This window comes from Crocodylus siamensis, chromosome 9 (genome assembly GCF_052110815.1).
Source record: "Crocodylus siamensis isolate JL-2025a chromosome 9, ASM5211081v1, whole genome shotgun sequence".
Classification (NCBI taxonomy): domain Eukaryota; kingdom Metazoa; phylum Chordata; order Crocodylia; family Crocodylidae; genus Crocodylus; species Crocodylus siamensis.
Genome location: NC_143403.1, coordinates 23,125,331 through 23,197,419, shown reverse-complemented (window position 1 = coordinate 23,197,419; position 72,089 = coordinate 23,125,331).

Sequence of the window (72,089 nt, the reverse complement as noted above, 5' to 3'; positions counted from 1 at the left end):
GCCACTAGGGTCATAGGAGGTCTGCCCCTATAAAAGTGGGCATCGAAGACCAACCCTGTGAGATCCCCTCTCCATCTGGACCAGCACCAAGCCACACCACCCATCTACCCAGAGGCCCTACTAGTGACCTCTACCCTCTGGACAACACCTTGTTGGAGAAGACCTCAACTGGCCATTGAGAATCAGCTCAAGGCCCAGGATAGGTAGCATCACCCACCTTCCTTCCCCAAGCAAAGGACTTGGACTCTGGTTCTCTTCCCTACCTAGACTCCAACCCTTCCACTGAATCTCTTTCTCCTGCTGTGTGTGTCTGTGTGTTTAATAAATGTTGTTATTTTGAAAGCCTGAGTTGGGTTCTTAGTTTCATAGTTTCTAGGGTCAGAAGGGACCTGAGTAGATCATCTAGTCCGACCCCCCGCCATGGCAGGAAACAATACTGGGGCCATACAACCCCAGCAAGATGTTCATCCAACCTCCTTTTAAAACCCCACCGGGGTAGAACCCAGGACCACCTCTCTTGGAAGTTTGTTCCAGATCCTAGCTGCCCTGACCATGAAGTAGCGCTTCCTGATATCTAGCCTAAACCTGCCCTCTGCCAGCTTGTGACCGTTATTCCTGGTCACTCCTGGCAGTGCACGGGGGAACAGTGGCTCCCCCAATGCCTGCTGATCCCCCCTGACTAGTTTATAACAGGCCACTAGATCCCCCCTCAGTCTTCTCTTTTGGAGGCTGAACAGTTCAGGTCCCGCAGCCTCTCCTCATAGGGCCTGCCCTGCTGTCCCCTGATCATGTGAGTGGCCCTCCTCTGGACCCTCTCCATGCTGTCCACATCCCTCTTGAAGTGTGGTGCCCAGAACTGGACGCAGTACTCTAGTTGCGGCCTGACTAGTACCGCATACAGGGGGAGGATCACCTCTTTGGACCTGCTCGAGATGCATCTGTGGATGCATACCAAGGTGCAGTTGGCCTTCCTAACTGCCTCCCCACGCTGCCGGCCCATGTTCATCTTGGAGTCAATTATGACCCCAAGATCCTTTTCCACCTCCATGCTGACAAGAGGGGAGTTCCCCAACCTGTAGGTATGGTGCCAGTTGTTCCTCCCCAGGTGCATCACCTTGCACTTGTCTGTGTTGAATCCCATCTTATTCATATCTGCTCACCCTTGTAGCCTGTCTAGGTCTGATCGAAGCCTGATGCTACCTTCTAGTGTGCCCACATCTCCCCACATCTTAGTGTCATCAGCAAATTTGAACAGGGTGGTTTTTACCCCCTTATCCAAATCGCTGATGAAGACGTTGAACAGTGCGGGCCCAAGGACCGAGCCCTGGGGGACCCCACTGCCCACGTCCTTCCAGGTTGAGAAGGACCCATCCACTACCAACCTCTGGGTGTGGCCCTCCAGCCAGTTGGCGACCCAATTGACTGTGTGGGCATCAACACCACAGTCCCCCAGTTTCTTAATGAGAATGGGGTGAGAGACAGTGTTGAATGCCTTCCGGAAGTCCAGGAAGACTATGTCCACTGCTACCCCCGCATCTAATGATCTGGTAACCTGATCGTAGAAGGCCACCAGGTGGTCTGACAGGACCTGCCACTGATGAACCCATCTTGGTTGCCCCTAAGCATGCAGTCCCCGGTCTTGTCTGTTTCCTGACTCTTTCCTCCTTGCCACCACTTGTCTTCCCCTTGATCTCCCAGGTTTCTACCTCCAGTTTCCAGGCCCAATCTCCCAGCCTTCTCTCTCTTTCCTGGCTGTCTCCTCCTTGCCACCGGGCTTTTCCCCTTACTTCCACCCCAGCACCAGTGACCTCAAATAACTCTGAGGCTACTTGACCTTACATAACCCCAAGCCTCAGTTCCTCAGCCCAGCTGCTCTCTAGTCTACCAGTTCTAATCCTGGTCCAGGCAACTTTCACTCTCTCACCTTAACCTTCCTCCTAAGCACACATACACACACTGTACCATCCAAGTTAGGAACTCACCTGTGTGTATGTGTGCGAACTGTGTGGTGGTATGTGTGTGATGATGTATGTATTACGTCATCGTGTGCCTGATATACAAATTAGTGATCCATGTATGTGTACTGAGTGTATAGGTATTGACAACTGATTTTTTTCTAATTTTTGGAGTGTGTATGTGCTTGAATTGGTGATAGGTATGCATGTGCCTAGGCTGGTAATCTTGGATGTGTATGTGTCTGAGTTGTGTGTGTATGCACCTAATTGATTTGTGTGTTTTGTATATGTGCAATCATGTCACACACCCTCCCATCTAACAGTGCAGTTCTGAGACCCTGAGACTTGACCTGACCCCACAGGGCAACAGCAGGGCCCTCAGCTCTACCCAGCCCAGGCACAGAAAGTAGCCCAGTCCATGGCATGTGCCCAGTCCTGCTGCCACCATGTGTGGCAGCCATACTGACTTCCTGGCAACACCCACAAGCAGGAGCTCTTTCCAGCTGCCACTGCTGGTCTCCACCACTGGACCTGGCCTTGCTGCCCATGCACCCTGGTTCTTCCACCCCACACCCACCAATGGGAACCAGTTCCATGGGCATGGGTGTGTGAGGAGCAAATTGTAGCTCTGTCTTGGGCCTGGTCCCATGCTGTCACTACCTCCCAATCCCAATCCCAGCCCCAGCCCCAGCCCTGGTCCCGCCCACTTGTTCCACTCCCAAATGCCACTCCCCACCCCTCCCTGTGCAGGTCCTAGGCCAGTCTCCACAGGGAACCTGCAGTCGCTGAGCAGTGACAGCGTAGGCCCAGGCCTCTGGGCAGAGCCACTTAGGGAATTTTGGTGACCTGTTGCAAGGCAGGGGCAGGGGGTGCTGACCCAGCTCACAACAGCTCACCAAAACTCCCGAAGTGGCAGACTCAAATAATGGCCCATCCTGGTCTAAACTAAAGGCTGCTGCTGGCACAACTATATCATTTAGGGCAGCACCTCTTCACACCCTTCACACATGACTGGCTGGTAGAAGTTCTTCAGACTTATAGACATGGCCTTCATAAGGTTTAAAGCACTTTCCTTTCTGTAGGACCCAGACTAACTGGTTCCATCTTCCTGATCTCCACCAGACACATCTTTTGAAAACACTGCCAGTTTCTCCCCTCCATTTCATATTTTTCAGGAGATTTTAAATGTCTGACAATAAGATTCTCTTAACTTTTTAAGCAACTCCTTCAGAATTCTGAAGAATCCTGACCCCAGCACATCAGTAGTCCTCACTCGCCTGGATTTCTGTATCACTTGGTCTGATGTGACCCATATGTTCCTTACCCATTCCTGTGTCCTGCTCCAAAAAAAATCTAATTCACATTCTGGCACAAATCCAGTTTTCTATGTGTGCGTGCATGCATGTGTGCATGCGTGCGCGCGTGTGTGTGTGTACAGAGACAAAGAATTATTTTATATTTGCTGCCATGCCTACCTTGTCCTCAAATTATCCCTTCTAAAATTATCTCTTAGAAGCCTGACAGCCTCTTTTGGATTTTGGTAATCTCTTATTCTTAATATACACAAACATTTTCTTATTACTTATTACTTTTAATACCATCTTCATTTATCTACTTAAAATCTTCTTATCACTTTTTACACTCTCTTTGCCTAAATCTGTTCATTTTTACCATCTTTCTTTATGCCTGATGTTGTGTTCCTAACCTCTTAAGTGACACTTTCTTATCTTTGATTACTTTTTTCAGACCCTGTTCATTCCCATTGGCCCTTTTGTATGCATTGCTAGTTGCTATTTATAACCCTTGGGCATACAATAATTTCTCACTGAGCAGTTTCCATTTCTTATCTGTGCCCCCATCAACCTGCACTACTTTATCCCATTATATTTTATCCAGTGCTCACCTTATTAAAAAAATGTGTATTGAAATAATATAATACTAGCATAAAATATAGTCAGTTTGAATAAACAACATTCATATCCCTAACTCTCTCTGTACAGTGTCCAATTCTTGTTGCTTTCACGCTTGACCTATATTTTATCTCACTGGATTAGAGCCAACAAGTCTTTCATACTTTCAAATTTTAAAACAAAGAGATTAATAATACTCTAGTCTATTGAATATGCCATTCAACATACGAGTGTCTGTAGGGACATCATCTGTTTCTACATAAAAAAACAACATTATTAGGATGGATGCCAATAGCATCTGCTACATTTAGAGTTGTAAAACACTGTTCAGTACAAACCTTTGTATAAAATCCCCAATAATTTACTTTGGGCACATCTACACAAGACATGTTAATGCACATTAGCTTAATTTAATATGCATTACAGGCATACATCTACATCTGTGTGCCCTTAATGCTCATTAATTTAGGCTAACTGAGACTAAATTTGATACCTGGATAACCTGGCATTAACTTTAATGCCTGGTCTGCCAAGCCACTAGGGGGCCAGCCAGAACCCAGCCCCAGGGCTCCTGGCAGACTTCCTCCCCTCCCCCAGGGCTGGGCTGCACTCTAGCATCCCCTAGCTGCAAGCTATAAAAGCCTGCAGCCTTTTTGTGTCCTGGGGCACAAACACCAGAAGCTTGGACAAGGCTGTTGTTCTGTGCAGAAGCCCAGCAGGTCCTGTGTGCCCCCTTTGACAGGCCACAAGCTGTCTCTGCCTGGCCTGTCCCCCTCCAGAGCTGCTGCTTGGCCACAGATGAGTGTTGCAAAGAGCTGCAGCTTGCTGCACCCCTTGTGCAGCTCTGAGATCTTGCCCTCTCCCTTCCTCCTCCCCCTCCCTCCAGAGCTGCTGCCTGGCTGTCTCTGGCAGCAGTGCCTGCTTCATGTAAATTACCTTGCTGCTGCTCACCCCCAGCTGTCTGTCCTGTGCTTTCAGGTCCTGTGGTAAAGTACCTCTGCCTTGTGACACCCAGTCCCTGGCCATGCACCTGTGCTGGGTGTTGCTAGCAGCCATCCAGGGCTGGCCACACAGGGACAGCCACGCATGGGCCCAGAGAGCCAGTGCAGGAGAGAATTTCATCATCATCATCCTCCTCCCCATTGAGCCCTGGCCCTGCCTGTGTTCGCACACTTGTGCCAACTGCCAGGGCCCCCAACTGGACCTGGAAGGAGGTATGCGGCCTTGTGGCACTCTGGGGCTGTGCCAACATGCAGAGGTAATTTACATGAAGCAGGCACTCAAACACCTACATTTATGAGGCCTTGTTGGGCAGGAGTGAGGGCACTCTTGGTCACTGCAGCAGTGCCACATAAAGGACACGGTCTTGCAGGCTCAGTGGATGGCCATGATCAACTTCAGTCATCAGTCCAGTTTTGCTCAAAAGTCCATGGCCTTTATGCAGGAGCAGAGCTGTATTTTGGTGCTCCAGGAACAAAGCCATACCCCTGTCAGTGCCACCAGCAGGAGCAGCCTAGCTGAGCCCCACCCTGTCCCGATGCCTCCAGTGACATGTCACCAGAGGACCTTGGGCTTTCAACACCCTGCCCTGGCTGCTGCATCCACTTGCAGCTTTGGGAGCCCTGTCCAGAAGCTACCTCACCCTCAGCACAGCCCCACACCCAACCATGAGGAGCAGACAGCCATACCACTGCTGGCTGCCAGCAGCACCAGCTCCCCCACAGGGATGGGCTATGGACACTGAACACAGCTGGTTGCCCTCACCAACAGGTCTAGGCAGGTGATACTTCCCCTCTATATGGCATTGGTCAGGCTGCAGCTAGAGTATTGCATCCAGTTTTGGGCACCACATTTCAGGAACGATGTGAGTGGCCTGGAGAGGGTTCAGAGGAGAGCCACTCATCTGGTTATAGGCCTACAGAAAAAACCCTATGTGGACCGATTGGGAGACCTGAACCTCTTCAGCCTCCGCAAGAGGAGACTGAGATGTGATCTTGTGTCCACCTGTAAACTCACTGGGGGGGCCAGCAAGAAATAGGGGATACAATATTTACCAGGGCATCTGTCGGGGTAACTAGAAATAATGGCCACAAACTGGAAGAGAGCAAATTTAGATTGAATATCAGGAAAAAATTCTTTATAGTTAGGGTTGCCAAATTATGGAATACACTTCCAAGGAAGGTGGTGCTGTCCCCTTCCTTGGAAGTATTTAAAAGGAGATTGGACAGACACCTGGCTGGAGTCACCTGACCTCAGCACTCATTCCTGCCCAGGTCAGGGGGTCAAATTCAATGATTTAATAGGTTCCTTCTGACCCTAACATCTATGAAATGAGGAGGCCTGTGCCAAACCACCAGCTTCACTAGCCCCAGGCATGTGGTAAGTCCCACACTGGGGGAGGGCCTTCCCAGTCCTCACCCCTACCCATGGCCCTGGCCCCTGCCCCTGCCCCCTGCCTGGCCTGCCTGCAGTCCCCTGGTCCCAGGTTCTCTCCACCCTCCCCCGAACCTACAGTATGCAGACAGGTGGGACACAGTTCAAAACTTTATTGAGCAGCCTGTGTTCCTGCAGCTGGGTGGGCACAGGGCTCTCACACACTGAGGAAGGTGCTGAAATGAGAGGCAATGTCTTCCTCAGAAGTAGGGGGTAGGGATGTGCAGTCCTGTCACAGATAGACCTCCAGGTGGCAGCAGAGGTTGTAGGAAAGCTAGGGTTTGTCCCTGGCACTGTCATAGCTCAGAGTCCCAAACCAGGAGTGCAGGTGTGCCTGGGGCACCAGGAGAATCAGCAGCAGCAGGGCATAGTGGGTCAGGCACCCTCCACCTGCACAAACAGCTCATCATGCACCACTCAGGGCACATGAAGCAAGGGCACTCTTGGGGTGAAGCAGTGCTGGAGGGGCAGGGACTGGCTCTGGGGTGCTCCCAGAGAGGCCGCTGCAGGGAGGGTGGGGGGATAGCCAGCCCCTTGACCTAGTTGTCCTGGAACCCCTCATGCCCTGAGCCTGGGTGCTGTGGGCTGGATGGCAGTGTGGCAGAGCAGCTGGATTGGAGGAAGGGAGGGAGGAGTGGGGTCTGGAGCCATAGCAGCAAGTGCTGCCAGAAGCCTGGTTTGTCCTGCCCTGGGAAGAGGGCAGGGGAGGCAGGGTGCCTGCAGCTGGCACCCAACAGGCTACCAGCTCCAGGGACTTCTCTGGTAGCACCCCAGAGAGGCCCCTGGGGAGTATGCTGCGATGGGGGGCTCAGGCAGCAACTGTCTGCACGTAGGCCTGCCCAGCCAGATTACAATGGTCCCTGGGCACCTATGCATGGCTGACCCCCAATCTGAGGCTGGGCAGTGCAGAGAATCTTATCTCTGAAATGTTGCAAACTCTCACAAAAGGGTTGTATCTCTTGCTTCTGCGGGCCAACATCTGGATGTGGGGGAGAGACCACCAGCCCCAGTGGGGATGTGAGCTCCAGGTCACTGCCACCCACCACTAGACCTGCCCAGATGCATCAGCGGTGCACCAGGGACTGGACCCTCCTGCTGCTGTGGGTGGTGGTGGTGGCAAGGGAACAAGTGGTGTTGGAGCAGGTGCAGGATTTTGCCTGGCCCTGGGAAGAGGTGCTTGGGCACCTCTTGCCCACCAGATCCCCTGGCCCTGCCACCACACATCTGGGCCCAGACCCACCACTCTACCCCATACCACATGGCCAAAGACCCAGCTTTGCATAAGGCCACTACCTTCTGGGGTCACCATAGCCCCCAGGACCAGAGGAAACACCTAGGGACGGGGGTGCTGGGCACCTGCCCTGGGCCCTACCCCCTAGACCCCCCCCCAACACACACACACACTCTGGGCTTGAAGACCCAAATTATTGTATATGGTATCCCACCTGTATATAGTTTCCTACCTGTAAGTAGGTTTTTTATTGTTGGTGGGTGGGGAGGGTGGTGAAAGGGCACTGTTGATTGAGGGGGGAGGGATGGCGTGGGTGCTGTGAGGGTAATAATGTTTTTTTGTTTCACCCATGTGCATGTTCTGAGAGTGGTGCTGGGGGTGGGCAGGGGGTAGGGGATGTGTGGGCAGTGGGGCAGGTGGGCTGGAGCAGGGAGTGCAGGAGGAGGTGTTGGCCAGGGCCTCTCACAGCTGGAGCCGTGGCCCCCACTGGAAGGTGTGCAGCTCTCCTGAGGCCTGTGATGAGAGGTGCTTTCTGGGGCCAGTAGGACCAGCACCATGGCCAGCATGAGCACAGGGCACTGGTCCCTGCTGGCAGGGGGCAAGCTGTAGCAGGGACAGCCCTGGTGCAGGGAGGTAGGGTGGACAAGAAGGGAGCTGGCACATACTGCCACAGCACTGGACACGTGGCTCCTGGGTAGGGAAGGGGCTGGCCAGAGATCAGAGTTTCCAAGGTGGTTACCAAGTACTGGCAGCCATGTGGCCAGAGGCTAGAGCTCCCTCTAGTAGCCACAGGGGTACATGGCAGCACTAGGGGGACTTAGGACTAATTTTAGTCCAAAGTCTCTACCTGTGTAAATACCTGCCAAAAAATAAAATAAAATTGCTTAATGTGCATTAAATTTAGCCATATTTATTTGCATATGTAGACATGCCCTATTAGGTTGAAATTCTCCAGAACTCTCTTTTCTCAGAAGTTCTTATTTTGGGAATCTCTGACAAGCCCCTTAATCTATTTCTTTCCAGTAAGGAAAGAGTAGTCAGGGAGAGCAAGTAGATATATTTTCCACTAAAAAATTGTACTAAACCACTGTACTATGATAGGTCTACAGCAAAAAAAACTAAAACTTGAAATTTTGCAGGATCATGCATTGATGGTTTCATAAGTCTAGTAAAGCAATTTTAATTTAATAGAATTATGAAGAAATGCAGATTGGCAATGCTCTGTAGAAATGGTCATTCCATCTGTGCATGCATGCTTCTTTGTTCCCCTCCCTGTTGCAAAATGTGCTGTAAATGAAATATCAAAACAAAGCATTGAAAAGTCTTTTTTTTACCCATTAATCAAGAAATGAAAGAGTTAAAAAGCCAAGTATTCTGCTGGTTTAATTCCAATGAATGTAATAGCTTGATGCTAGCTGAGCATTCTGCTCAAGGTCAGACATGCAAATCAGGCAGGCGGACAGATCTCTCAGAAGTGGAAACTTTAAAAACAAATAGCTCACAGTATAATTGCTGCCCTTTCAGAACATTTTACCTGCTAAGGATACTCAGATATTAGATCTCCATGAAGGCCATTCTGGACATCAACCATTTCTAATTCTAATTCTTTGTTTGATAAAAGATATCTCTATTCTTCTGTTCCCAGAAATAAGAGGTGCCACTTTGAATCAACTCGATACTTGCTTCTCTTATTCATTCACACTACTGTCAAAGCTTAATCCCTTGTTTTGTTGCCAGAGGTTAGTGAAATATAATAACAAGAAACCTAACTCTGGTCTTCCTATCTTGATCTTTTCCATCCTCTTCCACTGTCAGAGAAGGTGAAAATAGAAAGCAACCAAATGATGTTGCCTTTGATAGTTGCCTTGGGGGAAGGGTCCCACATGTGGAGTTATTTTTTTATTCTAATTTCCTAATAAAATAAGGGAATAAACAGTACGAAGGGCAGGAGGCTTCTTCTACCTACCCAGCTCCTCAAAAAACAAAAGCTGTTTTCAGATGGCCTTATTTTTGCACCTTCCTATTTAAAATAGCAGCATCCCGTTTCTCAAACACCCTGACAAAATTGCCTATGTGCTTCAGCTTCTCATAGCACCCACTTGCCTTCCCATATGTCTACCCTCCTTTCCCATGGCCAGCCCTGCAATATACCACATCTGAGATTCTAGTGATTAAAAGATGGGACTAGGACTCAGAAATTCTGAATTATGCTGGAGTTGATCTCTAACTTGCTATGTGACTTTGGTAACCTCTTTCACTTAGTTTTCTCCTCTGTAAAATGCAGATAATAACATTGCACTTACAGCTCACAGGGGCGTTGTGAAAATTAATTAATGTTTGTAAAGTGCTTTGAGGCTCTTGGATGAAAGGTGCTAATAAAGTGAAAAGTGTGATTATCATCTCAGTCCTAACCTGCCATATTCTGCTGTTGTCCTTTTCTTGACATAAATTCTAAACCTCAATGCACCACAGCAGGGATTTACCAGTATATTGACAGCACTATTAACTACAGTACCATTACAGAGTAGTGGTATAGAAACTTTTAAAACTCACTATACATCAAGTACTTGATTTGTAGAATCTATGCCGAATTTTTGGGAACAATTAACAGAAATATGTGTAAATTCTATATTCTATATGTAAATGGCTGGTGATGAGAATAAATGATGAATCATACAATTCTCTAATGAATGCATATAGTTGTAAGTGCAGGTGGGGTGTGTAATTGCCCATGAATTTTTACGTGTGCATCTGTGCATTCACAGATTTGAAAATTCAGTTCCTAAATACACTACAGAAGAAAGAGATAAAAATCTCCCTTGGAATTTATCAAAATCATTGTCACAGCTCTTGCCATTCAATAATATTTGCTTCTTCTTCTACCCAGCTGGGAACTTGATCTTACTTAAAATGTGCTCCCTGAAAACTATGGATCAGACTAGGTGCTGCCTTTGGCTGCATATGTATGTTCAAATAATCTGGGAGTATTCTCTCAGGTTTGTTCTCCTGGTGGAAAAATTTACCCAAAGCTGTGTTTAGAGTTATTCAAATGCTGAGGCCCTGAGGAGTGGAGAGTTGCAGTGCTGACACTGTGCAGCCAAGGACCCTGTACACCCATCTGCAGCTCCTTTAGTCTGCCTAAACATAAATGGCAGCAGTGCATATGGCAGCTCTGATTGGTGACCCACACTGACCATGGCTGACCCAGACTGAAGGCTGAGAGGCGATCTTGTGGCCACCTACAAATTCAATGGGGGGAGAGGCTCCATTTACCAGGACACCCCTTGAAGTAACTAGGAAAAATGGCCACAGGATCAAGAGCAGATTTAGGTTATACATCAGAAAGAACTTCTTTATGGTAAGCGTTGCCAGAATCTGGAATGGGCTTCCAAGGGAGGTGGTGCTCTCCCCTACCCTGTGGATCTTCAAGAGGAGTCATGTACCTGGCTGAGGTCATCTGACCCTAGTGCTCCTTCCTGCCCAGGGCAGGGGGTCAGACTCTATGATCTACTGAGGTCTCTTCCAACCCAGACATCTATGAATCTATGGGCAGCCTGTGTTTCTCTGCAGCACAATGTGGGGATTGTCAAGTGTATGTGTTCTGCCCCCTGCTGCTGCAGCATGGTCCAGAAAGTGACACACTGTTCCCTGGGGTGGAAGGCAGGGAGGAGGAGAAGAATATGAAGGACTGTGTTCTTTTCTGAAAGAAGCCATGGCACGTAGAGACATTTACTCTCGCAAGAGAAACTCTCCTGGGAATGATTTAACCCTGGTTTTTCCCAGGTTATTTTTCTCTTGTAGTGACCATTTTTACTCTGGGGAAAAAAAGCCTGAACATCTGTAAACTCATGGTTTCTCCTGAGAGAGCAGTGACTCTCCCAAGAGAAATGGACTGCCTGTAAGAGTTCTACGTGTCTTCTTTCAGTTGTTGCTAACTTGATCTGTTCCTAGGGTCCACGTCTCTCTGTGCTCAGGTTCATTCACTGATTCTCTATTTACTGAAAAACTATCAGTTTCTATTCCCAATGCTGATACCTACTTGCTGGATGGACTTTCAGCAAGTCACCTTACTTCTCAGTGCTTTGGTTCACTCGTATATAAATATGAGCATTTTATGTAAAATTTAATACATTTGTGTGTTAGGGAGAACTGTAGTACCCTGGTACCTTTTGTCTGTGGATCTCATTGAAAGTTATAGACATTACGTTAAAATATTCAGAAATTAACATATATTCTCACACTTTATGTATTTTTAACTAGGCTATTCCCAACTCGATGACAAAGTTGGGGGGCTGTCAGGAAAGCTAAGGCGGACATAGAGCTAGGAATAGCGTCCAAGATCAAGGATAATAAAAAGTCCTTTTTCAAGTACATAGGGAGGATAAATAAGGCACCGGGTAATGTGGGGCCCCTGCAAAGTATGCTGGGCAATCTGGTGGTTGCACCAGAGAAGAAAGCAGAACTCTTTAACCAATTCTTTATGTCCATTTTCTCGTGCAGGGACTGGGACTTCCCCGCTGTGATGCCAGATGGACTCGAGGGGAACGCCTCCAGACCTCAGGTTGGGGAGGACTGGGTTAGAGAGCTTCTGGAGGGGCTGGACGTCTTCAAGTCAGCAGTTCCAGATGCTTTCCAGCCCAGGGTGTTGAGGGAGCTAGCCGGGATTATTGCAGGGCCCTTGGCACAGTTTTATGAGCGCTCGTGGTGCTCGGGCCAGGTGCCAGATGACTGGAAGATAGTTAATGGTCCCCATCTTCAAAAAAGGGAGGAGAGAGGACCCGGGCAACTATAGGCCCATTAGTCTTACCTCTATCCTTGGGAAACTCTTTGAGAAGATCCTCAAGGAGCACATCTGTGATGGGCCGGCTTCAGGGATGATGCTCAAGGGCAACCAGCACGGTTTCATTAGGGGCAGGTCATGTCAGACCAACCTGATTGCCTTTTATGATCAGGTCACAAAGACAATGGATGCAGGTGTTGCCATGGACGTAGTCTTTCTAGACTTCAGCAAGGCCTTTGACACTGTCTCCCACCCCGTCCTCATTAAAAAACTAGGCAACTGTGGCATTGATGCCTACACAGTCAGATGGATTGCAGATTGGCTCAAGGGTCGTACTCAGAGGGTGGTGGTGGATAGGTCATATTCAACCTGGGGGGAAGTGGGCAGCGGAGTCCCTCAGGGCTCGGTCCCAGGGCCTGTGCTGTTCAATTTCTTCATCAGCGATTTGGACGATGGGGTGAATTGCAACCTGTTTAAATTCTCTAATGATACCAAAATTTGGGGTGAGGTGAGCACACTAGTAGGGAGGGAAAGACTTCAACAAGGCCTGGATAGGTTACAGGAGTGGGCTGACATAAACAGGATGCGTTTCAATACTGACAAGTGCAGGGTGCTGCACTTAGGCAGTAGAAACCAGCAGCACACTTACAGAATGGGAAACTCCCTTCTTGAGAGCACAGAGGCAGAAAGGGATCTTGGAGTCATTATTGACTCCAAGATGAACATGGGCCGACAATGTGAGGTCACGGTTGGCAGGGCTAACCGGACCTTGTCGTGTATCCACAGATGCATCTCAAGTAGAGCCAGGGAGGTGATCCTCCCCCTCTATGAGAGGCTGGTCAGGCCACAGCTGGAGTACTGCATCCAGTTCTGTGCGCCCCATTTCAGGAGGGATGTGGACAACATTGAAAGGGTCCAGAGAAGGGTCACCCTCATGATCCGAGGACAACTGGGCAGACCCTACATTGAAAGACTGCGGGACCTAAACCTGTTCAGTCTTCACAAGAGAAGGCTGAAGGGGGACCTGGTGACTGTCTATAAACTCACTGGAGGGACCAGAAGGGTTTAAGGGAGACACTGTTTCCCCTAGAGCCCCCTGGCATGACAAGGAACAATGGATACAAGTTATTAGAGAGTAGATTTAGATTAGACATCCGCAAGAACTACTTCACAGTTAGGGCGGCTAGGAGCTGGAACCAACTTCCAAGGGAAGTGGTGCTGGCTCCTACCCTGGGGGTCTTTAAGACGAGGCTTGATGCCTACCTGGCTGGACTCATTTGAGTCCAGTCTTTTCTCCCACCCAGGCGGGGGGTCGGACTTGAAGATCTACAAGGTCCCTTCCGACCCTACTTGTATGATTCTATGAAATGTAAGAACATTTACTGACACAGAATCAATTATTTGCATTCCTTTTCCCCATCAGGACAGGATGCCACTAATCCAGGTGATACCACCAGAGGCAAAAGAACCACAAAAACAAGGTGGAAAGACAGCTTCTGTCAGAATTAGTATGGCTGCAGCACCTTGTGAAGAGTGACCTGAACAACCCCTTCCAAGATGCTATTACACACTAATCACCTGCACATTATGAAGTCAGCTGTATCAATTACAGCCTTAAAATAGCACTTCATCCCTGCTAATGAGACACCAAGCTTACATCATATTCTGTATTCATGCAGAAAAAAGAGCTAACTGATACTCTAAGACAGATTATCAGGAGACTTTCAAATAAAGTAGAAAGATTAATGAGAAATGTAAAACTAGAATGAACAGTTGCCAAACACATGTAAAGGAATAAGATCATCACAAGCAGTTTAAAAGCAAGACTCTATTTCAGAGTAGAAATCTAAAGTTTCACAATATGGAGACCAGTATTAAACAGTTTGAAATCAACAGGCAGAGCCTTCATAATAAATAAAAATATTAAATTAATTTGATCTGAATAATTAAAACACCAAAAATGATTCACATAAAAACAGCACTAATCTTCATGCATACAGCAATGTACTAATCCTCCATACGGCAACACCACCCATCAAGTAGCAAAGAGTTATTATCCCTCTTTAAAATACGGAAAACCAAAAGCCTGTGAGGCTCAAGCCAACAGTTTCAGGGTAGTGCCCCAATATGAGACAATGAGAGCCTGATTTCTAGATGCTCTTATGAAAACACAAGGATTGACAAAATATAATATACAAAAAAGTGTGGCATGGGTGTCTGTCTGACTTATATTCACTTATATTGAATTTTAGAATTTTAGAAGTTTTACATGTACTTTAAATATGTTTCTTTTTACCTATGCTTCTATGCAAAACTTGAATTTCCCATGGGCATGGCATGCTTTAGCATTTCATTAGAGAGACACTCAGCTTATTTTTAAAAAGGCAAGTAGTGACACAGCTCATTTACTCCAATGCAATTCTTAGAAGGTAGTTACAGCCTACTTGCTCAACCAAAGGGAATATGTGGCATAAAAAAGAAACAGCAGGAATGATGTTTTTTTTTAAAGTAGAAAGTCACAACAGTTTGGTGATGGGGAAGGCAAATAAGCCTTCTAAAGCTAAAGAAAACCTGTCAGATTCCTCTCTCCTTTTCAGCAGTGTGGCTTCCACTGGAAATGAAGGAGATGTGGTATCCAGTCTCCTTTTAGCATGGAATCATAAACTCATGGTTTCTCAAATATGTTTCTGCTCTTGTCCACCAGGGCTATTCTGCCCTGCAAGAGGATATTATCATTGAAACGAGCCCCAGTCTTCCATAGGGTTTAGAAGCCTACAAGAGTGACCCAGTTTTCGTGGAACAGATGCATTCACTCCTCAAGGACAGTAACACACTTAGGGACACACATGTCCCTCTATCCAGGCAGCAAGAAGCTCCTGGCTCTGGCTCCCCAACTGGGGGCAGAGGACTTGGAAAGAACTGCAGGGGAGGGGCAGGTCCCAGCCCCCTGCCCCAATCCACAGGTGAGGCAGCTAGCAGTCAGCTCACTGCTAGCTGCCCCACTGACAGATCAGGGCAGGAAGCTGGAATCTACTCTACCCTTGCAGCTCTTTCCAAGCCCTGTGTCTCAATTACCTAATCAGGGCATGGGGCTAGGACCTGCCCCCATTCTACCATCACGGGCCAGGGGCTGGGGAGTCTGTTCCCTGCCCAGCTCTGTGATCATGAAGCTGGGTAGGGAACAGGCTGGGGATCCTGTTCCCTGGGGAGCTTCCATGATCACGGAGCTGAATAGGAAACAGGCGCCCAAGCCTGTTCACCATGCAGTTCTGTGATCTTGGAACTGTGCAGGGAACAGGCTCCCCAGCTCCATGACTGTGGTGCTGGCACTGGGAGAGCCTTATCTCCCAGTGCCAGCCCCATGGTCACAGAGCTGGCACTGGGAGATAAGGATCTCCCAGCCCCCACTCCCTGATTGCAATCTCAGAGCAGGGGGCTTGAAGCTCCCTGGTACCAGGGCTGGGGGACATAGTTCCTGCCCAGGCTTTGATGGTGGAGCTTGCCCCAGCAGCAGACAGCTCCCAGGGGCAGGGGGCAATTTCTCGCCCTCTGGTGGCTGGCTGACAAGAAGCAGATTTGCTCCCAGTCAGGCATCTACACAAGTGCTACTGCACACTAAGTAATCTCAAGTAAATTTGTTACTTTCATTTGCAGGTAGCAAATTTACTCATGATTAGCAAGGTTTACTGCACAGTAAACCTGTGCATGTGTAGATGTACATGCTTACTACACAGTAAACTACACTACTGCACAGTAAAGCATCTCATGTACATGCACCCAGTGACACCATTAGCAACAAAACTGACAAGAACATCAGTTTCAAAAGAGCGCCAGGATGCAGAGAGCTGTCAGTTCACTGGAAATTACATGAATAAATACTTTAAGTCTGTGAACCAGAAGCTGTTTTTTGACCACATCTGTTCTCATGAACCACAGGCAGCATCTCTACTCAGTAAGTCAAGAGGAAGCCTCTCTTTAGCTGTGCCAGTATGATTTTTGCCAGCTCATCTGGTAAACAGGGTGCGGGAGGGAATGTGGATAAAAGCCTTTAATTAGCATCGCATCTGATTACTCTCTGATCTTTCCTGAATAAATATTTTTGTGATATTCAGATACTTTCTGTATAGCATACCATATAACAATGTGCTGTTCCTCAGCTAAAGATGCTTTAGAAATACTAAAACATGCAGTTAGCCAGAAACATGGAAACTCCAGCCAACCTATATGAACAACTGGGTACTCATCTTATCACTCTGCAGCATTTCTGGAAGGGTGGCTGTTTTCACCATCATGCAGGTTGCCCATTCTGGCAGCCCTTCCTTCAAACAAAATACCAGCATGACAGATTGCTGTGTAAAATGAGTGACCGCTGCCTGCACGGATGCCAATACCAGCTCTTTTATTCCCCACGCTTTTCTGCACTTAAATTATACTTTAAAAAAAAAGGAGGGTGGGAGTGATAAAAGTTTCATCATAACATATTTGTTTTTGTTTAGAATTTAATAAACCCTGACTTCCCCTTTTGGGTGTTTTGACTCAGACACCAATCAGAAACAATTCCCGATTTCTATATTTTACTGCAGAAGCAGAAAAGGTAACATTACCTGGCAAAGCAAGCAGAAATAAACAACCATAACTCCCCAAAAAACACAAAACAAAACAGATTTTCTTATAGCAGATAACAGTGGCTGAAAATTATGAAAAAGAAAGAAGTTCTAGGTTTGTTGGTAGGTAGCCCAGTGACGCTATTACTTTCATTAATCATGTGCTGTAGTATTCATCTGCTCAAATAACATTAATTTACTGATCTCTGGAGCATTTACTTTGAGTGATATTAACAATTGAAAATTGGGCTTTTGTAGTGGATGGATGCATCAAACTTGACTGAACAGCGAGACCTGTCACTGGATAATAGATGTGGTGATATTATGATTTAGTGCTACGAAGCACTGTGCAATCACATCGGCTGTTCTCGGGTTTTTTTTCCCTCTTCACGTGGAAAGTTTCTTCAGATTTGTAGATAATTTAAAGACGCTATCAGAAACAGCTCTCTCAAACAATACTCCCTGTATTTTTTCCAATCAGCAATAGCCACGATTAATAATTTCCTGTACATTTTCAATTAACGTTCCATGCCAGGTATTTATACCTGTAACAGCCCATAATATTATTATGCCAGGCATCACCAATTGACATTCTTGTACAGCTTTCCAAAGTATTCTTCTCTGTATGGAAGCTAATATATGCCATGGAAAGGTATGCTACATGTATGGGTACAAAAGAATTGGTATTGAAACAGTTGTCCATAGGAAGAGAGATGTGAGAGTGGTAGGAGAGCTTGCTTTCTATCTCTTTTTCGATATGCATCAATTCTTAATGCAGACTGGTCACACAACCTGGGCATTAATGTTGGGTTGGCATTACCAGAAGGCAGAATTGCCCTGCCTGCTGTTTGAACAACCTCTGTCCCAGAAATAGTGTTTCCATAAATAAAACAAGTTACACTAACAATATACCCAGGTTCTGCATTGCTGACTTCTTCACTACTGGGAACTTGACCTCCAGGACCCTGAACATCTGTTATTGCTCCGCAGAGGACTGACACAGATGCCAGAATTGGAGATTGATGCCAAAAGGCAAGGCAGCATTATTATACCATGCATGCTCATGAGAGGCAAAAATCATTCCACATGAACAAAATCAAAGCATTCTGGCTCTATAACAAGACAAGGGAGTTTAAAGAGCTGAAATTCACTTCCCAATTCAGCACCAGGCTTGGGACTTCCACTGTAGCACTCATTCGGTTGCTGCTACAGCCTGTGGGCTTGAATAACAGCCACATCGCTGACTATACCAGAGGTAGGCAACCCCCAGCACAGGTGCCAGTGTGGCACTAAAAAGCATTTTGCTTGGCACACACCTCAGTGCAGATGGCAGGGAAGGGGTTTGGGCTGCACTGCCACAATAAGGATCAGGCCCTTGTGGCTCCCCCACCACCCTTGGATTGCCAACATCTTATCTTACAAGTCGAGGTCACAAGTGTTTTCGGCACTCTGCTCAAAAATGTTGCTGATCTCTGGATGATATTAAAGGGGGTACTGGATCCACTTAAATGGAGATCTAGGTACTTTCCACATGAATCAGTTTGAACCATCCCCAAACTGACTCTCAACATGAAAGTCACAGATATTAATGCAGTCACAGAAAAACTGTGAAGGTATCTGAGTGGCTGTTCAGCTGGCTGACTATGCATTGACCTTAGCTGTTCTAGAACATCTTACAAACTGGGTTGAATTTCATCCATGGCCTTAGCAGGTAGTATCAGGTAAATTTAACAAGCAGCAAAATCACCATCTATAATTCATAAAGGACATATAAATAACTTTGTAACTTTGCATGTTTGGTATTCCTATCTCCCTCCAAATACATGCATATTTATATATACATATGGCTTTCAAATAATTAGTAGATTTGGGATGGGGAAAGTATAGTTTATTAGACTATTAGAAGCTCTTATGCTAAAGGATATATTCAGGGGCCCAGCTTTACAGAACTAAAATTAATCATGTCAGATATCTCTCATACAAGGATGTTAAGGACCTTCAATTGAATGAACCTTGTTGAATGAACCTTGAGCTGATGGCACCCTGTCTTCTCAGTTTCATCACAGCTCATGCTACATACTTTGGTGCCCTCCCTTAATCTTGGAAGGACCTCAGATTAAGTTTTCATGTCTACTGTTCCAAACGCCAAGTCTTTGCATGATTTTTAAGATTGATTACCCTTCCCTCTCTCTCTATTTCTCTCCTTCTGGCCCCTGGCACACATTTAAAGGATGCAATGGGAACTGATCCCTAAACCCCACAATTGTGCCTCCTACCATGCCACATGGCAAGAGGAGTAATTTTTGGATTGGGAATCAGATCCCAATCACACGCTTTCTATTTGCCAGTGCAGAAGGAGCCCAAGATCATGATCATGCCTGCACCAACCAGTTGAAAAATGAGTGTCCAGTCAGGGCAGTAATCTCATTTCCCATTGTAACAGGGTGTTAAGATAGAAACCCTGTTACTTGGGGAAGATCATGGGACTCAGGTTGCTGAAGGGATGGGGTCATGGAAAGGGCAAGGTCGGTAGCTGACCAGACTTAACTGATGAGGATATACACACCGGGTGGGAATAAGGGAGATGAAAGCAGCTGCCACGTTATAAAGGCAGATAACAGGGGACAGGACCTTGCCCTTCAGGACACTGGGAGAGAGGTAGGAGCCCAGAGTGGATGACAGATAGAATGGGAACACATAAGCACAAGCAACTGTGAATCAATGGCAGACTGGTGAGTGGCAAGGCACTTACCCCAGGGGTCACAGGCGATGAGGGTGGCCAAAGACAGGTCTGGGGAGCCTGGAAGGAAAAAGTTAGAGAAGAGAATTAGGGTAAAGGGGTCACGGGAAATTTGGTGAAGCAGTGAGGGAACCACATCCCTGTTAATGAGCAATAACAGTGGCTCATTAAGACTTTGTAACTATCACTCAATAAACAGAACACATGGTTAACTTCTATCCTGGTGGTCAATGGTATCTCACTTTGCTTGGGGAATAACTCTTATAATTTCGCCCATCTCAAGTCATGACAGGAAAGCTCTGAGTGAAGTCAGGAAGACACATCCACCTTCCCACAAAGTTGGTGCATGGAGGTCCAAGTCCCAATGGACTGGCAGCATGCCCACAACATCACTATAAGGATCCTACAGGTGCAACAGGCATAACTGGGAGAAATGGTGCAGGTACAGCCCAAGAAGCCAAAGCCATCAGGATGTTCACCTATCAGCAAGATTTCAATGAAAAAAAGAAATCAAGGCTCAACAGGTATCCCCAGAATGTCGCCCCAGGTTTACGTAGAGGTGTACCTGGAAGCCTTTTAGAGGACAGCAATGGCATCCAAATGGGACCCAAGCAGCTGGGCAGTGTGAATAGGGGCCCTCTTCATCGACCCTACCCAAGCAGCATACCAAACCTTCACTCAAATGTAAGCCAGGGACTACTGTAAGGTAAAGGAAGCCATACTCTATCACCTTGAAATTTCTTCTGAGACCTACCACCAAAAATTCCAGGTGCGTAAAGGGATCAGAGACTTCATCCACGCATGCTGGCCCAGACTCTCAGGGACTTAGATGTGCAATGGCTTCATCCTGAAGAGAGGTCCACAGAGGAGGTGGTGGACCTCATAGTACTAGGACAGCTCCTAGCTGACCTCGGGGGCAATACCCAATGTTGAGTGAGGTGGCAGCAACCTAAGATGGTGGAGGAGGCTCTATGTTTGGCCAAAGACTATGTGGGGGCTGAGGCAGAGGGGGACCCTCCTAAAAGAGAATGCCCAGGTGGAACTGGAGCAGGACTTAAACCTGGATCGCCCAGTAAAGGGAAGAGAATGAAGATTGCCTGAGCCCCAAGCTGTAAGCCTCGGGGTGAGGAGGGAAGGAGATAATATGTTACAGGTGTGGGGAAAAACAACACATTCTGCCTTCACAAACTACAGGCCAAGACGCTGACCTACAGTTCCCATAAAGAAAAAAAGGACTGTAGCTTTGGCTGACAAGGGGCCAAGATGCTAGAACAAATCTGTGGTCAAGGTCAAAGTGGGGGATACCATAATTCCCACAGTAGTTGACACGGGCTGCTCTCAGTCCATGATATGGGCTGATTTCATACTAGTAAAGCTGGGAGCCCCCAAAACCACCATAAGCATGGTCTGCATACACAGAGCCTCATACACATATGAGCACCAGCAATTCAGGCTCACTGTGCTGGAGTAAACAGAAGAGATCACAGTGGGGCTAGCTGAGACCCTTCCATGCCCCATGCTTCTGGGAGTTGATTGGCCTCAAGGGAAGTGGTCACCCAAGTCCTGAGGAGGAACTGGGGGAAGTGGAAGAGCAACTCTGGATCGGCGTGCTTTGGAACCCCTGATGACCAGGAAGTAGAGGACCTTGATCTGGAACAGGTAACTGGGGATGGATATTTCCGAGAGGACCAAAATCAGGAACCACGCTTTCAGCCAGCTAGCCAAGCAAGAGGAAGAGGTGCTGGACCCTCAGAAGATGAAGCAGAGCCCATGCTTTGAGGTAAGGACGGGCATTCTATATTGGGTAGAGGATAAGGAAGACTGGAGGAGAGGCAGCAGATCTTAGTGCTGCAAAAGTATTAGGGCAACTTATTGTGGGTAGCCCATACTCTCCCCACGGTGGGGGGCACCTGTGGAGGAACAAGACAGAAGCCTATTTGAAGTGGCAGGTTTTCTGGCTGGGTCTCTGTAAAATGGTTGAGAGATACTGCTCTGAATGTCCCAAGTGCCCCAAAACTAAGGGGGTGAAGCCTGCAAGAGTCCCATTGGTACCACTGCCTCTGGTAGGGAGATCTTTTGATAGGACTGCCCTGGACATTGTGGGACCATTCTCCCACAACTAAGGTGGGTACCAATTCATTTTAGTAATCATCAACTATGCCACCCGGTTCCCCAAGGCTATACCCCTACGATCAGTAACAGTGACAGCAATTGTGGGGGCACTCATGAAGTGGGTTGTGTGGGTCAGAATACCCCAAGAAATTCTCACCTACCAAGGTAAAAATGTCATGTCTAAGATACTGAAGGGGATATGCAACACACTGAAACTCAAGCAGCTCAGAACCTCCATCTACCTTCCCCAGACCAATGGTCTACTTGAGTGTTTCAACAGGACACTTAAGGGAATGATCTGGGCATGTATACAGGGGGATCCCAGGGGATGGGATGCAATGATTCCCCCTTTGCTCTTCTTGATTTGAGAGGCCCCTCAAGTGTCTATAGGATATGCCCCATTTGAATTAGTGTACAGCCACAGTCCACGGGATCTGCTGGATGTGATATACAAAGGATGGGAGTCTGGGCCTGGGGCCACAAACCTTCCCCAGGCAGTGGCTGACTTTAGGGAGCGACTAATGAAGGCTCAAGATATAGCCCAGGAGGACCTAAGTAAAAGACAGGTGAAGCAGAATCAACTCTATGATGTTCACACCCCAGAGAGAGAATTACAGGTCAGGGATTGGGTGTTGGTACTGCACCCAGATAGTTCCTACAAGTTGCTATCCAGGTGACAAGAACCCTTCTGGGTCCTAAGATGCATGGGATTGATCAATTATGAAGTGCTCTGAACTGAACCCACCCGCAGGAGACAAATCTATCATATTAATCTGTTAGAGAAATGGCACCAGCAGGAAGGGTGGATGATGCAGGAACAGGTGGACCTGGAGGAGCTAAGAGGAACCAGGGAACTTTGGGAAACAGAAACCTCTGCCAGTCAAACCAGAGGTTGATAACTTGCTAAGCCCCAAGCAGCAGGAGGACCTAGAGGAATTAAATGACTGAATTTCAGGTTGTCTTTAAGGAACTGCCAGGTGAGGCTTGGGGAGTAAAACATCTCATTGAGATGCCTACAGGACACATCATATGCGACCAATGGAGAAGGCTACCCTGACATCTATGGCCAACGGTCAAACAAGAAATTGACCAGATGGTGAGATTAGGCATCATTGAAGAGTCCAGGAGCCCCTGGAGGAGCCCCGTAGTTGTCGTCCCTAAGACCAATGGGTCAGTCTGGCTGTGCATTGATTACTGCAAGGTGAACAAGACTACAACTTTTGACGTCTTTCTGATGCCACAGGTACATGATATGCTGGAGAGAATCAGCCAAGCCAGATACATCTCCACACTGGACCTGACCAAGAGTTATTGGCAGATCCCAATGGCTCTGGCTGCTGAGGAGAAGATGGCATTTGGGACCCCGTGGGGTTTATTTCAATTCAACCAGATGCCTTTGGAGCTCCATGGGGCAGCAGGTATTAGCTCCACATCAGGAGTACCACACTGGATATATTGATGATATTATCATCTTTTCCAGGACCTGGGAAATGCACTGTCAGCCCTTGAAGGCTGTCCTAAAGGAACTATGATAGGTGGGATTGATGGTGAACTCACGCAAATGTGCGCTAGGCTCAATATCTAGGATGCATGGTGGGGCAGGGCAAGATCAAGCCAGTGGCAGACAAGGTTGCGGCAATAAGGCAACACCAACTACCCAAGGCCCTGAAGCAACTGCGGTCCTTCTTGGGCTTTGCCATGTATTATGGGTGCTTTATCAAAGACTTTTTGGAAAAGACAGCGCCACTGACAGAGCTAACTAAGGGATGGAAGAATCCAATCTGATGGAACCCAGGGGCTATTCAAGTCTTCGAGCAAATAAAGATAGCCCAATGTCAGCATCCTGTCCTATACACTCTGGACTTTGAGAAAATGTTTTTCTTGCACACAGATGCTTCAGGCATAGCACTGAGGGGGAGGAGGAGAGATGTATAGCCTTCATCAGCAAGAAGTTGACAATGGCCAAGACCTGCAATAGAGAGAATGCCTAGCTATTCAGTGGGGGGTGGAGCTATTTCATTATTATTTAATAGGTCGGGAATTCATGCCAATCACAGACCTCGCGCCCCTACACTGGCTATGGACTGCCAGGGTAGATAATGCTAGGTTAATGAGGTAGGCTCTTGCCTTACAGCCCTTTTATTTTACAGTGAAACACCAGACATGGAAGGGGAGTAGGAATGTTGACTTCCTCTCCTGGACTGAAGGTTGAAGACTTGATATTCATTTTCTGTTTGATCAACCCTCAAAGAAGGTGGCCTGGATGGCCTGATGACTAAGTTTTTCAGAACGGGGTCAGAGGGGGGAGGTATGTAACAGGGTGTTAAGATAGAAACCCTGTTACTTGGGGAAGATCATCGGGCTCAGGTTGCCGAAGGGGACTGGGTCACAGAAAGGGCAAGGTCAGTAGCTGACTGGACTCAGCTGACAAGGATATACACACTGGGTGGGAATAAAGGAGATGAAAGCAACTGCTATGCTTAAAAGGCAGACAGTGAGGGACAGGATCTTGCCCCTCAGGGGACTTAGAGAGGAAGGAGTCCACAGTGGACAACAGATAGAATGGGAACACATAAGCCTGAGGGACCGTGAATCAATGGCAGACTGGTGAGCAGCAGGGTACTTACCCCAGGGGTTGCCGGAGATGAGGGTGGCCAAAGACAGGTCTGGGGAGCCTGGAAGGAGAAGGGAATTAGGGTAAAGGGGTCGTGGGAAACTCAGTGAAGCAGTGAGGCAACCACATCCCTGTTAAAAAGCAACAAGCGTGGCTTGGCGGGACAGTGAGGAAACTTCTTCCCTGTTAACGAGCAATAAGCATGACTCATTTAGACTTTGTAACTATCACTCAATAATCAGAACACATTGTTAACTTCTATCCTGGTGGTGAATGGTATCTCACCTTATTTGGGGAATAACTCTTAACATTTCTCCCATCTCAAGTCGTTGCAGGCAAACTCAGAGTGAGGTTGGAGAGATGCATCCACCCTCCCACACCCATATTATGGTGCCTTATATAAGATCATGTATAACACCCTTCCCATTTAGCCATAATTAACACATTAATCATGACAGAAATGAAATGTGTAGAGGGGGCTCTCTCTTTCTCCCCTTCCTTTGATTTTCAGTAGACCTGGTTGGGCTCTGGCAGGAAACACTTTTGGATACAACCACTATACTAGAAAGGCACACTGGGTGCATTAAAACCTAGACACGTACATGGTAGTTTCTGTTGCCCATGGCTCCAGGAGGCAGAAGGTGTATACACAAAATTCTTTATCTCAAAAATAATTTTCATGTGTAAAACCTATTTTGTAGAAAAGGTCTCACGTAGTAGTCTGTCCAACTTCATGAAGCAAGTTAGTACACAAAAGATAAACATCAAAGCATAGTCAGGTCATTTCAAAAGGTGGAGTTCCTACTTCCAAAGATAGCCACAGTGTTTTCTCCTTTTAGGGGAAAAGAAAATGTTCACAACAAAGAGTATTTCTGAAGTCCTACAACAAAGATGTGCCCACAGAAACCCTTCATCAAGACAACAGTTGATTCAGAAGAGTAAGGACAGTTTCATCATTTACTTCCAATTCTGTTTTGGAGGCAAATACAAGTCAAGCACCTAGCATAAAAATTAGAAGCAAAATTGAGCTTCCAGTAAAGAGGCTCTGCAGAGGGAATTATCTTGGAATTCAATGGTCCTCCCAAGGCACAGAGAATAATGTTATAACTTTTGTAATAACCTGGGGCCTGTTAGCAGTGGTGGCCAAAATTATACCTTCTACATGCAGGGGCTCTTTCCAGCTGCCACTGCTGGTCTCCACTACTGGACCTGGCCCTGCTGCCCATGCATCCTGGGTCTTCCACTCTGCACCCACCAATGGGAACCAGTTCCATGGGCATGGGTGTGTGAGGAGCAAATTGTGGCTCTGTCTTGGGCCTGGTCCCATGCTGTCACCATCCTATAATCCCAATCCCAGCTCCAGCCCTGCCCCCCCTGCCTGTCCCCCTCCCAAATGCGACTCCCCACCCCTCCCTGTGCAGGTCCTAGGCCAGTCTCCACAGGGAACCTGCAGTCGCTGAGCAGTGACAGCGTAGGCCCAGGCCTCTGGGCAGAGCCACTTAGGGAATTTTGGTGACCTGTTGCAAGGCAGGGGCAGGGGGTGCTGACCCAGCTCACAACAGCTCACCAAAACTCCCGAAGTGGCAGACTCAAATAATGGCCCATCCTGGTCTAAACTAAAGGCTGCTGCTGGCACAACTATATCATTTAGGGCAGCACCTCTTCACACCCTTCACACATGACTGGCTGGTAGAAGTTCTTCAGACTTATAGACATGGCCTTCATAAGGTTTAAAGCACTTTCCTTTCTGTAGGACCCAGACTAACTGGTTCCATCTTCCTGATCTCCACCAGACACATCTTTTGAAAACACTGCCAGTTTCTCCCCTCCATTTCATATTTTTCAGGAGATTTTAAATGTCTGACAATAAGATTCTCTTAACTTTTTAAGCAACTCCTTCAGAATTCTGAAGAATCCTGACCCCAGCACATCAGTAGTCCTCACTCGCCTGGATTTCTGTATCACTTGGTCTGATGTGACCCATATGTTCCTTACCAATTTCTATGTCCTGCTCCAAAAAATAAAATTCACATTCTGGCACAAATCCAGTTTCTTGTGTGTGTGTGTACGTACATGTGTGTGTGTACGTTCGTATGTGTGGACACAAAGAATTATTTTACATTTGCTGCCATGCCTGCCTTGTCCTCAAATTATCCCTTCTAAAATTCTGTCTTAGAAGCTAGACAGCCTTTTTTGGATTTTAGTAATCTCTTATTCTTAATATACTCAAACATTTTCTTATAAAACTATACCTTTCATCTGTCTGGTTCAATTTAAGAGTCTAAGCCCATACCACAGAGCAGCTAGAAGGGCTGATGCAGAGCAGCCAGTATACGCCAGCCTCTATATAAAATAGCTTATGCTGCATTTAATTACTTCCACATTTACCCCATGGAGATGAAGGCAGCACTTGACCCCAATGTACTTTCAGTTTATTTACATCCTGCTTTATTAGGCAGCTCTTATATTTACTGTGTTAAAAATATCAGGTGCCTTGTAGTTTTGTACACAGAGTATGGGAAACATGGGCTTTCCTGTCATCTGTCAGTCATACTTTCACCAATATGCATGTATGCAAAGAGCAAGCACTTACTTTCAGACAGTGAATATTTACATAATCCACAATGAAGCCTTCTGGGCTCAGTTCAGTGCTTGTTACTGATACCTCCATATTCCTTTAATAGGCTAGTTTTTCTAAAGAGCTCAGAATTTAGCATCTATACCTGAGGACAGTGGGAACTGCTGGATACCATGATCAGGAGATAGCTAAAATAGTTGAAAGAGCGAAAGAACTAAGGTGCTGAGGAGTACTAGTTGTTTATCCTTAAGTTTGTCCTTAAGTCTCACATGAAGGTACCTAATGGGCCTGCTAAAATATGAAATATAGAAGGGAAAAGCTGTAGTGTGTCAGTAGGAGAAAGCAGTAAGTGTCTGGAGGTCACTGAGCAAGTGGCATGAGAGAAGGAAGATGGACATAGCATAAATAATCCTTATTTCAACACTTTGATTTAAAAGAAGGCTATTCTATGATAATTTAATGGATATTGTCCTGATTTTCTCAGTAACCCACCCTCTTTTTTGGAGAATCTGATTCTATAGCTGCTCCACCCAATGAACTCTCCTTAACGACTGTCTGTATGGAGACATCAGTGAAATCAGAGAATATAAATACTTAAGCAAACATTTAATTAAACAGAAAATTATGTAGTGTAACAAAGATATAAGGTTGCAATGGAATGCATTCCTGTATGTTTCAAACTAGAGATTCACCATGAAATATGTGTATCCAATAGCCTTAAAGCATTTTTCACTGGCTGTGGTACAGAGGTCTAGAGATCACAGAGTAGACTGCAACATAAAATACCTTAGTAAAAAGTATTTCATGAGGTTGAAAGCAGGCTTAATGCTGCCTCAAGAATTTCTTGTTTGCAAGCCGATCATGGTATAGATTAGCTCTTGAATTCTGCAATGAGCATGGGATGTTTGTTTTTGGGAGGAAAATATGAAGAAATACTTTGTAAATATATATAAATACTGTTTCAGGTAAAGTTTTAGAAACAGCAAGCTTGATAGTATACCTCTAAAAGGAGACAAAACAAGATTTAAAACTGTTTCAGATATAGAGTTAAGAGCACAGAAAAAATATATAAACACTGCGGGAAGAAATCTCTTAAAAGAACGCAAAGAAATAAGGGGTGGGTGAGGTCACAAATACCATACGTACTGCTGGTACGTACCATTGGTATGTAGCACTGGTGGAAGTAAACCATAATAAATTCACCCCCAGTACATCAATGTATGTGACGTTATGCCTTGTCAGCAACTTTCTGAAGGTTTAAAATGTTACATTAAGAGAGAGGGAACATTAACAAGGTTCTCTAATTGCAGGACAAAATCTGTGCTTCTGTCCCCCTCTCTTTCCTTTCCTTTCCTTCCCTTTACCCCTGCCCCAGATGAGCAGTTATTTGAGGTAGGACAAGATTCATTTTCAGGGATCCTAATATTCAGACACTCAAATCCACAGAGGACCTACCATCTTCCACAGGGACTCTGTTCTCAAACCAGCCAGGGCTCACTCTCCCAAATTTTTTCAAGTTCTCTTCTGGTTGGACATCCCTCTCTTCAAATTTCTGTATCTTCAGTGGCAGCCCTCTGGTTGGTTTTCCCACTTTCCATATCTGTTCTTCAAAAGGTTAGCAAGACAGGCCTATTTCCTCCCTGCAATGACCTTTCATCTTCCAGGCCCAACCATCAGAGAATGAAACCATTGTTGTGACTGAAAACATTGTACATTAAATACTCTGGAACCTAAGAGACAATTCCAGAGTGAGCTATTGTCCAGTGATCAGAGAAGAGTATGAATAGGCACAGCTGCAGAAGGCATAAGGTGTCTCACCATGGCTTAAGAAGGTGTGTATTTAGGGGTTCTCTCCAGACTTGAGCCAAAGTCTGGCTATTTATCCATCTGCGATGCAGAGTCAAAGGTGGTTGAATATAATGTTAGCCATGTTATTTTCTTGTCTATGGTTGGCTTCAGAAACTAGCATGCTTTAAGTATGTTAGCTGTCTATGGGCTGCTAAGCCTTTGAGATCTTTACAAGGGTGTCACAGGGTGCCACACAATGTTAGCACTGTTAGGTGTGCAAACATGATTCATGAGAGACCTGGAGTCAAGAATTCACATTATTAAAAACATTATCTTCTAGGACCAACCATCAGAGACCACCTGCTACAATCTTTCTGAATACTTTGCAACAGAAGAATTGCTCTATTATTTTTCTTTAGTTAAAAATAAGGGTGAACTAAGAGCTGGCATTTTCCAAGGGGTACCTTGAGTCTAAAAAGTTTGAGAACCACTGCTCTACAGGATCCTTGACTAATAAGTCTCAGTAAGTCTACTGGTGAGTTATGTTACACATCCCACTCTATGCCCAATCCAAACACTGTAAACCTGTTACAGGGCCAACTAAACCACCCCTAGTCTGCAACTTAAGGTGTAAAAACTACTTGTACTGTCTTAAGCTCACTAGTTCAAGCCTTAGCAATCTGGTCAAAATGGTAGCCAAGATAAATTCAATTTGCCTTCCCCTTGGATATAAGTATAACAGGGCTGGAAAAGGACTTCACAGTCCCTCTGTTCAAGGGCAGATGAAAAAACAGAGAAAGGAAAACTTGGTTATCTGGTCTGTAGCTAAACGGTGTTCAACCAGGCAGAGCTGTATTTAAGTATTGATGGGTTAGAAATGGTTCCCATATCTCTTGCAACAAGGGGAATTTAGGTTGCATGATAAGAGTGTTTAAGCATTACAACAGGCTACCTAGAGAGGATATACAGCAGGGCTGTGTCAAGCTTTGGGTCCTGATTTGATTTGGAGGAGATTCGGCCCAATTCGGTGGCCAAATCTCTGAATCTGAATCAAATCGGGAGACCAATAAAGAGGTCTGAATTGATTCAAAACTCTGAATCAATTCAGAAAAGGTTTGGACAGCTTCAGAGATTTAGTCAGTCCCCTCTTGCTGCCACAGGGAGCTGGACCTGGACTCTGTGCCAGTAAGTAGGGTGGGGGGAAGGGCTAAAGACAGGGGAAGGGACCATGGGGGGACCCCTGCCAGGACTCATGCCCTGCTTGCTCCCCCAACCCCCTGAGCACCCCAACCCCTGCCCGCTCTCCCAGCCCCATCAATGGTTGCCCTGCCTGGCCCCAGCATCCAGGCTCTTTAAAAAAAAAAAGCCCCACACTCACCAGCTCCTGCCAGGTTGTGGGGGGGCAATCCCTGCTGTGCCCCAGGCTGTATGGGGGGCTCTGTCATGAGCTCCCATCCCCTGCCTGCTCTCCCAGCCCCATCAATGGCTGCCCCACCTGGCCCCAGCTCACAAAAAAAAAATATTCCCACATTCATCAGCTGCTGCAGCAGCTGTCAGGGCGTTGGGGGCTCATGGCAGAGCCCCCCCCCATGCAGTGTGGGGCAGTGGGGTGCAGCAGGGATTGCTCCCCCCCAGCTTTTTTTTTAAAGAGCCAGGATGCTGGGGCCAGGCGAGGCAGTCATTAACATGGCTGGGAGAGTGAGCAGGGGGTTGGGCCTGTTTGCTTCAGAGATTTGGCCAATTTGGTGGCAGCTGAATCTCCAAATCAGGTTTGGCTGAATTGATTCAGGACAATGATTCAAATCACTGAATTGAATCATTGTCCCCCAAATCAGCTGAATCCAAAGTAAATACTCAATGCTTCACACAGGACCAATATAGAGTTTCTATCCCTGGAAGTTTGTAAGAACAGGTTAGAGAAATACATGCCTCGGTTGGTTGGTTTAGACAGGAATAATCCTGCTTTGACTAAGGAGTTGGAGTAGATAACCTTTGAGATCCCTTCCAGCCATACTCTTCTATGATTGTATGCCAGGAAAGACTGATATAAAAGGATTTTCTTCTGCCAAATTTAGTCAAGAGGCTGAAATCTCAAATTTGTGAATTGAATTTCTACTAATTTGGTTTGGCTCAATTAAAATTTCGTTTAGATCAATTAGTGTGTTTTATTTCAATTTTGAAGATTTTAAAATTTCATTAAAATTCAAAAGAGGGTCATTTCAAACTATGCTCTATTTCAAGAGTCAAAGACAAAAAATGTTTAAAACATCAGATTTTTTTTCACTCAGAAAATAAACAAAATCAAAACTAATTCTTTCTACTTAAGAATTTCCAGATTGCATGCCTTTCTCTGACATAGGGGAATGTTTCAATGAAATTGTCTTATCACCTTTACTTTTAGAGATCCGCTTCTTCTAATGGCATCAAGATGAACATGAGCTTGCAATGCAATGCTGTGGCTAGTAAAGCGACCAAAACGCTGGCTTGCATCCACAGATGTTTCTCAAGCAAATCCCAGGACGTCATTCTCCCCTTGTACTCCGCCTTGGTGAGGCCGCAGCTGGAGTACTGCGTCCAGTTTTGGGCTCCACAATTCAAGAAGGATGTGGAGAAGCTTGAGAGAGTCCAGAGGAGAGCCACGTGCATGATCAGAGGTCAGGAAAACAGATCTTTCGATGACAGGCTGAGAGCCATGGGACTCTTTAGCCTGGAAAAGCGTAGGCTCCAGGGTGATCTGATGGCCACCTATAAGTTTATCAGGGGTGACCACCAGGATCTGGGGGAACATCTGTTCACCAGAGCGCCCCAAGGGATGACGAGGTCGAACGGTCACAAACTCCTGCAAGACCGTTTCAGGCTGGACATAAGGAAAAATTTCTTTACTGTCTGAGCCCCCAAGATCTGGAACAGTCTGCCAGCGGAGGCGGTTCAAGCACCTACATTGAACACCTTCAAGAGTAAATTGGATGGTTATCTTGCTGGGATCCTATGATCCCAGCTGACTTCCTGCCCTTTGGACAGGGGGCTGGACTCGATGATCTCCCGAGGTCCCTTCCAGCCCTAATGTCTATGAAATCTATGAAATCAGGACACACCAGCCTCTGCCAAATGTTCTGGTAGTGATATTCCCAGAATGATGTCAGAGTGCTAATACACTGTGCTGATATCTGTGTTATTAATCAGTTTGTTACTCTGCTCACTGATCCCTAATATACTTCTTGTGCTTTCTAACAAGAATGCTTCTTTTAAAAAGCTCTAGGTAAAGTCTTTGTTCCTAAGCAGGACCACGGGCTATTGCCTGGTAAAGCAGGATGACCTAGGTCACAGATTTGAGCAGGAGGCTGGAAGTGAAGGAAGAAACAGATGGACAGACAATATAAGGTTATTTTACAATGTTGTTTTCCAAATATTATTTATTTCACTAGAATGTTATGCCACTGGTATTTTTAATCCTAATTCTCTTCTGCGTGTTTTATATTTATTATGTCATTACCATCTTGTTTTACATTTTTCAGGAGTATAAGTTCAAGTCTTCAAAGAAGCTAGGTCCAGCTTTTCCATGAACTCCCTTCTTAAGTATCCCCTGTTCCAAGGTTCTAGCATTTTCTCCAATCCTGCCATGTCCTGCTCAGAACCCCAGGCTGGTCTTTCTGGGTTACTTATTTGCATCCAGAACTGAATTTTCATGAAGTCCCTTGGGAAACATGCTTACATCTCCACTTCCCCCCCACTCTTTTTTTTTTCCTACCATTGACTCTTCTCTTACTGAAGTGATATAGGCTGATTATAGTTATCTATATATAGATCCTAGACTTCCCCCTCCAACTCCCATCAATCTCTACAAGGCTTAGTAATGAATTACTGTCAGCTGAACTATACTCTGGTTCTAATTTTCTGGGGTGCTCAACTTGATACAGCTGCATTTTCAAGGGTTTCCTTCCCCTAACAAGTGGTATTTCACTTAACAATGGGAAGCAGGGACTTTGGGGCAATAGAGTACATTGAAGAACCTGAAGGACACTAGGCACAATTATACCAGTAGTCCTATTTTTAGTATCTCATTATATTGATGAGAAGGCAGCTATCAGTCCTTAGACAATCCACTCTCACACAGTTGTAATTTGAAATTATTGGGAACCTGCAGACAATGTGGATTTAGAATGCAACCTTATAATTAAATCCACAAGGTAGTAAGAATCCAGGCCCCAACTGACAGGAGATGTTTAGGTTAATAAAAAGGTTTTAAAATCAATCTTTTATTTTATAGGAAGTCGTTGCAGGTTGGACAAAAATGTGCTTGAGCTTTCATGCATGAACTACGGCCCTGGAAGCAGAATTTCACTGAAGCAGAATCTTAATAGTCAAGCTGCCTGGTACTGCAATGCTCTGCTTCCTGCTATATCTCATCTAGGGGTGATAAAGGCATGAGTGAGCTTTTAAGGGAGATCTGAGATGAATATAAGCAGATGTATTTCAGCTGCATCCTTCAAATGTTGAGGAAAGGGTTATTTTCCAGGGAAAAGAGTCCCTGTTGAATCACGATAATATCCCCTGATAGTGAAAATATCCTCCTCATCTTGCAGACTTCATCAGTGCTTCGATCTTGCCAAGCTTGTAGCTGCCATTTCTTAATGGTCTAGGAGACAGCACTCCTGAGTGAGACAACCTCTAAAGTATTTCCTGACAGCAAAACAAAAAACCAGACTGGTAGCAAACCCATACCTGCCTCACGTTAGTGCCACTCAAGATTGATAGCTTTGTTTTTTGTCAGGGTTTTTCAGATGTAGTTTCTCTCTACTTAATGTCAAGTTTTTCCTACAAAGTGAATGCTCAAAAGCAAACTAAAGCTTATATTCAAAATGGACAGTAAAATACAATAAAGCTCTCAGAAAATAAAAATGTCCCAGGTCATACAGGAGGCCTGTGTTATTTTTGGGAACAGCAGCAAGACCTGATTTGCATCCCATATTTTGACTATGAGATACCATCCTTCATTCATTTCTAGAACACAGCTACAGTTCAGGAAAAGGCAACAATCCTCAGGCTGTTGATTTCTGTCTTAGTGGGCACATGTACATGAGATGCTATGGTGCACCATAGTTTGTTGTTCCAGCGCCATAATATTGCCAGGCACAAACCAGAATGGCGATGCTACTGTGCAATAGCAATACTGCAATGCACAGTACTGTGCTCATTGCTACTACGCAGTATCATCTAAAAATAATTGTGACAAAGGGACTGCACAGTAACTCCAGTTACTGTGCTGTCACTTTGTACTTAATTAAGCAAGTACTAAATGACTTCACAGTAACAACTGTGCAGTCCACTGCATGTGTAGACACACCCACTGTATATCAATCTGCGATGGCAAGTCCTGGGTAGTCACCCAGAACTCACCAGGAGGCCACACCGAGGCCACGGCTAATGGCCACAGACTGCCCATGGCTGGTTCTCCGATAAACTTACCCACAGGAACACTGAGGCAGACATGGGAGTGGCATATGATGCCACTTTGCTGATTTATAAGCTCCTGCTACTTCCAGTTCTGGGGCGCGTATAGCCGATGATGTCAAGGAGCCACAACACAATGGGAGTATAGAAGAAGCTGTGGCCCTGGTTGGGAAAGAGGAGAGAGCCAGGAGGCAGAGCCTGGCAGTTGGAGGTATTGGCAGTCTCCCAAGGAGTTCCCAAGGAAGGGAACAAAGAGAGACTAAGGTCTGTTAGCCCCACTGGTCACAGGAAGCCAGCTGGCCTGGGTAAGAAATTTTCAGGGTGATCCTCCTCCCTGAGAGGAAAGGAAGCCCAAGAGAGTGGTGCACTGGTGCTGGGAGAAATCAGCCTGGCTGACAGCACTACACATGTGGTTTCACCTGCACTTCCATTTTTTTGTCAGCACTCCAGGAGAGTTTTGGCCTCACTATTGGCAAGCCAGACTTGGAGCAGGAAGGCCCCGTTTCTTTTTTTGTGTGTGTGTTTAGCTTCTGGATGTTAATGGGGGTGCTCTGGAAGACTGGAGAGTTGCGACAGACAGACCCAGAGCAAGATCTGGGCCTGGAGTATTGTGGGGTCCCTCTGAGACTTACTTGGGGAGGATCCATAAAGAGGCATCCCATACTTCTACCTTGAAGTGTATTGTTTGCTTATGTTGTTTCTTTTGTTTCAAACAGTCAGCTATAACACTTGGAGATCAGGTCGCTAGGCAGCAGCAGCCAAGGCTACTGTCACCGCACAGGAGATGCGAAGCAACAGACCATCAGTGTAGTTCCAGTACTGAGACTGTTGAGGAAGCCCAGTGGCTTTGATGGAGTGACGAATGCATCTTTGGTGACATTGCGGCTGGAGTATAAACAGGGTGTAGAGGAAGTAGAGCCTCAACCCATCAATACCTTACTTCATGAGGAATCCCAAAAAGGGGGGAATAACCCACCATAATAGCAATGAACCCTGTTATTTTTAAACACCAGAGATATGTCAGGTGTGTCAGAAGTGGCTCTCTCTCAGGGTATTCATGGATAGCCCCACCAGAGCTCAGGCTTCACTACACAATCAAAACCCAGAATAAAGTCTCTAGCACTAACTAAATCTTTAGCACCCCAATTTTACTAGCAATTGCCTATTGCTGGTAGTCAGACCTACTTTGACAGCAGCCAGCTAACACCTCTTTGAAGTAATCACATCCTGATTTTCTTTAGCTGACTTACAAACCAATAAATCTATTTATTATCCATATCAGTGCCTAACATTTCAGTCAAACATTATGCCTGTAAATAACCTGTCCCAAAGGGCAGCTTAAACAGTAAATATTAAGCAGTTATAGGCCTTGGATGGATCCCTGTGAAAAACACAGTAGAGTCATCTCAGAAATGAAAAAAAAGTAACCTAGGAAAATAAATTTCTCCTTATCTGACAGATATGATTCTAATTAATTTGAAGTGGTACCAGACAGGCATACAAAAGCCTTCAAGTTTTTAAATGAATGTTGGGATTGACAATATCAAAAGTAGCACCAAGGTCCAGTAAAGCTGGAGAGATGATCAAAGTCTATGAAGGTTTTAAAATTGTTTAAAACCTTAAGAAATAATACAGCTCCATTGGATAATATGATTGAAAATGCAACTGAAACATGATAGAGGGAAAATTTTGATGTGCACTTACATTAAGATATTAATCCCTTCTTCTGGAACCTTCTGCAGTAAATGAAGGGTAAAACTCATGTAAGGGCCAAATTTTGACTATTATGTATTTGTATTATTATGACAGCAACTCAGGGCTTTAGTTCATGATGCTAGATACTGTACAAGCAGAAAGGAAGAGATGGTCCTTGCTCCAGTGTTCTTACAAATTTAAACAGGCACAAAAAATACAGGGCAGAAGATCTTCATGAGCAGAAATGAGTGAAGCATAAAATGACAGAAGAAAAAGGAGAGAGAAAAGGATTTGTGGTATAAGCATAGGACTAGAAAGGACCTCCTTAGTCATTGAGTCTTGTCCTCAGTAATGATATCCAGATACATCATATAAGGCTATTACATGAATTTACCAAGCTCCATTTAAAAATTAGGTAGCGTTTTTGCCCCAAGACACCTATTGGAAGGTTGTTCCAGAACCTCACTCCGATTGTAAGAAACTGCCTACACCTTTCCACCCTAAATTTATCCATGGACACTTTACAGCCATTTGTTCTTGTGCCAGCATCATCTTTGGGTCTTAATAACTCTTCTCCCTGCTTGATTTTTACCCTGATATACTTCCAGAGAGCAGCCAAGATCTTTAAGTTCTCCATGTCTCCAATCACCCTTCCTGCTTTTCTCTCCACCTAACACAGCTTGCATTCACAAGAATGAGGGTGAGTGGAGTGAGGGGTAGACCTGCAAGGAAGAAGATAAGAGGAAGATTGCAACAAACCAGGAATCATGCCAAGGGGTGAATAGTCAAAATAAAAACTACTGGGCACTGATGAAGACATCAGTGTCTGAGGATCCCTATAGCAGCTGTTGACTCTGTTGTTGCCATCTGAATGACTGTATGAATCCTTTCAGAAGTTTCTTTCTTCCTTGAGTTTACACAGGGATCAGTGCTTGGGCCCATGCTCTTTAACATCTTAATGAATGACCTGGATGGGGGAGTGAAAACCACAATGATTCAGTTTGTAGAAGATACCAAGCTGCGGGGACAAGCAGGCGTGTCCCAGAACAGGACAAAGATCCAGGATGACCTTGACAGCCTGGTCCTATGGGCTGAATGCAATCAGATGAAGTTAAACAGGGGCAAGTGCTGGGTCTTTCATCTGGGCAGGAAGAACCCTCACCATATCTATACAATGATTGGTGGTTCACTGGCTGGCACAGCATCCTAAAAGGGACCTGGGGGTGACAATTGACCAGAATGAATATGAGCCAGTGTGATGAAGTCATCAGCAGGGCAAATAGAACTCTGGGGTGCATCAGCAGATGTGTCACCAGAAGATGCAGAGAGGTGCTCCTCCCCCTCTATTCAGCGTTGGTGAAGCCACAACTGGAGTACTGTGTCCAATTCTGGGCACCGCACTTCAAGAAGGATGTGGATAAGCTTGAAAAGGTGCAGAGAAGGGCCACCCACATGATCAAGGGCCTTGGGGATAGACCTTACGAGGAAAGACTTTGGGATTTGAGTTTGTTCAGTCTGAGTAAGAGAAGGCTGAGGGGTGACTTGAACACCAAACCATGAGTCACCCACAAGTACAGCCCAGCCAAGACTGACGATGAGCACACAAAATATCCAGGTAAGTGACAGCGGTCCAAACAGTCCTGGGGTTATAGAGGCAGGACATTCATCTTCAGGAGGCCTTAAATGCCTATACCCCAATGCTCGTACTATGGGGAACAAGCAGGAGGAACTTGCCCTTCTGATAGCTAATGCAAACCCAGACATAGTGGGGCTCACCAAAACATGGTGGGATCCAACACATGACTGGGCAGTGAACACCAAGGGCTATAGGCTGTACAGGAGGGATAGAGTAGGGAGGAAAGGTGGAGGCATGGCGCTCTACATCAAAGAGCAATTCACATCCTCAACGAGCAGCACTGGGTCAGAGGAGGGGCAGACTGAAGTGCTCTGGGTCAGATTACAAGGGGATTGGGGAGAAAGGGACTTAACGGTGGAGAGTCTACTACAGACCACCCAACCAGGGCAAAGAACTTGACTGGGAATTCTCAGATCAGCTCACAGATGCAATTAGGTCAAAGGATGTGGTCATCATGGAGAGACCTAAACTATCCAGACATCTGCTGGGAAAAGCAGTCAGCCAGGTCTGACGATTCACGTAGGTTCCTAGCCATGTTACAGGACCTCCATCTAATCCAAGAGGTGCACAGTCCCACTAGGGGAAATGCCTTGTTAGGCCTGGTCCTGGCCACAGGTGATAACCTGGTGAGGGGACAGCAGGTGCTCGATCACCTGGGCGACAGTGTTCATCGCCTACTGCAATTCACCATCCAATGCAGGGTGGCAAAGGCCTGCAGCAAGACAGTAACCCTGGACTTCAGGAGAGTGGATTTCAATGAGGTAAGGAAATTAGTTGGGGAGAGACTGAGGTCCCGGTGAGGAGGGGAGTTGGGAGGCCAAGAACAGCGGTCGCTCTTTAAGGAGACAATCCTCTAAGCTCAAAGGGTGGCAATCCCAACAAGGGTCAACGGGAGCAAGAGTGCTCAAATGCCCCCCTGGCTAACAAAAAGCATCCAGGAATGTCTCAAGGCTAAAAAGGAGGCATACACCCAATGGAAGAGAGGGGCCATCACCAGGGAGGACTATACAGCCATTGCTTGAGTTCGTAGAGGGGCTGTTAGGAAGGGTAAAGCGAAGATGGAACTGGGACTAGCAACCCAGATCAAGGACAATAAGAAGTCCTTTTATAAATACATAGGGGGTAAAAAGAAGGTTCCAGGTAAAGTAGGGCCTCTGCAGAACACGCTAGGAAGTCAGGTGATTGCACCAGACATCAAAGCTAACTTGTTTAACAACTCCTTTGCCTCCATTTTTTGAGCAGGGACCAGGTCATCCCCCCCATCATGATCCCCGATGGTCCCAGGGGAGGTGCAGCCAGGCCCAGGGTTGGAGTGGACCTAGTCAGGGACCTCCTGGTGGGACTGGATGCATCCAAATCAGCAGGTCCTGACAATGCCCAACCCAGAGTGCTGAATTAGCAGAGGTCATTGCAGGTTCCCTGGCACAGCTTTACGAGCACTTGTGGTGCTCTGGTGTGGTGTCAGAGGACTTGAAGAGGGCCAATGTGGTCCCCATTTTCAAAAAAGGGAGGAAGGACCCAGGAAACTGTAGGCCTGTTAGTCTTACCTCAGTCCTGGGGAAGCTCTTTGAGAAAGTTATCCAGGAGCACATCTGCGAGGAACCAGCAGGTGAGTGTATGCTTAGGGGCAACCAACGTAGGTTCATCAGAGGCAGGTCCTGTCAGACTGACCTGGTGGCCTTCTACGATCAGGTCACTAAATCCTTGGATGCAGGCATCACGGTGGATGTAGTCTTTCTGGACTTTAGAAAAGCCTTTGTCACTGTCACTCACCCCATTCTCATTAAAAAATTAGGCGACTGTGATGTCGATCCCTACACAGTCAGATGGATCACCAATTGGCTGGAGGGCCATACACAGAGAGTGGTGATAGAATGGGTCTTTTTTGACCTGGAAGGATGTGAGCAGTGGGGTTCCGCAGGGCTCGGTCCTTGGGCCTGCACTGTTCAACATCTTCATCAGCGACTTGGAAAAGGGGGTGAATAGTACCTTGTTCAAATTCGCAGATGACACTAAGATGTGGGGGGAGGTGGGCATGCTAGAGGGGAGGGATAAGCTGCAATCAGATCTGGACAGGTTACAGAGGTGGGCGGATGAGAACAGGATAGGTTTCAACACTGACAAGTGCAAGGTGCTGCACCTGGGGAGGAAGAACCAGCAGCACACCTGCAGGCTGGGGAAGTCCCCTCTCACCAGCACAGAGGCAGAAAAGGATCTTGGGGTCATTATTGATTCAAAGATGAACATGGGCCACCAATGTGGGGATGCAGTCAGGAAGGCTAACCACACCTTGTCATGCATGCACAGATGCATCGCGAGCAGGTCCAAGGAGGTGATCCTCCCCCTCTATGCAACACTGCTCAGGCCCCAGTTGGAGTACTGTATCCAGTTCTGGGCACTGCACTTCAGGAGGGATATGGACAATATCAAGAGGGTCCAGAGGAGGGCCACCCACATGATCGGGGGCAGCAGGGCAAGTCCTATGAGGATACGTTACAGGATCTGAACCTGTTCAGCCTCCACAAGAGGAGGCTGAGAGGGGATCTGGTGGCCATCTATAAATTGGCCAAAGGAGACCAGCAGGCAATGGGAGAGTCCCTGTTCCCCCAAGCACTACCAGGAGTAACAAGGAACAATGGCCATAAGCTGACAGAGAGCAGATTCAGGCTGGGTATCAGGAGGCACTACTTCACAGTCAAAGCAGCTAGGATCTGGAACCAACTTCCAAGGGAAGTGGTCCTTGCTCCTACTCTGGGGGTCTTTAAGAGGAGGCTAGAGTGACACCTTGCCAGGGTCATTTGACCCCAGCATTCTTTCCTGCCTGTGGCAGGGGGTCAGACTTGATCATCTGCTCAGGTCCCATCTGACCTTACTAACTATGAACTATCGCTGCCTACAAATATGTCAAGGGAGAACACCAGGATCTGGGAGAGAAACTTTTCAGAAAAGCACCCCCTGTGAGGACAAGGACCAATGGGCACAAGCTAGTCAAGGAAGAGTTTTGGCTGGACATAAGGAAAAACTTCTTTTCCGTACGGTTAACTAGAATCTGTAACACACTTCCAGCAGAGATGGCACAGTCACCATCCCTCGTGGTGTTCAAGAGGAGACTGGACAAGCACCTCATTGAGCATGTTTGAGCCCAATTACCTTCTGCCCATGGGAGGGGACTAGACTTGATGATCTTACAGGTCTCTTCCAGTCCTTCTTTCTAGTATTCTATAGTTGGGGGATCAGCAGCTGGGATTCAAGCCTGGAGATCAGAGTTCAAATCCTTGTTCCACCATAGACTTATCTTATGATTCTGGGCAGAACTACTCATACTCATCCTACACTCAATTTCCCATCTGTAAAATGGGGACAAAAGACTGTGAGGAACTCAACTATTTGTATGACCCTCAGACTATCTTTCTAAAAGAGCTTTGTGCAAAGGTTCTTCAAAGTTTTGCTGCATATTTCTGAGATAGTGCAGAGTCTTTCTTCAGAGGATGTAGTGCACTGATTAATGACATCCTATAGAGGTTGACACCGAAAAGATGTGGACCGTATTACTGGTGACAACTAATGAAGAGTCTCTGTTAGCTCGAGGGACAGGGTAAAGGAAGAACTGTCTCATCATGTTTCTAGTTCAGCTGAATATATTGTCTGTTTTTCATAACTAACAAGAGTAGCCTTTAGTACAGCAACAGGTTCTGCCTATGACTTCATGGCTAAGGCCAGACTTATAGCAATCCTAAGTAGCACTGTGTTATTTAAGAAAGCCAGGAAGAACCAGAAAGCCAATAACTGTGTACATCAAATAGCTTCAATAAGGAATTCCTTTTGCATTAACCACTACAAGGCTAAATGTTTTTGAGCCAAATCTCAGCTGTAACCCCAGTGTCATAAATGTGAACTGGCAAGTGCGGTGGTGGTATCTATGGCTCATTACATTTTTTGCAAAAGATGTAAGAGGTTTTAAAGTTTAGTTGGAGATGGAGGGAAGACTTTCCTTATTACATTCTGAGCATTTCCCCATGCTAAACCAATCCTTTACCAGTGAACTGTGTAGTTTAGGGAATTGCCAATAACCCAGGGGTCACCACTTCACATTAAATTATGACTGATAGTGACCCAAAAATCTCTCTCAACTGGCAGTTGCTCATTAACTTATGTGAAATGAGCCTGTGGTCTCAGACCAGTCCCTGCTGCACAGAACCCATATTATAAAATCCACTGTCACAAGTGGGCTCCTTTCTGGAAGTCTCAGCAGAGAGGCCAAGTATTTAATTTGCATGGAAATAGATTTTGAACTATGTTCACAGTCTTGGGAGTTAAGGTACACTGAATGGGATTTTCACAGCAGCTGTACTGTCACTGTCTGCACTGTACCTGATCCAAGAATATATAGAAGACGACAGGCTCTCCAGCTTTTATTTCAGAAGTTTTCATCAACTGTTTTGAAAAAGAAATGACACTTTCCTAAAAAAAAAAAAAAATTTGCTAGTAGCCAGAGATTCTGTCCCAAATCCCTACCTTTCATCCTATTTTTTCTAAAACACACTAAAATCCATAGCATTTCTAGAAACAGGGGCAAATTCTGGGATCTTTACCCAGGCAAAATCTCATTGGATGCAATGGTAATTTTGCCTAATGAGAACTTGCAAAAAACATGCTAAAATTAGCAGTAATCCACCCAAACATGAGCCCAGAGACATTAGTGCAGACAGAAGTGACAATTTTCAACCAATCTGGCCACAGAAAGCTGTTTATGGCCATCACCAAACACAAGTGCCCAGCTGCAGACAGCCTCAAAAATGGCTGATGGGGGTCAGATGAAGGCCTTTCAAAACAGAGCATCCTCTGTAACTTCTGTCTGCACTGCCTGCCAGCCTCAAGCTGTTTTCAGAATTGGAGGGTGGAAAAGGGAGTGGAGGGAGTAGGGTCAGAGGCGGGAGGGCATTCAGTCCCTACTAGATGGTGGGGCAGGTATATTGGAGCTCCCTGGAGGTGGAGGGTCTCCAATTCATCCACCTGATCTCCAGAGCTGGCTGGGTAAATACCTGAGAGAAGCTCCCTCTGCTCCCTTTTCCCCTTCCCCTTCTGAAAACTTTGCAGTCTAGCAGAAAGCAGGGGCCATTGCAAGGGGAAACTGGCTGCAGACTCACAGCCAGCACCTAGATCTCTGCCCTCCCCCGAACCAACAGCAAACTTCTGTTTGGTCTGGGAGATCATTGTAACTCAGAAGGCTTCCTGCAAAGCACTTTCAGTTACAGGGGGGAGCTGCATTTCTGTCTGCACTCTAGGACAAGAGAGAAAAGATAGGCTTAGAGAGATAAAATGAAGGTTAAAAACAAAAAATTACATGTTGGCTGATTGTCTCTGGCAAACTTCATTTCCATTCATTTTTTAAAAGACAAAAAGTGTAAAGCCATTGTTTGATCTCTTTAAATTATTTGACTGAACATCTTCTTTCCACTAGGAAGCTTTTCTTCCATTTCAGTATGGTCATTGTGATGGTACATTTGGCTCTGCCCCATTGAGGCTGAACTGCCAAGCAATTACACATTTGGAGAACGTAAATTCCCACTCTACTTTCCCATTGTGGCATGCCAAAATGACATTTTCAGCCTCTCTGTTCTGAATGTGAAATGACTAAATTGCTGGGCTTTTTTTTTAAACCAAATTTGCTTGCTTGTTAACTCATCTTTGGAGTCACTGTGCTTTTCATATAAGTCCCAGAACCTGATCTGTAGGACCAGCGGTAGGAGAATAAATTAAGTTGTACAGCATCTTTTAACAAGAAATCTAATCTTGGTAACTGATGTAAAGAATGAATCTCTAGATAATGGAAACTATAGTAAAGCCATTCAAAGTGCAAAAAATTTTACAGATGGCATGAAGACAAATTTGACATGTAATCCAACACAGCATAAAACTAAATGAGATCTGTGGGACTTTGAAATTACAGTTCCATATGGTTGCTGTAACAGTGATTCACCAGAGACTACTATCAAGTTTGTTAAACATTACTTACAATAAAAAATTATTATCTACAAAACTGGGTTACAATAATCCTTTCAACTGGCCACCTTTCTGTCAAACAAGTTCAAACACAATCACTGTAACATTTGTTACACTATCATAGAACATATTATCTACAGGTTTTACAAATCAAGTTGTTAATGGGAACTAGAGAGAATTTGATAAGAAACTGACAAGAATGTTTGTAGACAAAATGAATGTTGTAGGCTCTAGAGAAAGAGGATCTACTGCAGATGTAGGAAAAATACAGTCTCTGGGCTGGATCTGGCCCATGGAGGGGCTTTGTCTGGCCAGCAGCAGGTCCCTTGGTCCTGTCTGGCCAAGGCGCTGCCTGGCTATAGTGCATCCTGCTGGCCCCTCCACAGCTAGACTGCCGCTACTGCTACCACCAGCCCCTTGGTAGCAGCGGGGACCAGAGCGCGCAGCCCTGAGCCCGTCAAGCCTGTCTGAGCTGAGTAACAGTAGCACAGGACAGAAGCTGCTGCTCAGTGCAGAGAAAAAGTGGCCCCTTCCACTTGTCACCCCCAACCAGGTGTAGCCACCCAGAGTCTGCACTGGTCCGCCTTGTGCCTATGCAGCATCACTGCCACCTCTGGCCTGCCCTGCAGGGAAATGGTGGCAATGCAGAGCAGACACAGAGCAGCCCCACATGGGCTCCAGACAGCTGCACCAGGAAGCACTAGGAGGAGGAGGGGCCGCTTTTGCCACAGGCTGAGCAGCAGTTTCTCTCCTATGTTGCTTCTGCTGAGCCTGGGCCCCAGTGCCAGCTCTGGACTCACCTGTCTTGGCTGAGCAGCAGCAGCGGTGGTCAGGCAGAAACTGTTGCTCAGCATGGGGAGAAAGCAATCCCTCCCCCTCACTGCCGCTGGGCAGTTTTTGATGCAGCCGCCCAGAGCCCACACTGTGCCAGGCTACCCAGAAGTGATGGTGACTGAGCTGCAGGGCAGGCTCCAGACAGCTGCACCAAAAACTGCCTAGCAGCAGTAAGGGGGAAGAGACCACTTTCCCCTGTGCTGAGCAACAGTTCCTGCCTGGCCACCACTGCCACTACCACTGCTCAGCCCAGATGGGTGAGCCGAAAGCTGGTGCCAGGCATGTGGGGTAGAGGCTGTATGCGCTGGTCCCCGCTGCTACCATGGGGCTTGGAGCAGCAGCAGCAGCAGCAGCCAGAAGGAGCTGCCCTAGCCATGCTGTGTGCCCAGAGGCAGCAGGATGCAACACATCCAAGTGGTGCAGAGTGGGTGTGGGCTGTGCGGCGCTGCACATTGTTGGTGGTGGGGGGGGAGGCACTGCAAAGTGTATGGGCTCTGGACTGTTGCAGGGTGGGGGCAGGTGTGGGGACTGACACAAGGGAACACATAAAGGAATTGCAGGCACACCCCATATACCTTCAAATCCTTCCCCACACCACACCCTCCCCCACACACAATCACACTCACCCAAAAACACCACACCCATCCACACCTTCCCCCACAATCACACCGGCAGGCCCCTGGGGGAGCCCCACTCACTGCTACATGCACACACCACACATGCACTGACACTCCCCCAGCCACCCTCTACCACCACACACCCCATATGTCCCCACAACCCCCTATACCCACCCACACCCCACATGCACACAAAACCCATAACCACCCACCCATACCTCCACAATATACAAAGAGGACTTCATTTTAAGCTATTATGCAATCACTTACACCCACACACAAATCAGGACAATTTTTTTTTTAAATAAAAAAATATATATATTATGGATGTTTGATTTTTAGTGTATAATTTGATTTTTTTCCCCCGGTTTCAAGATGGCAAACCCCCTTCCCAAAAGGAGTACTTGCAGGGGCAAAGGGAGAGACTTCCAGTGGCAAAGGTTAAAGGTTAGGGGCAGGACTTCTGGTCCCACAATGGTGACCAGGGGCAAGGCCACCCTTGAAGCCCTCAACAGCTCCTCAAAACTCATTAAGCAGCCCTCCAGCTTAACTAATTGTCCACCCCTGCTCTGCTGGATAAGTGATTATAGAAAAAGCACACCATCAATTTTGTCCATGGTACATATGTGAACGGTATGATAATTTGGGGGGGGGAGGATGAAACAAAATATGAAAGAGAAGATTATTTTTTCAAAATAAGGAAACCCACATGATATATTTTGTATGAACAAGTTTTAACACTAATATTCCTCTGACAGATATATAGTGTAGCAGGATGGAACCCTAGGGTCGCCGTGCTGTCCCCTAGGGTGCCCTCTGAACCATGCCAAGGGTTTCTAAGCACCCTGAAATCTCACCCGCCATGTCTTTGATCTTGTGTATTTATTGTAGGGAGGCTGCCCTTCATTCCCTTGGCTACGGTTTTCCTGATATGTGCTGGACCCGCCTTAGTCTCCCTGGCACTTGGGTGTCCTACAGCCCTGCCTCACTCTGCACTCTGTTGATGCTCTGTCCCTTCCCAGTCTCGTCCTGCTCAGGCTCTCTGGAGCCCCACTTCACTCTGTACCTCACGGTGCTCAATGGCAGTCACTGCCCCTCTCTTTCTGGGGCTTCTCGCTGCCTACCCTCTGGGCTTCTCGCTGCCCTTTCTGGGCTTCTTGATGCCCTGCGCCCCACTGGTGCTCAGGTTCTCCATGACCTTGTTTGTTCTGCCTTCTGGGGTACTTGAGGTCAGCCCTCTCCCAATACTGCACCTTGGCCGTGGCACTTGGGGATGCCATCTCCCCCTCTGCTGTGCCCTTGCGGATGCTCTGGGTCACTGCCCTCCCTGCACTGTCCTTTCCAGCAGTCTAGGAGGCACGCTCCCTCTGTTGCCCCCTCTCTCGGGGCTTCTCAGCAGTGCTGCCCCCTCCCTCAGGGCTGGGATTCACACTCTAATGTGGTTCCCCTATGAGGCCTCCTCCATCCCCTTATAGCCTCGCCTGAACCTCCGGTGTAGCAACAACCAAAACACAAGCCCCTCGGCTATAACACAAATCTATGCCTCATGGCTAAAACATCCTTTGAACCACACCACAGGTGTTCCATTTCTCACCCATGTCACTAGCTGCTTGCACATCCAGGCCTTTTCCTTTTCACACATTCAGGGATGAGCTCCTTCCTCCTTGGCTATAGGCTGCCTCCTCTCTGGGCTTTGGCCTGTGATTTATGCCTGAGCCAGGGCCTGCCCCTTCCGTTCAGCTGACCAAATAGGTGTGTGTCCTTAGCTCCCTCCGGTTGCCCCTAGCAACCAGCACATAAGCCACTACTCTGACTTTCCAAGTAGTAAGCACCTTTGTGCCCTGCTACAAATAGAAATAGATTTGACATAAGAGACTTAAAACAGCAGAAGCCAAAAGATTGGAACATCATTTCCCAGTCTGTGTGCTGCCTGCTAGGGCCAGCCCACAATTTTTGGGGGCCCCTTGCAAGAAATAGTTTTGGGGCCCCCTGATGCAAAGAAGTTGGCGGTGGTGGTGGGGAGGGTGGGAGATGTGGTGAGCCACTGAAGAAGCCAGCGGCAGTGGGATCAGCAGTGGGCGGGGGGGAGGGTGGCAAGCAGCCAGCTGTGAAGCTGTCATTGGCGGTGTCAGCAGCAGGGGGTGGCAAGCAACCCGACATGAAGCTGGCAGCGGCCATGCAAGGAGCGGGGGTGGCGAGTGGCTGGATGCAGGGGGTCCCTTGGCTGTGGGGACCCCTGCAGATGCAGGTTTTGCAGGATAGGACAAGCTGGCCCTGCTGCCTGTTGCTTATAAACCTTGAACAAGTAAGAGAGTCAGACAGCAGATCCCTGAAAACAAGAGAAAGAGATTACACATGCAACCACTTTCCTCTAACAGATGTAACGGGGTAAGAGTAACCTAGCATCTCTTATTCAATGGATACAGGGCTTGAGAGTTAGTGAATAACTGCTTGTTCCTTTTATGGACTTGAAGCGCCACATTACACTCAAGGTGTTAATGACTACAAGCTAAATCTGTCCTTTTTCTTTGAATCATATGAATGAATTCTAATCCAAACCAGCTCTGAATGCCACCTGCTGAAGCTACAGCACTGCTTCCTGCCTTATCCTTCCACATTCCTCAGGTATTTCCCATTTAGGACAAATTCTCTTCAGGTGATTGATGGATCTTCACCCTAGAATAATAACCCTGTTCTCTTATGTTTCCAGCAGCAGGGGCCTTCTGAGAAACCTAATCCTAGCATGATTCTCTGGAGTTAAAAAAGAAAACTAACCCAAATGTATACAGCACAAAGTATTCTTCCTTTCAGCTATTTTGAGTAGTAACAGCTCTTCATCAGAGATGATACAGCTAATTAATTACAAATTATAGAAAGGGTTGATGTTATTAGAGATGATATACAATTAGTTTACTTTTGCTAGAATTAGAGAAGTATACTTAGTAAGGAAATAGTGATGTTTTCTCATTTTTAATAATATTTCCCAGGTTTCAAGTATTTCCAGAAAAAGCAAAAGGAAACAAATGCTTTGAAAAGCCAGCATTAATCTTAGCTGATATCAGAATTAAACTGCCAAAAAAAGGCATCTCAAGTAATGCTACTTCATCTGTTTTAATGCTATGGTTGGCTGTTCAAAATGATTGCAGCCTTGAGGCCCAAATTTGACTGATTCAATTGCTCTTATTTGGATTTTTAAATCATTGCTGTCAGGATAATAAGTCTTTTTCAAAACATTAAATCAGATGAAACTCAGGTAGAGGTCTCAGTTCTGTAGACTGTCTATCAACAAGCTATTGAGAAAGCCAAACTTACATGTCAATTGACATTTGAAGTAATTCCCTTTAATGTCCTGCAATAAAGTAGATTTTGGCAAATTGATTATGTGATATGTAATTTTTTTTTGGCTGTCTGATTTCAATCCTGCTTGATGCCTATTTGGTGTTTTTTTTAAGTTTTTACATAGGGCAAATTTTTCAAACATATTGATTCAATTGTTGTCCATGAAGTTAATGCTTATGTCTTGATTTCAATTGGAGCTAAGTGAGCAGTGAGTGCTCTTGAAAAAATACCTCTCTGTCAGAAATGAATTATGGTTAAGGTCCAACTCGTCGCATAAGTATAAATTTGATATTACTTATGTTCCCTCCAATAACGTCCATTGGCTTCTTTGGAAAAGTTTTCTGTAAAATATTTCAGATTCTAGTCTAATCCAGGCAGGCAAACCTTCATTCCCTGTGCAGAGTTCCACTGGAATAAATGGGATTGGTGTCTGTATTACAAGTATTCAAGAGTATAGATCAATTTGAGTGATCAGGTCAAGAAATAATGCAAAATTGAAGAAATAATAACCAAGTTATTTCTGGTGGAATGCTTCAATCAGTATTTTGTCTTTAAAATGTTGTTTAATTGTGTTTTTAATTTTCCAGTAAAAGGATTCAAATAAATCAAATGCCTTACTATGAATTAAAAATGAAAAAGAGAGAGAAAGGAAAACAGAACATTCTGTCCCAACATAACAAATCCTTGAATTATGAGGAGCATCCACTTAAATGTCACCAATCCAAAAAAAACCTATCAGTTACATATTACAAGCACTTTAGGTTTAATTGCTTGACAGCCTCAGTTGGTAATGCCTATTGAATTTAAAAGAAAAGCCCTTATACCTGCATCTGTTTTGAAACTTTCACCCAGTGAATATGAAGAGGTCTTAGTGTAACTAAGAATCAAGTCCATGTATTGTTTAATGTTGCCCTTTAAGAGAATTTACTCTGTCTTACAATCAGTTGATGAAGGAAAGAGATCAAGAGAAAAAGAAAGATATACTGGCAATAGAATGCTTTGGATGAAACATGTGACAATTATGTAATGATGTTTTACCCCCAAGATTTAAAAAAATATATTTTACAACTTCATTACATGTCTGTTAATAATCTTATTTTCAGATGATATTTGCACAAGGTGACACTTCTGACAACCAGTTGCAATACATAATATCAACAAAAGCTTCTCTGTTTTAGGCTTGTTTGCTTTTTTTTTTAACCACTGCACATTTATGCTCAGTATCAGTGTATCCGTCAAGTACCCCCTCTGTCCTAGTATTTCCCGCCTGCCACGACTTGGATCTTAAAGAGATTAAATAGGGAGGAAGTGGTTGTTACAAGAGGAAGTACCCACAGGAAGTACCATGCTGAAATAAACTTACTTTTTTTTTTGCTTTTATTCAGTGGTTTGCAGTTATTAACAGGGAACTCACCATCCAAAGGGTTAATCTTGGGGTCTCCAGCCTCCTGGCCAGCCCCTGCTCTAGTGTTACAGTCCATGAAAGCCACCCTGCCTTTATCCAGTTACTCTATTAGCGGCTTGTTAAGGCCGCAGTTAGCCTCTCATTGCCGCTAATGAGCCAATTAGCGGCTTGTTACAGCTGCCACCTACAGCTTTCTCCGCGGCTCTCCCTGGATCTCCTCAGTGCCTTGCTCCCCTTGGGACATCCTGAGTCCCCTGGACTCTCCTGGGGTCCGGGTAGGAGTCCTCCCCCTCTCGTCACCTCTTCAACTCACCGGAGCCTTCCCAAACTTTGATAGCAGCGTCTGGTCCCGCCCACGGCGCAGCTCCACTCCTCCCATCACTCACTGCCGTTCCTGTAGTATCAAGATCAGTCAGTGCCTGGGCTCCAGGATCCCTTTGCTCCCTCTGAACCTGAGTCGGGTTGCACTTCCCTGATCCTGCTCTCTGGAGGTTCTCTCTCTTGCAGCGCCTCTCTGCATTTCCGCTCTGGTGCCCGAAGGCATCCCTCTTCTTCTTCCTCTCCATCTTATCCTCCAGAGTCTAGTCACCATTGGCTTCTTAGGGCCAGGGCCCAACCCCCTCGTGGTGTAATTATTTCTGGCTGTCCCTGTTCCCTTAGCAACGGGGTCTCAATGGGGACCCTGTTGCATACCTCCCTGTCACAGGGCATTTCAGTACCCTGCTCCTAGAAAGAGGGACAGGTGCCAGTTGCCAGGGCAACCGCAGTTGGGTCAGCTGACCAGAAGGGGGCAGGGCCTGGCCTATATAAACAGCCTAGGCTGAGTCCAAGGAGGTAGTTCCCCTCTGGCAGCTGAGGAAGAGAGAGCTCTGTGGGAGTAGAAGCTAGATGGCCTGAACAGCTTCGGTTGAGGACTGGGGGAGCAAGCCCTGGTACGGTTTTAAACGATGGCTAGCCAGAGGGCTTAGAAATTGTGTTTTAGCCAGATGGCTTGGAATTTATGTTGTAGCCCAGGGGCTTGAGTTTTCTGTTGGTAGTTGTTACCCCGGAGGACCGGGTGAGGCTGTAGGGGTTGGAGAAGGCCTCATAGGAGCTCCCCAGTAGTGTGGGGGTTCCTGGCGCTGGAGAGGGTGCCGTGTTTTGGGGACATATAGACCCCATCCCCAGTGGCAGTATTGTGCAGGGGGAAGCCCCAGGGCAGGCGAGCACACAGGCAAGGAGCCCTGGTGCGGGCGAGCAACCCGAGTGGGTCTGGGGCCAGGCACAGCTATGGCCACCTGAACCTCGATGGGGTTTGTAGATCTGAGGAGGGGGTACACTGACCCCAGCCCCGAAAAGGGGCACAGTGCATTGGGGGCCAGGCACGGCTTTGGCCACCTGAGCCCCAATTGTGAGAAGCCCCAGGGAGGGTGCACAGAGGAACAGAAGCCCCAGGGAGAGGAATTTGGGGCCAGGCACGGCTATGGCCACCTAAGCCCCAATTATGAGATGAGACCCCAGTGGAGGCGGGATTGTAAGAGGGAGCCCCAGTGTGGGCACGGCCGTGAGAAAGGCCAGAGAGCGTCCATGGGGAGCACGGAGAAAGGCTCCAGTGGGGCGACTAAGACGAGCCCAGAGGACATCCGTGCGGGCGCGGGCTATAGCAAAGGGGGCACCGTGAGGGCACAGCAAAGGAGTTTGACAAGACAATGTCCGATACATCTGAGAGGTTTGGGGCGTGGTATAAGGGGTGGTAGGAGCCACGCACAGCCCATAAGGCTGGGGGGAGCACCAAATCAATCTACACGGAATGGGGCCAGGATAAATAAGAGCACCGTGTCCAAGGGACAAAAGGCAGCCTCCCTTATAATACTTTTGTCATCAAAGACATGGCAGGCGAGAACGAGGGTGCTTGATAGTCAACCTGGCATGGTAGGGGGCACCAGGAGAGATCACGGCCGCTCCTGGGTCCCGCCCCGTGACACTCCCCCTCCAAATACCTAGTCCCCTCCCCTCCTAAGGGAACGAAGGAGGGGTGGGAAAGAAAGGAAGAACAAAGGCACAACCCCTTCCAGTTCTTGTTAGAAGATCTTTAATTTACCGGCACTTCTCTTTGATTGACTATTGGGTCTGGGATGGGTATGTCCCCTAGCCAGGAAAAGAAGTCTACGTTTCTGGTTCTGCGTCCTGCTCGGTGTTCCACTGTAAAACAAAAAGGTTGTAATGCCAGGGACCATCTCATAAGTCAGGCATTATTCAATTTCGCTGAGTTGAGCCACCATAGGGGAGCATGATCTGTGACTAGCACAAACTTTCTTCCTAATAGGTAGCATTGAAAGAGTTCTACACCCCATCTTAAGATAGACATTCTTTCTCTATAGTTGAGTAATGAGCCTTTGTGGCCCTAAGTTTTTGACTGGCAAATGCTACTAGTCTTTTGATATCCTGATCTTTTTGAAATAATATGGTGCCGAGGGCAGTTGCTGATGCGTCTGTTTGTAGAAAAAATGGTTTCCGAAAGTCCAGCATATACAAAACCGGGTGCTGGCATAATGCCTCCGTTAGTTGTTTGAAGGCCTGGAGAACCTCTGGGTTCCAGGGGATCGGGTTGCAACGTCTTTTAGTTAAGTCTGTCAATGGTGCAGCCTTTTCTGAGACGTTTGCGATGAACCATCTATAATAATTGGCAAATCCTAAAAATGAGCGAAGTTGTTTCAGGGTCTTCAGCAGGGGATGCTGTCTTAGTGCCTCTACCTCATCTGATAGGGGTTTAACGACCCCTTGCCCTACCATAAACCCTAAGTATTGAGTTTCCTTCTTCCCTAGGGCACACTTTTTTGGGTTTTCTATGAGCCCAGCTCATCGGAGGCTCTTTAATACCTGTCTTAGATGTTGACAATGGGTCTCCCAGTTGGGGGAGAAGACAATGATGTCATCTATGTATGCCACCACATAATTTTTATGTGGGGCAAGTATTTGCTCCATCAATTGTTGGAAGGATGCTGCAGCCCCATGTAGTCCAAAAGGCATCCTCTTGAACTGAAAAAGCCCCCATGGGGTCCCGAAGGCTGTCTTTTCCTTATCCTCTTTCACCATTGGGATCTGTCAACAACGTTTCGTGAGGTCTAACGTCAAGATGAATTGGGCCTGGCCTATCCTTTCCAGCATGTCATTGATCTGTGGCATCAGGAACGCGTTGAACATAGCAATTTCATTAAGTTTCCGGTAATCTATGCATAGCCGGATTGATCCATTTGGCTTTGGTACCACTACCATGGGACTCCGCCAGGGACTTTGGGACTCTTTGATAATTCCCCGCTTTTTCATATGGCTGGTTGTCTGACAAGAGATCGACCAGAAGTGTCTGGACAACCTCCTCCAGTGGTTCCTCACCACTTGCCCAAGTGGGGTGATGATGTGGTAAACTCCCCTTGCTTCTCCCCTTGCTTCTCCCCTTTCTCTGAACACATTTCGGAACTCCTCTGTCAGGGTTTGTATCTCCACCTCCTGGCTCGGCTCTAATAGGTCGTCCACCCGGGGCGTCCCTTGGGTTCCAACTAGGTCCCTCACCCCTGCCTCAGGTCCTTCTTCAGTTCTGTCCACTGGCTCTCCTAACCACCCTTCTCCCTGACACCACCTCCTCAGCAGATTGACATGATAAATCTGCTTCCGCCATGTTGGTGTTGTCTGAAGGACTTCATAATTTACTGGCCCCATGCGATGTATCACCCAGAAAGGCCCCTGCCACTGAGCCAGCAACTTGTGAGTGTTATCCGGGAGCAACACCACTACCCATTCCCCTATCTGCAGCTCTATCTTGGTAGCCCATGAGTCATACTGCTGCTTCCGCCTTTCTTGGCTCTGACTGAAGTGTCTTTGAGCTATTTCCTGTGCTTTTTGAAGTCGTTCCCAGAATTCCCCCTCCCCTCGTTGCTGGGACAGATGCATCTGCTCTCTGGTCCATTCTTTGCAAATAAGGTCCAGCAGTCCTCGTAGACTATGCCTATACACTAGTTCAAATGGGGCAAACCCCATGGAGGCCTGGGGGGCCTCTCTCACTGAAAAGAGTAATGGGGCCACCAGGGCATCCCATTCCCAGTGGTCTCCTTGTATACAGGCACGGAGCATACCTTTAAGGGTACGATTAAATCTCTCTACTAGCCCGTCTGTCTGGGGTGATATACTGAGGTGCGTAATTGTTTGATCTTAGTAGCTGGCAGACTCCTTTTAACACTTTAGACATAACATTTTTTTCCGGTCCATTAAGATTTCTCAGTGTATGCCCACCCAGGCAATCCATTGCAATAAGGCAGTAACTATGGCCGGGGCCATCACTGATGGCACCGCCTCCGGGAATCTGGTTGCATAATCTATAATTACCAGTATAAACTGGTATCCAGCCTGGCTATGTGGAAAAAGCTGGGCCTATGTCTAGGGCGATACGGTTGAATGGGCACCTGATCGGGGCAGAGGCACCAAGGGGACTCTTGCTGGCTTTACCTTCCCCACCCCCCCCACCCATCTTCTGACATTCAGGGCATTCTGCGCAGAATCTTTCTGACATCTTATATATGCCTGGCCAAAAAACTCTTCGCAGGAGTCTGGCCTCTGTCTTATCTCACCCCAGATGTCCTCCCATGCGCAAGGTATGGGTGATCTGTAACAACCCTCTCCAATACTTCCAGGGCACCAGGAGCTGCACTGTCTCTCCCCCCTCTTCCCAGCTTTCCACCAGATAAAGTAAGCCTCTTCTTACCTCATAGCATGGAGTGCAGGGAGGTCTGGGAGCTGCCACCACTGCTCCCTCCTTCTCTTCCTGCTGGGCTTTCCATAAGTTCTGGAAGCAGGGCTCATCCCATTGTTCTTGTCAAAAGTTACCTTCCTCCATCATCCAACTTAAGTCTAAATCTTCCCCCGTGTCCCCAAAACAAAGGGTCTGGAGTCTTCCTTCTCCCTTCCTGTGTTTGTCGGGCATCCAGCGTCGAACTACCTCTCCCAAATATGGCCAATCCATCCCCAGCAGCATTGGACATGGCAGGGATTTGGCTATCCCCACCCGGATTTCTTTGGTCTTTCCCAGTACTTACAGTTCCAGTCTTTTGCATGGGTAGGTGTAGACTGCGCTGTGCATACATACCATGGATACTGGCATGCTGGGGCTCCCCAGATATGAGGGTACCAAATCACCCCATACCATGGTTTGGGAGCATCCCATATCTACTATAGCTGGGATAATTGTGTCCCCGTCTCGCACTTCCATGACTGGCTTGTTCCTCTGACCTGGGCCCCGATGCTGGCCGAAACTGCAGTCCATCTTCTCATCATGCTTTTCCATTCCCAGACCAAGGTCCCAGGACGTCCCCAGGCAGAAGTGGGAAATGTGGCCTTTTTCCCCACACTGGTAGCATCTTACTTCTAGGTAACCCCCTGTGCGCATTTCCCTTTGGGTAGACTCTCCCTACCATGGAATAAGGGCTCCAATTTTACAGCCCAACTCTCCGGATCCCATTTTTCTGTCATTGCCACCCATTCAAATGCCTCTAAGTAGGCCTCTACATCATCCTCCTTCATCATCTGGGGCAGTCCTGGCCTGCCCCCGTCTCATACGCCGGAGATCTGCATGGCGACAATCTGCTCACACAAGTCCTGCTGCCGGGCTCACAGCTACGTCTCCTGGCTCCACATTCTCACCATCTCCTCCAACTGATCCTGTTGTCCCTGGAGAAGTCTCAGCATGAGGTTCTGCATTTGTTACACATCCACTGACACCTGAGCCTCCATAACGTCCAACCCACCGTGTGAGTTCCTGGCCAATGCACCACTTTGTCAGCATGTCCATCAAGAACCCCCTCTGTCCTCATATTTCCCGCCTGCCACGACTTGGAACTTAAAGATATTAAATAGGGAGGCAGTAGTTGTTACAAGAGGAAGTACCCACAGGAAGTACCATGCTGAAATAAACTTACATTTTTTTTTTTGGTTTTATTCAGTGGTTTGCAGTTATTAACAGGGAACTCCCATCTTGGGGAGATCACCATCCAAAGGGTTAATCTTGGGGTCTCCAGCCTCCTGGCCAGCCCCTGCTCTAGTGTTGCAATCCATGAAAGCCGCGCTGCCTTTGTCCAGTTACTCTATTAGTGGCTTGTTACAGCTTGTCACGGCCGCAGTTAGTCCTCTCATTGCTGCTAACGAGCCAATTAGTGGCTTGTTACAGCTGCTGCCTGCAGTTTTCTCCGGCAGAGCTGGCGTGGAGACTCCGCAGCTCTCCTCAGCGCCTTGCTCCTCTTGGGACATCCTAGAGTCCCCTTGACTCTCCTGGGGTCTGGGTAGGAGTCCTCCCCCTCTCATCACCTCTTCAACTCACCGGAGCCTCCCTGAACTTTGATAGCAGCATCTGCTCCTGCCCACGGCGCAGCTCCACTCCTCCCGTCACTCACTGCCATTCCTGTAGTATCAAGATCAGTTGGTGCCTGGGCTCCAGGATCCCTTTTCTCCCTCTAATCCTGAGTCAGGTCGCACTTCCCCGATCCTACTCTCTGGAGCTTCTCTCTCTTGCAGCATCTTTCTGTGCTTCCGCTCTGGTGCCCAAAGGCATCCCTCTTCCTCTTCCTCTCCATCTTATCCTCCAGAGTCTAGTCACCATTGGCTCCTTAGGGCTGGGACCCAAACCCCTCATGGTGTAATTACTTCCGGCTGCCCCCGTTCTCTTAGCAACAGGGGATCAATGGGGACCCTGTTACACTCAGATACCCAGAATGAAGGACATGTTAAAAATATTTTAATTGAAGTGGACATACAGGTTCCCTAGGGGAGGAGATAGAATGTAATCGGGTACAGAGGGCTATACCCTGTGGGTATAGAGGGCTATACCCTGTACAGGAGGGATCGTGTTGACAAAAGGGGCGGGGGTGTAGCTCTCTATGTGAAGGAAAGCTACATGTCCCTGCAAGCTGATGTTGGCGACCGGCATGGACAGCTAGAGACCCTCTGGGTAAAAATTTGTGGGGAATTCGGCACAGGGGACACAACGGTGGGAGTCTACTACAGACCTCCCACTCAAAGTCCCGAGCTTGACCAGGAGTTTGCCCGGGAACTGACTGAGGCCGCTTGCTCCAGGACCTTGGTTGTCATGGGTGACTTCAATTACCCGGACATCTCGTGGGAAGATCACTCAGCTAAATCTGAGCGGGCGCAAAGCTTTCTCTCATGCGTGGATGACCTCTACCTGACCCAAGAGGTCTATGGGCCAACGAGAGGCAAAGCGCTGCTTGACCTGGTACTGGCTACGGGGGACGACCTAATCGGCAACCTAGTGATCGATGGGAAGTTGAGTGACAGCGACCACGAGCTGATCACCTTCACCATCCACCGTAAAGCTGGCAAGTCAGTCAGCAACACAGAAGTCCTTGACTTCAGAAAAGCCGACTTTGACAAGCTCAAGAGGCTTGTCGGTCAGGACCTCAGGGACCATGACCCCAGGGAGATGGGAGTTCAAGAAGAGTGGTTGCTTCTCAAGGAAGTGATCCTCAGTGCACAAGCTAAATCTATTCCAACACGGAGGAAAGGCAGCAAGAAGGCACAGCAGCCCCCCTGGCTCTCCAGAGACCTAGCGGACCTACTGTGGCTAAAAAGGAAAGCCTACAAAGGATGGAGGACGGGATTCACCTGCAAGGAGGATTACTCCGCGCTGGTCCGGTCCTGCAGGGACCAAACCAGGAAAGCCAAGGCTGCAACGGAACTCCAACTAGCTTCAGGCATCAAGGACAACAAAAAGTCCTTTTTCAGGTATGTGGGGAGCCAGAGGAAAAGCAAGGGCAATGTTGGACCCCTGCTAAACCAGATGGGGCAACTGACAACTGACGCCCAGGAAAAAGCCAACCTATTAAATAGGTACTTTGCGTCAGTCTTTCATCAGTCACACGGGATGCCCATGCCTGCTATGGGACAGGGAAATCTGGGTGAGGGGGATCCCCTACCCTCCATCAATGCTGACCTCGTGAAGGAACACCTTGAGAAGCTGGATACCTTCAAGTCAGCTGGCCCTGACAACCTGCACCCCAGGGTACTCAAGGAGCTGGCGAGCGTCGTAGCCCAGCCCCTGGCACGGGTCTTTGAAAACTCCTGGTGCTTTGGTGTAGTGCCCGAAGACTGGAAGAAGGCCAACGTGGTGCCGATCTTCAAGAAAGGGAGGAGAGTGGATCCGGCTAACTACAGGCCCATTAGCCTGACTTCTATCCTGGGGAAGATCTTAGAAAAGTTTATTAAGGAGGCCATCCTTGATGGCCTGGCCCAGGCTAACATTCTAAGGGACAGCCAGCACGGGTTTGTTGCGGGTAGGTCTTGTTTGACCAATCTCATTTCCTTCTATGACCAGGTGACCTATCACCTGGACAAGGGAGAAGAGATTGATGTCATATATCTTGACTTCAAAAAAGCTTTTGATCTGGTATCCCATGATCACCTCTTGGCCAAACTGCCCAGTTGTGGCCTTGGCTCCACCACGATCCGCTGGGTGGGAAATTGGCTTCGTGGTCGGACCCAGAGGTTTGTGATTGATGGCAGTCAATCATCATGGTGCCCTGTAACCAGTGGGGTCCCTCAAGGCTCTGTCCTGGGACCCATACTGTTCAACATCTTCATTAATCATGTGGACATTGGAGTCAGGAGTGGACTGGCCAAGTTCGCCGATGACACCAAACTTTGGGGCAAAGCATCCATGCCAGAAGATAGGCGGGTGATCCAGGCTGACCTGGACAAGCTCAGCAAATGGGCAGACGAGAACCTCATGGTGTTTAACACCGAAAAATGCAAGGTTCTCCACCTTGGGAGGAAAAACCTGCAGCACCCTTATAGGCTCGGCAGTGCTACGTTGGTTAGCACTACAGAAGAAAAAGACTTGGGGGTCATCATTGACCACAAGATGAACATGAGCCTCCAATGCGATGCTGCGGCTAGTAAAGCGACCAAAATGCTGGCGTGCATCCATAGATGCTTCTCGAGCAAATCCCGGGACGTCATTCTCCCCTTGTACTCGGCCTTGGTGAGGCCGCAGCTGGAGTACTGCGTCCAGTTTTGGGCTCCACAGTTCAAAAAGGATGTGGAGAAGCTTGAGAGAGTCCAGAGGAGAGCCACGCGCATGATCAGAGGTCAGGAAAACAGACCTTACGATGACAGGCTGAGAGCCACGGGACTCTTTAGCCTGGAAAAGCGTAGGCTCAGGGGTGATCTGATGGCCACCTATAAGTTTATCAGGGGTGACCACCAGGATCTGGGGGAACATCTGTTCACCAGAGCTCCCCAAGGGATGACGAGGTCGAACGGTCACAAACTCCTGCAAGACCGTTTCAGGCTGGACATAAGGAAGAATTTCTTTACTGTCCGAGCCCCCAAGGTCTGGAACAGTCTGCCATTGGAGGTGGTTCAAGCACCTACATTGAACACCTTCAAGAGTAAATTGGATGCTTATCTTGCTGGGATCCTATGACCCCAGCTGACTTCCTGCCCTTTGGGCAGGGGGCTGGACTCGCTGATCTCCCGAGGTCCCTTCCAGCCCTAATGTCTATGAAATAAATCTATGAAATTTCTTCTTCTCCTTCTGTTTCAAAGAATGGGAACAGCATTGTATGACCCATACCTCATTCAGCAACTATACTCTGATCTTGCTTATATGAATAAAGTCTAAAATTACAACAGTATGAAAATTGAATTGCCAAATGCGTTCCAAAATATAGTATCTGTAAAACATAATCTTGATGACTCACTACAGCATTATCAGGCATTGCATCTTTGGCTTATTTATATGAAATGCAACTGAAATTCATCTGTGTGTATGGCCAAATATTGGGAAATGGACCTAAAATTGAATAAAGGGGTTTTCTTCAGTGAAAAAAAAAAATATTCAGGCTGGAGGGGTAAGGCCCTCAGCTTTAGAAAGTCAGATTGTCCATTTGAAAGGGCTCTAGTTGCTAAAAGCTTCAATAGGTAAAGTAATGGATGTATGAGGTATTAAGTGCACAGGCCCAGTAGCCATGAGTCTGGCCTGTCCATGCACTATACGTCTATATTTCCCCCCATCAAAGAGATTGCATGTGCACCACTCAGGAACTTTCTCAAGGCCTGTATTGCTTTTACACCCTGAGCAGCGGACATACCATTTTCAAGGTGTCTTTAGGACTCACTTGCCAAAACAGAATGTCCTCCCAAAATTGATTACTTGTCACTTGAGACTAGTGACATCTTAAATTAGGCAGGCAAAGATAACACACAAAGACATGTTCAAAGGCAGTTCATGGTAGCAGGTAAATACAATCCTGTGTCACACACAAAATAAGGAGGGTATGCTTGCCCAGAAGAATGCAAGAAGAAACCTGACATGTATATGGCACTAAATCTGATTTAGTGCATCTCTAGTTTTGTAATACTGCCCCCCGGTATTTTCTGTTCTCCTATCCTGTAATACATATAAATCCTAAACACAACACAATCCTGAAACAACTCATATAATTAATCCTTACTTCTATGAGAAGACCTAGAAGCTTCACTAGGACTATTTGCAAGTATAAGAGTTCCTTCTGTTATAATAAAACCATCTACCAAAATCCCATGATGTTGCAACTTCTCTGTGACAGCCTCAACCACCATAAAAGGGTCATAAAACCATTTTTACTGACCTCTGAGAAGTCTTACTAATGTAAGAAATTTCTTCTGCACTGTATGGATGATATAACATCACTACATTACCTTCCTGCACAGCTGCAAATTATGGACTGCAATGAATACAGGTGCCAGAGTTTGGCACTCAAAGGCATTTTGCTTGGCATGTGCACATCTGGTCATACAGCAGGAAGGGGCTGGACCTGCTTTGCCACAACAAGGACCATGCCCCTAACAGTTATTCTGCACACACAGTTCCATGAACACCAACATTTTACAAGTCTAGGTTGTGGGTGCTTTTGGCACTCTGCCCAAAAACATTGCCAACCCCTGCCATAACCAGAATAGATTGTGCTCTGGCTATCCCAGGGCAGCAAAAACAGCTGACACCTAAAAGCTACACTTTTAGACACCTTGTAACCAAACATTTGAGTGTCATTCCTTAAGAATATTAAAATTTAAGGACACATTTTATTTTCAATAAATATGGGCAAGCTTTGAACATTATATGGCTGAACCCATTATATGGGTGTAATTATGCTCATTTTGCATTAGTAGGAGCATTACCAGAAGATTGAGGGAAGTAATTATGCCCTTCTATTCTCCACTGGTGAGGCCACATCTGGAGTAATGTGTTCAGTTTTGGGCCTTCCCACCATAGAAAGGATGTGGACAAGTTGGAGAGAGTCCATCAGAGAGCAACACAAATGGCTTCTGAGGAGAGGCTGAGGGAACTGGGCTTATTTAGTCTGCAGAAGAGAAGACTGAGGGGGGATCTGATAGCAACTTTTAACTACCTGAAGGATGGTTCCAAAGAGGATGGAGCTAAACTTTTCTCAGTGGTGGCGGATGACAGAACAAAGAGCAATGGTCTCAAGGGAGGTTTAGGTTGGATATTAGGGAAAACTGTCTCCCTAGAAAACTGGTGAAGCACTAAAAGCAGTTACCTAGAGAGGTGGTAGAAGCTCCATCCTTGGAGGTTTTTAAGACTGCACTTGACAAAGCCCTAGCTGGAATGATCTATTTGGAGATGGTCCTGCTTTGAGCAGGGGGTTGGACTACATGACCTCCTAGAAACCTAATTTTCTATGATTGTATTATTCATTTTCCTAAAGAAACTCCTTAGTTTTTGAAAAAAAATTGAAACATTGCTGTAAGGCCAGGAACCAAAGAAACACAGTATGATCAAAACAACCCATTTCAAAGATTCCTTTATCAAGTTAGGAACCTTCCTTTTATACTGTTTCATGAACACTTACCTTGGGAGATCATATTGGGCTGCACTCTGCATGGTGTCCTGACCAGGAAAGGTACCTGACTCTTACCAAATGAATATCACTAAAAACTATCAACCCTGCAATCTGGAGGTATCGACTTCCATGGCAGATCAACTGTTGTCCCACTTCCCTGAAGCAATGCTTTCTAGGTCTGTGTGAAATTTCACTGAGTGTTTCATTCTGAAGCTGTTTTGATGTGTTTCAAGCTCAAAACAGCAGAACCAAAATGAAACAAAAGTCATTGCAATGCAGGCCTTTTCAGACACCAGGTCAGCCCAGGCAAAAGCCTTCAAAACAGCTTTGAAATGAAACAAGGACACTTGAAACAGCTTCAAAAGTTTTGAAACATTTTGAGTTTTGAAGCCAGACTTACTTGGTCTCAGCACCAGTCCTGGCCAGCAGCAGCAGCTTCCTGTCATCTGACGCAAGATTTTAGTCTGAAAGATCTTAAAATTAAAGTGCTCAGAAAAGAGCAGTAGTCCTGAGAGAATCTCACCCTTTCTTAGGAGTCCAAAACTTGCCACCATTTAAGCTGGTCCAAGTTTCTTTTGCCCTTCTCCTCCTGCTTTTCTTTCCCACATGTGGAGACAATTACCACATTTCTGTACAGAACACCATCCTGCCCTTACCTAGTCTCTGCTCTGTGTCATCTGGTCAATTTGGCATGCCTCATTTCCCTTTCTGATTTGCATGCATCTAAGTAGAAAAGTCTTTGTTTCAGGGGTATGGACCAGGATTTGAGAGACCATGAAAGTGGATGATACAAGACTGTAGCCTTGATGTTCTCAGTGGCAGCACTTCAACAAGGGCAAAGCACCTTGGCTGTGTGAAGCTTTGGGTGCCGATTCGATTTGAAGGAGATTCTGATTCAGTGGCTGGATCTCCAAATCAGAATTGAATCAGGGGACCAATAAAAAGGTCCGAATCAATTTGAAGCTCTCCGAATCAATTTGGACGATTTGGAGAGCTTCAGTGATTTGGGCAGTCCCCACCCACTACAGCAAGGAGCTGGAGCCCGACTTGGAGCTGTTAAGTAGGGAGTGTGGGGGCTGGGGGAGGGGGGAGGGGACCATGGGGGGGGTCGCTTGCCAGGCCCCATCTCCTGCCTGCTCCCCTAGCTCCCCTGGTCCCTGTCCACTCCCCCAGCCCCCCCATGTCAGCCCCCAAGCCCCACCCACTGTCCCAGCCCCACCCATGGCTGCCCTGCCCGCCACAGGTCCCTACACTTTGAAACCCCCCCTGAACTCACTGATTCCTGCCCAGCAGGGGGCAATCCCTGCTGCCCCCTACTGTCCCATGCTGCATGGGGGGGCTCTTCCACTAGCCCCCAAAGCCCCAAGGCTGCTGCAGGATCCAGTGAGTCCAGGTTATTTTTCAGGGTTATTTTGAGGCTCTGGAGCAGTGAGAGATGCTCGGGTGAAAGCCCGCCATACTCCCGCTCCCCCAAAGACCTCCAGAGACCCCCCCAGCAGCTGTGGAGCCCCCCGCCAACCCCCAGCACAGCTGGAGGCAAGCGGGGCCCATGGTGGGAGGGGGTTAACCCCTCACTGAGTGGGAGGAGGCTGTTGAGTGGAGCCGGGCCGGGTCAAGCCCCACCCAGGCCCCTACTTTGCCCAGCCCTTTGCCCAGGGAGCCATGTGACCAGAGCTGCATGAACAGACTGCGCAAACAGGTGCGCTTGCCCGCTGGTGCATGAGTTAGTGTGGAGTTCGCACAGGAGGGTGTGCAGGAAAGCCTGAGACCCTGCCTGCGAACCCCCCAGGGTAGACAGTCCCAGCTGTAGCCAGCCTACAAGAGCCATGACATGGATGGGCACACACTGCACCCCAAGGGTCCCCTCAGGCTCCACAGCCCCCCCAACACCTCAGAGACCACCACCCAGATGGAGCCCATGGTACTGGGCTCCACACAGATGGAGCCCCTGGCTCTCAGCTGTGTAGGCTGCCTGTCCCTTTTTCAGGCTCTGGCAGCCGGGAGCATGGCCACCTCCCCATGTGGGGTCTGCTCCCTTTTGAGGTCTCTGGTGCACCAGCTGGAGGAGCTCCAGGCCACAGTCCAGAGACTGCATGCCATCAGGGACTATGAGCAGGAGATTGACTCCTAATGCCAGGCCCTTCTCCCCCGGGAGCCAGAGGGTAGACCACCGTCTCCCTCCAGGACAAAGGAGGACTCCAGGACCTCCCACTCTGTCCAGTCAGGGGCACGGACCAAGGTGGTCAAGGGCCCTAAGGCCTGCCACACCAAGGCCCCTGCCCCACCACAGCTTAGCAACAGGTACACACCTCTTGCTGCTCCAGCAGAGCACACTGAGTTGCCAGCTCCCACAGGCAACACAGGCTTAACTGCAGCTACCGCCCCCACTCTCCCCAAGACAAAATGTAAGGTGTTTGTTGTAGGAGACTCCATCCTGAGAGGGACTAAGGGGGCAATAAGCCGCTCTGACCCCTTAGCCTGGGAAGTCTGCTGCTTCCCGGGGGCCCGCAACCGGGACATTGTGAAGAAGGTCCCTAAGCTTTTCCAGCCCACAGACCACTATCCTATGCTCCTTATTCATGTGGGCACCAATGAAACAGCTCAGAGCACTCCCATCTGGGTCATGAGGCACTACAGGGATTTGGAAGTGGGGCTAAAGAGTTTGGGGGCACAGGTGGTGTTCTCATCGATCCTCCCAGTCTTGGGCTATGGGCTGAGGAGGGAGAGGAGGACCCATGTAGTCAACCAAAGACTGTGGCACTGGTGTCATTGGGAAGGCTCTTGTACAGAAGAGATCGTGTCGATAAAAGGGGCAGGGATGTAGCTCTCTATGTGAAGGACAGCTACATGTCCCTGCTAGCTGATATTGGCAACCAGGTGGACGACTGGAGACCCTCTGGGTTAAAATCCATGGGGAACATGGCACAGGGGACACAATGGTGGGAGTCTACTACAGATCTCCCACCCAAAGGCTTGAGCTTGACCAGGAGTTCACCCAGGAACTGGCGGAGGCCACATGCTCCAGGACCATGGTTTTCATTGGTGACTTCAATTACCCAGACATCTTGTGGGAGGATCACTCAGCAAAATCTGAGTGGTCACAAAGCTTCCTATTGTGCGTGGATGACATCTACCTGACTCAAGAAGTCTATGGGCCAACAAGAGGCAAAGTGCTGCTTGACCTGGTACTGGCTGCTAGGGATGACCTAATCGGTGACCTAGTGATCGGTGGGAAGCTGGGTGATAGCGACCATGAGCTGATCACCTTCACCATGCGACGCAAAGCTGGTCAGTTGGTCAGCAACACGGAAGTCCTTGACTTCAGGAAAGCTGACTTTGACAAACTCAGGAGGCTTGTCAGTCAGGCCGTAAGGGACCGTGACCCCAGGGAGAGGGGAGTTCAAGAAGAGTGGTTGCTCCTCAAGGGAGCGATCCTCAATGTACAAGCTAATTCTATTCCATCTCGGAGGAAAGGCAGCAAGAGGGCACAGCAGCCCCTCTGGCTCTCCAGGGATCTAGCAGACCTCCTGAGGCTCAAAGGAAAGGCCTACAAAGAATGGAGATGGGATTCACCTCCGAGGAGGAATATTCTGCACTGGTCCGGTCCTGCAGGGAGCCAACTAGGAAAGCCAAGGCTGCAACTAAACAACTAGCTTCAAGCATCAAGGACAATAAAAAGTCCTTTTTCAGATATGTGGGGAGCCGGAGGAAAAGCAAGGACAACATTGTACCCCTGCTGAACCAGATGGGGCAACTGACAACTGACACCCAGGAAAAAGCCAACCTATTAAATGGGTACTTTGTGTCAGTCTTTCATCAGTCCCATGGGACACCCATGCCCACTACATGACAGGGAGGTCCGGGTGAGGGAGATCCCCTGCCCTCCATTAATGCTGACCTCATGAAGGAACATCTTGAGAAGCTGGATACCTTCAAGTCAGCCAGACCTGACAATCTACACCCCAGGGTACTCAAGGAGCTGGCGAGCATCATAGACCAGCCTCTGGCACAGATCTTTGAAAACTCCTGGTGCTCTGGTGTAGTGCCCAAAGACTGGAAGAAGGCCAATGTGGTGCCTGTCTTCAAGAAAGGGAGGAAAGTGTATCCGGCTAACTATAGGCCCATCAGCCTGACCTCTATCCTGGGGAAGATCTTAGACAAGTTTATTAATGAGGCCATCCTTAATGGACTGGCTAACGCCAACATTCTAAGGGATTGCCAGCACGGGTTTGTTGCAGGTAGGTCTTGCTTCACCAATCTCATTTCCTTCTATAACCAGGTGACCTATCACCTGGACAAGGGAGAAGAGATTGATGTCATATATCTTGACTTCAAAAAACCCTTTGATCTGGTATCCCATGATCACCTCTTGGTGAAACTGGCCAATAGTGGCCTTGAGTCCACCATGATCCGCTGGCTGGGAAATTGGCTTCATGGTTGGACCCAGAGGGTAGTGAGTGATGGAAGTCGATCATCATGGTGTCCTGTGACCAGTGGGGTCCCCCAAGGCTCTGTCCTTGGACCCATATTGTTAAACATCTTCATTAATCATGTGGACATTGGAGTCAGGAGCGGACTGGCCAAGTTTGCCGATGACACCAAACTTTGGGGCAGAGCATCCACACCTGAAGACAAGTGGGTGATCCAGGCTGACCTGGACAAGCTCAGCAAATGGGCAGCTGAGAACCTGATGGTGTTTAACACTGAAAATGCAAGGTTCTCCACCTTGGGAAAAAAACCCTGCAGCATCCTTATAGGCTCAGCAGTGCTACACTGACTAGCACTACAGAAGAAAGAGATTTGGGGGTCATCATTGACCACAAGATGAACATGAGCCTGCAATGCGATGCTGCAGCTAGTAAAGCGACCAAAAAGCTGGCTTGCATCCATAGATACTTCTTAATCAAATCCCAGAATGTCCTTCTCCCCCTGTACTCAGTCTTGGTGAGGCCACAGCTGGAGTATTCCGTCCAGTTTTGGGCTCCACAATTCAACAAGGATGTGCAGAAGCTTGAGAGAGTCCAGAGAAGAGCTACACGCATGATCAGAGGTCAGGAAAACAGGCCTTACAACAACAGGCTGAGAGCCATGGGGCTCTTTAGCCTGGAAAAGCGCAGGTTCAGGGGTGATCCGATGGCCACCTATAAGTTTATCAGGGTGACCACCAGTATCTGGGGGAACGTTTGTTCACCAGAGCGCCCCAAGGGATGATGAGATCAAACGGTTATAAACTACTGCAAGACCGTTTCAGGCTGGACATAAGGAAAAATTTTTTTACTGTCCGAGCCCCCAAGGTCTGGAACAGCCTGCGATTGGAGGTGGTTCAAGCATCTACATTGAACACCTTCAAGAGCAAATTGGATGCTTATCTTGCTGGGCTCCTGTGACCCCAGCTGACTTCCTGCCCTTTGGGCGGGGGGGCTGGACTCGATGATCTTCCAAGGTCCCTTGCAGCCCTAATGTCTATGAAATCTATAAAATCATAATACAAAATGGCTTTCCCAATCTGATATAAACATATTCCATTCTGTCATCTCCAATATGGATGTCGACAATATAGAAAGAAGCAGAAAGTGACAAAAACTGTTGGAAAATTCAAAAAAGAGACAAACAGCACAGTTCAGTTTATTGGGAGGAAATACATGGCCCGCATCTACATTTAAATACCATTCCTCTGAATATTTTTTAAAAATGTAATCAAATTTGAAAATGAATTTCACTGACTTTGAGAAAATATGTTTTTAAATTCTGCTTTTGCTGCTGTGATAGGGAATTGCAGGTATCAGGAGAAGAAAAAGCAGCACCAATTTTTACATTTTAACAGTTGGTTATGACCTTTCATTATGAAACTGTCAAAGGAATAAAAAGCAAACAGTTGGCTTTCTATATTTTGATGGAATCTTATTTGCTACCTAGCTATTTAGCAAGCTTCTACTGAAGCCAAACTATCTTATGTGATTAATTTTCAATGATCTTGTAACATTCCATTAATATACTAGTAGTAGATATCTATTCTAAGAAAAAAAAAATAATTGTTCTCCATTGGTTGATTTCTGATCTTTTTCTTCATATTCTTTCAGTCTACAAAAGGGTACAGATACTTTACAGCAACAGCACTGATAACAGAGTACATAAAATAATTACTTTGTCTAAATGGAGAGAATCAATTAGCAAATTCATCCTAATTTGTCTTAACACAGTTATACTATGAATTTTTATATAAAAGTCGGGTTTCATCTATATTGAACCTACCATATATAAAGCAGCATCCAAATGGGATCTAATATTAAAGAGAGCATATTACTCTTCACTCTGATAAGCATTACATGAAAAATGAGCTTCAAAAGCAGTAGTACATAAATATACAGTAACTATTGATTCATAAAGTCAAAAAGTGCTAGTATAAAAACTATGAATAAACATTACAAATCATGGTTTCATCCCTCCAAAGGTTAACATTGCATTGAATTACAGAAAGGTAAACATATCTCTCTCTCTCACTACATGAAAAGCTGAAGAGAAAAATTTTACTTTTAGTATAGTGAGTGGTAAATTTTCAGTGTACTGAATGGGGAGATTTACAAGAATGACTCTTGTGCACACTAACAATGGCAATTTATCTAAATTCCTGCACTCCATAAACTGTATCCCTGGGAAGAGAGATTTTAAAGGCATTTAAAAAATCTGATACCCAGGATATCCAAAAAAAGTCTAGCTTTCTCCAAGCTAAAAAAATCTGGTAATTATTCATAATGATTGCTAACGAATTTTGTTAGAATTATAGGACTGTTATCATAGAATCATAGAAGTAGGGTCGGAAGGGACTTTGTAGATCTTCAAGTCTGACCCCCTGCCAGGGCAGGAGAAAAAAAACTGGGCTCAAATGATCCCAGCCAGGTAGGCATCAAGCCTCCTCTTAAAGACCCCCAGGGTAGGAGCCAGCACCACTTCCCTTGGAAGTTGATTCCAGATCCTAGCCGCCCTGACTGTGAAGTAGTTCTTACGGATGTCTAATCTAAACCTACTCTCTAACAACTTGTGGCCGTCATTCCTTATTTTGCCAGGGGGCGCTAGGGGAAACAAGGTCTCTCCCAAACCCTTCTGGTCCCCCCTAGTGAGTTTATAGACGGTCACCAGGTCCCCCCATAGCCTTCTCTTGTGAAGGCTGAACAGGTTCAGGTCCCGCAGTCTCTCACTGTAGGGTCTGCCCTGTTGTCCCCTGATCATGCAGGTGGCTCTCCTCTGGACCCTCTCAATATTGTCCACATCCCTCCTGAAGTGGGGCACACAGAACTGGACACAGTACTCCAGCTGTGGCCTGACCAGTGTCGCATAGAGGGGGAGGATCACCTCGTTGTCCCTGCTAGAGATGCACCTGTGGATGCACAACAAGGTCCGGTTAGCCCTTCCAACTGTGATCTCCCATTGTCGGCCCATGTTCAAATGACTCCAAGATCCCTTTTTGCCTCTGTGCTCTCAAGAAGGGAGTTTCCCATCTTATGAGTGTGCTGCTGGTTACTACTGCCCAAGTGCAGCACCCTGCACTTGTCAGTATTGCAACACATCCTGTTTTTGTTAGCCCACCCCTGTAACCTATCCAGGTCTTGCTGCAGTCTTTCCCTTCCTACTAGCGTGCTCACCTCACCCCAAATTTTGGTATCATCAGCAAATTTAAACAGTTTCCTTTTCACCCCGTCGTCCAAATTGCTGATAAAGAAATTGAACAGCGTGGGCCCAAGGACCGAGCCCTGGGGGACTCCACTGCCCACTTCTCCCCAGGTCGAATATGACCCGTCCACCACCACCCTCTGAGTGCAACCCTTCAGCCAATCTGCAATCCATCTGACTATGTAGGCATCAATGCCACAGTCACCCAATTTTTTAATGAGGATGGGGTGGAAGATGGTGTCAAAGGCCTTGCTGAAGTCCAGAAAGACTACGTCCATGGTGACACTTCCATCCAATACTTTTGTGACCTGATCATAAAAGACAATCAGGTTGGTCTGACATGACCCACCCCTAATGAAACTGTGCTGGTTGCCCTTGAGCATCATCTCTGAGGCCAGCCCATCACAGATGTGCTCCATGATGATCTTCTCAAAGAGTTTCCCTAGGATTGAAGTAAAACTGACTGGCCTGTAGTTGCCTGGTTCCTCCCTCCTCTCTTTTTTAAAGATGGGGATCACATTGGCTATCTTCCAATCATCCAGCACCTGGCCAGAGCACCACGAGCGCTGGTAAAGCCATGCCAAGGGCCCTGCAATAACCCCTGCTAGCTCCCTCAACACCCTGGGGTGGAGAGCATCTGGACCCACTGATCTGAACATGTCCACCCCCTCCAAAAGCTCTCTAACCTGTTCCTCCCCAACCTGAGGTCTGGAGGCGTTCCCCTTGAGTCCGTCTTGCATCATGGTAGGGAAGTCCCAGTCCCTACAGAAGAAAACGGAGGTGAAGAATTGGTTAAAGAGGTCTGCTTTCTCCTCTGGCCCAACCACCAGATTGCCCAGAGGATCTTGCAGGGACCCCACATTTCCAGTGCTTTCTTCATCCTTGCTATATATTTGAAAAAGGTTATATATATAGGTTAGCAAGTGTTTAGTTTGCTTATTTTTTTAAATTTTATATTAACCCTAATCACACTCAAACTTCTCCTTTTAAACACTTTGGATGTGATCCTTATTTACATTGGAAGAGCACACAGCAAAGAATAGGGAAAAGACTGTATGAACTTTACCTGTCTGCTTGCAAGGCTGGCTCCAGGTGGTATGCCACTAGCTAAGGACAAGTAGGGTGCATCCACATGAATGCGCAGGTGCCTCTTGCCCTGCCTCAAACCCCTTTGAGGTGGGGCAACAGGCATGTGCAGGAACAAAAAAATGCAAGTTTGCAGCGCGGGGAGAAAATTAGACCCCTGCATATCCAGAGGTTTAAAAAAAAAAAATTGACGTTTAAAAAAGCACAGCAGGGCATAGTTCCAGAATGTGCTCTGAGGCAACCAGAGGCTGGATCCTCCATAGAGTCGCTCTCACTGCCAGAGCATTTCTATGGTTGGCCCTCACCCAGGCACTGAAACATGCGGCCAGCAAGGCCACGTCTTTCAGCACCAGAGCTCCGGTACCGGTGATTAAGGGGTCAGGGGGGCTGGAGGAGGGGAAGGGGACCATGGGGGGAACCCCGCCAGCCCCACCCACTCCACCATCCCCCCTGACCCCCACCAGCCCCCCCGAGGCCCCCGACCCCTGCTGCACCTGCCCCCCCAGCCAGCTCCACCCCCCAAGGCCCCCAATCCCTGCCGGGGCCAGCCCCTCCCCCCCCAGCCTCCCCAAGGCCCCCAACACCTGCCAGGGCCGGCTGCTCCCACCACCAGCCTCCCCCCAAGGCTCCTGACAGCAGTTGGGGGGAAAAAATGGCCCTCACCAGCAGCTGGAGCTGCAGTCTGGCTGCCTGGGGCCCCCCCTGCACAGTGCAGGGCAGGCTGACAGCCCCAGCAGCCCCAACCTGAGTCCTCCTTCCCCTCCACTGTCCTGTGCTGCCCGGGGGGCTCTGCCACAAGGCCCTGGAGCCCCCCCAACCCTGCTTCTAAGGTAAGCAGAGGCTTTTTTTTCCCCTTTTTTTTCTTGGTTTTTTTAAGTGATGGTGCCTGGGGTTCTGGGGGTAGCCTTGGGGGGGGTTGGGCTGCAATTTGGGGTGTAAGGCTGGGTGGGGAAGCCATTGGGGGGTCTGGGGGAGCAGGGGTGGGGCAGACATTGGGGGGGCTGTAGCAACTGGTAGGGGATGGGGCCAGGTGGGGCAGCAATTGCGGGGCTGGGGTCAAGCATGTGGGCTTTGTGAGGAGGGTGGGGGGATTTTTTTTAATCTGGGATATTTCAGTTTTCCAATAGGGAACACCAGAATTCCTGATAGGGAGGCCAGTGGCAGGAGCCTGCTTGCTTAGAGCTGGCACCTTGGACCCAGCTGGCTGTGGCTGAACTCCTAGACAAATGGGGCAAGGAGGACATGCTTTGACAGTTCAAAGCAGGCCACCACACCCAGAACATCTTCCAGGTGATAGCTACCCAGGTGGCCAGGCAGGGGGTACACGTGGCAGTAGTGCCACACAGAGGTCAACGCTGCAGCCACAGTCCACTGGCAGCTGGCCCGGAGGAGCAGATGCCTCAACCTGGTCTGGCAGGTGTGCAGCAGGTCATAGCCAAACAGCAGCCCCCACTGCTGCAGTGGGTAAAGGGTGCAGGGAACTCTCAGGGCTGCTTCAGCAGTCCAGCTAGCACAAGAGGTAGTATCCCCAGGTACCAATTGCCTGAGCTCCAGAAGCTCCTGAGAGCAAGTATCCCTGAGCTACTTGCCAGGGCAGCTTTTTGTATTGCTGAGGCCAAGACAAGGCACCTTTTTATACTGCTGGGGAAAGCACAGGTGCTGGCCCTGGGCTCTAGCTCCCCCTGACTACAGATCCAGGAGGAGCCAGGCAGGGTTATTTTGCCCCAA